Here is a 69,986-nt window from a genome sequence, read left to right on the forward strand (position 1 = left end):
TGCAAAGGGGAAGCAATAAAGCGGGGAGGGGGCTCAGCTTTAATCAGATTTTGGCCGCATTTCCCCCCTGAAAAACCCCAAATTCGGGTTCAAGCAATAGGAGGAGCAATAAAGTGAGGAGGGGGCTCAGCTTTAATCAGATTTTGGCCTCATTTCCCCCCCAACAAAAACCCCAAAATTCCAGGCTCCAGCAATAAAGTGGGGAGAGGGTTTATCTTTAGCCACATTTCGGCCTCATTTCCCCAAAAATTCCAAATTCCAGGCGCGAGGTCTGCAAAGGGGGAGCAATAAAGCGGGGAGGGCGCTTATCTTTAGCCACATTTCGGCCTCATTTCCCCAAAAACCCCAAATTCCAGGCTCGAGCAATAAAAGTGGGGAGGGGGTTTATCTTTAGCCACATTTTGGCCTCATTTCCCCAAAAACCCCAAAATTCCAGGCTCCAGCAATAAAGTGGGGAGGGCGCTTATCTTTAGCCAGATTTTGACCCCATTTCCCCCAAAAACCCCAAAATTCCAGGCTCCAGCAGTAAAGCGGGGAGGGGGTTTATCTTTAATCAGATTTTGGCCTCATTTCCCCCCCAACAAAAACCCCAAATTCCGGGCGCGAGGTCTGCAAAGGGGGAGCAATAAAGCGGGGAGGGGGCTCAGCTTTAATCAGATTTTGGCCTCATTTCCCCCCCAACAAAAACCCCAAAATTCCAGGCTCCAGCAATAAAGTGGGGAGAGGGTTTATCTTTAGCCAGATTTTGGCCTCATTTCCCCCAAAAACCCCAAATTCCAGGCTCGAGCAATAAAAATGGGGAGGGGGTTTATCTTTAACCAGATTTTGGCCTCATTTCCCCAAAAACCCCAAATTCAAGGCTCGAGCAGTAAAGTGGGGAGGGCGCTCAGCTTTAATCAGATTTCGACCTCATCTTTTAAAAAACCCCAAATTCCAGGCTCCAGCAATAAAGTGGGGAGGGCTCTTATCTTTAGCCACATTTTGGCCTCATTTCCCCAAAAACCCCAAAATTCCAGGCTCCAGCAGTAAAGCGGGGAGGGGGTTTATCTTTAGCCACATTTCGGCCTCATTTCCTCAAAAACCCCCAAATTCCCGGCTCCAGCAATAAAGCGGGGAGGGCGCTCAGCTTTAATCAGATTTTGGCCTCATTTCCCCAACAAAACCCCCAAATTCCGGGCTCCAGCAACAGGAGGGGCAATAACGAGGTTTGGGGGTTTATCTTCATCCCGATTTTGCCCTCCTATCCCCAAAAACCCCCAAATTCGGGGCTCGAGGTGCGCGCAGGAGGGCGCGGAAGGCGCAGCCGCGGTGCCAGCCGCGCCTCGGGGCACAAACCGGGACCAGGAGGAGCCTCTGGGGCTCCTCGGGCGGGTTCCCCTCGCCCTTTTTGTCGCGTGGTTTTTCCTGGCCCGCAGCCGGAGCGGAGCAGGAGGAGGAGGGGGAGATGAGGGCATTAAAACAACACCCAAATATTTGGCCAGGCCGGCAGAACAGAGCGCGGCTTGTGCGGAGCTGGAGCGGCTGGGAAAGTTCCGCGCTGCTGCTTCCAATAAAAAATGAAACTTTTTATTTTTTTCTCTCTTTTTTTAATTTTTTAAAATTTTTTTTCCCCCTTTTATTTTTTCATTGCCGGCCCTTGTGAAGTGAGAGCGCAGCGGGGGTTTCCCCACCGAGGGAATTATTGCGGCCATAAAGTCAAGCCCGGAGCAGGAAAAAGAGTTGAACAAACCCCTTGTTCTTGGAAGTCAGACACAGAAACCCATTGGCGGCCGCCCAGCCTGCCCTGCACACCCAAAACCGCGCTTCGGAAAATAAACCCGAGCTGCTCGTTTAAAACAACGAGCCCCGAAGGTGTTAAAATTAAAAAATAAGAAAGAAAAATAATAATTAAAAAAAAAAAGAAAAATAATAATAAAATGAATCGCCTCTCTGGCAGCGCAGAACGGCCTGAAAGTTAATTTCCAGCAATTGAAGTTTAATTTACCTGACTTCCCGTGCCGTGCATAATAACCTGGCTAATGGCAGCTCGGAAAAGCAGCGCTAATAACCCGCCTTTGTTCCATCAAGCGGCGCGGCTAATTATTAACGCCAAAATCAGAAAAACCGGGGGGAACGAGGGACTTTGAGGGGACTTTGAGGGGACTTTGAGGGGACCCAAAGGCGCCCGCACCCCAATTTTGCCCCTGGGGAGGGAGAGGCGGTGAAATGAGGGGGGACAGGGGAGGGAGAGGCCGGGATTGCAGCGCGGAACGGCTCGAGCGGGGCCGCGGCCGCTCGGGGCACAAAATTCATTTCTTCGCCTCCTTTTTGTGCTTTCGCTCCGGGGGCTTCTCCCGGCAGCGCGGAGCCCCCGGGCGCGGCACTTTCTGGGGGAAAAGCAGGAGGATTCGGGGGCGACGCAGTTGCCAGGAAACTGCGGGGCAGGAGGAGAAAAGGAGCAGGGGGAAAAGGAGCGGGAGGGAGGAACCGTTTAAAACAACAGGCGCGCATTGTCCTGCCGGGCCCACGGGAACTCCAAAGTGACCCCTGGGCTGCCCCTGTCCCCAGCGACCCCCGAGCCCCCCCGGACCCCGCCCGGGCCGGCCCCGAGCGGCCGCTGCCAGGAGAGAGGGGCCGAGGCTCCCCTGCCTGGCGTTTTATTGCGTTTTGTTGCGTTTTATTGCGTTTTATTGCGTTTTATGGCGGATTATTACATTTTATTGCTTTTTATTGCGGATTATTTCTCTTTATTTCTTTATGGTTTTTTTCCCATTCTAATTTATTGCATTTCATTTCTTTTTATTTTATTTTTTTCTCGTTTTATTTATTCTTCTTTCTTTTTTTTTTCTTTTTTTTTTTACCTTATTCCATTCTATTGTATTTCATTTCATTGTATTCCATCTTATTTCATTTTAGTCCATCTTATTCCATCTTATTCCATTTTATTTCATCTTATTCCTTCTTATTCCATTTTATTTCATTTTATTCCATCTTATTCCATTTTATTTCATTTTATTCCATTTTATTCCATTTTATTCCGTTTTATTCCATCTTATTCCATCTTCTTCCATTTTATTCCGTTTTATTCCATTTTATTCCGTTTTATTCCATCTTATTCCATCTTCTTCCATTTTATTCCATCTTATTCCATCTTATTCCATTTTATTCCATCTTATTCCATTTTATTCCATTTTATTCCTCCTTATTTCTTTATTTTTCTTTTTTTTTCATTTTATTTATTTTATTTCCATTTTTTTTCCTATTTTTTTCCCTTTTTTATCCAACCCTGCTCTGCCAAACCCCCCGGGCCCCTCCGGCCTCGGCCCCTCCGCGTCCCCTCCGCACCCGCGCACCGAGCGCCGCCATCCCGGCGGGATTTCCCCTCCCCGCGCCCACCTCCGGGGCTGTCGCGACACAGAAAATCCTCAGCTCGCTCCCAATCCGAATTCCCCATCCCCGCTCCGGGCGGAACAAAACCCGCGGGGGCTCCGGGTGGAGGCGAACGCTCCGCGCCCCCCGGGCCGGGCGGGGCCGGGCGGGGTGGGGACCCCCCGGGAGGGGTCTCGGTGCTGGGGGAGCCCCCCGAGAGCCCCCCGAGCCCCCCGGTGCCCCCGGTGCCCCCCGTGCCCGCGGCCGCCGACGGTAGATGGCAGCAGACGGCGGGGAATGGGCGAGCGGCGCACCGGGGCCCCCGCGGGACGTTTCATTCACTTCTCCCCAAATGAAGCGGCGGGGACACCCCCGGATCACCCCCGGATCACCCCCGGATCACCCCCGGATCGCCCCCAAACCCCGCCCCAGCCCCGGGGTTTGCTCTCGCTCGGCTCCGCTGGGAAATGCCCGAAAATCCTTGGCGGTTCCACAAGTGGTTGCCCACGCGAGGTGTGGGAGAATCGGCACAAAATCCCCGATTCCTGCCTTCCATTATTTGTTCCTCATTTGGTTTCCCGTCCCCTGCGCGAACGGGAAGAAACAAAAGCACCGCAGGGAAAAGATGGGGGGGAAAGGGGAGAGCAGGAGGTCGAACCCGCGTGGGGTTTTTTCCTGCCCCCCTGGGCCGGGGATTGATGAAAAACGGAGCAGGTTCGGGGGAGAAATCGCTTTTAGAAACGGAACAGGTTCGGGGGAGAAATCGTTTTTAAAAAACGGAACAGGTTCGGGGCAGAAATCGCTTTTAAAACGGAGCAGGTTCGGGGGAGAAATCGCTTTTAGAAACGGAGCAGGTTCGGGGGAGAAATCGCTTTTAAAAAACGGAGCAGGTTCGGGGCAGAAATCGCTTTTAAAACGGAGCAGGTTCGGGGCAGAAATCGCTTTTAAAACGGAGCAGGTTCGGGGCAGAAATCGCTTTTAAAACGGAGCAGGTTCGGGGGAGAAATCGCTTTTAGAAACGGAGCAGGTTCGGGGGAGAAATCGCTTTTAGAAACGGAGCAGGTTCGGGGCAGAAATCGCTTTTAGAAACGGAGCAGGTTCGGGGCAGAAATCGCTTTTAAAACGGAGCAGGTTCGGGGCAGAAATCGCTTTTTGAACCGTCTTTGTGTTTCTCGGCACCGCTGACCCCTCGCGCTCGGTATCGCGGCGGGGCCGAGCTCGGTCCTGGCCTCACGGGGCGGTTTCTGCTGAAATCGCGGCTCCGCTCTGCCTCCCTCCCCTCCCGCTCCCTCATTTCCCCTCTCACCGCCACCTCCACGCGGATATTTCACAACGCGCCCTCGAAACGCGAGGGGAACCAATGGAATGAATGAGGCGAAACCCGGCATCTCCTCGGGGGGAATTTTCCCCTCAAAGAGCAGCGGGGATTGGGGCGCGGGGCGCGGGAGGAGAGCGCGACCTGCGCGGAACCTGGCGCAGGAGGAAGGAGAAGCCCCGAATGCCGGCCCCAAAGGCGCCTTGGAGCTGCAGAACGCAATTAAAACGCGAGGAGCTTTATTGCTTCCCAACGTCAGCTTCATCTGGGGCTCGGGGAGAGGAAAAGAGAAATCACGATAATGAGAGCGCTGCGCCCTGCGCTGCCTCCATTCCTCCCATTCCTCCATTCTTAATTCTTTTCCACCTCTTTTTTTTTTTTTTTTTTCTCCTTCCCCCTCCTTTTTTTTCGTTGTTTTTATTTTATTTTCTGGTCGTTGTTGTTGTTATTTTGGTTTGTTTTATATTTTCCCCAGGCTGATTTTTCAGGTTTCCGCCAGCCGCCCTCTCCTCCTCCAAGGGAAAACCACGCGCGCAACAAACGCCCCTGGAGAGCCGCGCAAACCCCGAGCGGCTCCCGCGGAACCTCCGCCAAACCCGCCCCGAGACGGCGGAACTGGCACCGGATTCTGCCAGGGGGAGGGAAAAACAAAAACCCAAAGCCCAAAGCGAGCCCAGAGCGACAGAAGCAAAGAACCAAAGGCCGCAAGTGCCCGCAAGGCTCGGGCAGGGTCCGAGCCCAGCCCCGCTCGGCCGCTGCCTCCAGGTGCCCTCACCCGGCTCCTGCTCCTCCTCCCTGCCCCTCGTTGCCTTTTTCTTCCTCTTTTCTCTTTCTTTTCTTCGTTTTTCCTCCCCCTTTCTTTCCTCATTCTATTTTTCCTTTTTTCCCCCATTATTTCTTCCTTTCCTCCCCTCGGTTTCTTTCTTTCCTCCCCCTTTTTTTCCCCCACCTTTATTTCTCTCTCGATTATTTTTCCCTCACCTTTATTTCTCTCTCGATTATTTTTCCCCCACCTTTACTTCTCTCTCGATTATTTTTCCCTTTTTTTTTTCTTCCCACCTTTATTTCTCTCTCGATTATTTTTCCCCCACCTTTATTTCTCTCTCGATTATTTTTTCCTTTTTTTTTCCCCCACCTTTATTTCTCTCTCGATTATTTTTCCCTTTTTTGTTTTTCCCCACCTTTATTTCTCTCTCGATTATTTTTCCATTTTTTTTTTAATTTTTCCACCTTTATTTCTCTCTTTTCCTCACCTCTAATCTCTGGTTGTTTTTTTTTTTTTTCCCGCTGGAGCAGATTTCCAAAAATTTCCAGACCCTTTCATTCCTCCCTCCTTCACCACCCCACCCTTTTCCATCCCCCCCTCTCCAACACCTCCTCCCCAGGCAGGAGATGGGGACGAAACAGGAAAAATAAATATAAAAGCATCGCGACAAAACCATTTTTACATTGAAAAAATTAAAATAAAAACCACATATATTTAGATATATAACAATAAAGGAAGAGAAACGCATTCTGCCCTTACCTTTTGCCGTCCTTCCCTGCGGCAGGGGTGGGGATTTTGGGCCGGCGCGGTTAAGCCTGGGTTTATCTGGCGGCTGCCAAGGCTTGTCCCGAGCCCAGCGCCGTCCGTCGCCCCCCATGCTCCTCGGGGCCGCTCGCATTTTCCCGTCCCTTGCGCGGAAAAAAGGAGCAAAAAGCGCTGGCGGTGCCGCGGAGTCGCCTCTGCCCTGGCGTGAGCACCGAGATCCCAAAAGCAGCGGGGGAAACTCAGGGTGGGGGGTGGAGATGGTGTGGGGGGGGGTGGGATTTAAAAATAATAATTAAAAAAAAATTAGAGAAAAAAAAATTAGGGAAAAAAAATTAGAGAAAAAAAATTAGAGAAAAAAAAATTAGAGAAAAAAATTAGAGAAAAAAATTAGAGAAAAAATTAGAGAAAAAATTAGAGAAAAAATTAGAAAAAAAATTAGGAAAAAAATTAGAGAAAAAAAATTAAAATATTAAAAAAATATATTAAAATAGCGGGGAAAGCGGCGGTAATAATTAAGGGAGAAAATAAAAATATAAAAAAAGCGGAATTGGCCGGAGGTGCTGGGATGGAGCCGAGGGGGGAGCCCGGGGGTGCGAGCGGCTCCGGGGGCCCCCCCGCGCCTCTGCCCCGCTCCGGCCCCGCCGAGCGCGCACGCGAGAGCAAAAAAACGCAAAGAGAGAGGGCGAGAGCCCTACGGAGGACACTGATCCGACCCAAGGTGCAGCGGACAGAAGAATGGTGCAATATAACCACATGGGAAATAATAAAAAGTTCATGTTCACGGTTAGCAGTCCACATGACCGGCTCTGGCCAATCCCAGAACCCAGCCACTCATAAAGTTCTATCACAAAGTTGTAAATTTTCATAAAACAACAAGGAATTTATTGCATTTCTTCATGACCGGTTTAACAGCAGGCTTTTTCTTAGCCGCCATCTTTTTTTTTTTTTTCTTTTTTTTTAACCGCACCAAAAAAATATTAAAAGAAAAAAAAATCAAAAAAAGGGGAAAAAAGGGAATTTTAAAAATTTTTTTATTTTTTTCATCCCCCCCCCTTCACCCCAAACTTGGCTTGGGTATGGGGGGGGATCCTTTGGGACAAAAAAAAAATAAATAAAAAATAAAAAATGAACCAGCGCCTGAAATTCCCGAACAATAAAACCCCCCCAGAATAAAGAGCCGCAGCTTTGGGAGGGACGGAAACGGGGACAGGCGCAGTAAAACAGCGGGGATGGCGATTTTGGGCTCCTTTCCCCTTTTTTGGGTCACAATTGGCACCGTGGAGGCTGAAAGGGGCTGAAAGGAGCCCGGGGAGGGGGAAATGGAGGCAGGAAAAGCCTCGGGAGCGGCGCTTGGGGGGCTCCGAACCCCCCGGGACCCCGCGGGGATTTTGGGGTGGCCCGGGCCGCCCCCAGCCCGGATTTGCCCTTTTTGCCTGGAATTGGCCTCAATTCCCGCTCGGCCGGGCAGGGGGGGGCTCCGGGAGCGGCAGAGGGGTCAGAAAATTCTGGAATGGCTTCGGATTTTTATTGATTTCACCCCCACAGCCCAGCCTGGCTCGGCACCCAGCGCTGCTGCGGAAAATGGGGATTTGTCCCTGATTTTCCCCGGATTTTTCCATTATTTTCCCCGGATATTTCCCTCATTTTCCCCGGATTTTTCCCTCATTTTCCCCGGATTTTCCTCCTCGTTTTCCCCTGATTTCCCCCTGATTTTCCCTGGATTTTTCCCCGGATTTTCCCCTGATTTCCCCCTGATTTTCCCCGGATTTTCCCCTCATTTTCCCCGGCTTTTTCCATGATTTGCCCCTGATTTTCCCCCTGATTTCCCCCGGATTTTTCCCTCATTTTCCCCGGATTTTTTCATGATTTTCCCTGGATTTTTCCCCTGATTTTCCCCCTCATTTTCCCCTGATTTTCCCCTGATTTTTCCATGATTTTCCCGGGATTTTTCCATGATTTTCCCTGGATTTTTCCCCTGATTTCCCCTGGATTTTCCCCTGATTTCCCCTGGATTTTCCCCTGATTTCCCCTGGATTTTCCCCTGATTTCCCCCGGATTTTCCCCGGATTTTCCCCGGATTTTTCCCTCATTTTCCCCTCATTTTCCCCCTGATTTCCCCCTGATTTTTCCCCCTGATTTTCCCGGGATTTTCCCCCTGATTTCCCCCTGATTTTCCCCGGATTTTCCCCTCCACAGGGGAATCTGGGGGAAAAGCGGGCGAGCGGATCCTTTATTCATTTATTAATTACGGGATTTCCATAATCAGGGCCAGCAGCGAATCTGGGGGCGCGCAGTTCCCTGAGGTGGCGCCGGATTTTGGGGGAAAAAAAAATTCAAAAAAAATTAAAAAATAAATTAAAAATCAAACGTGGCCCAGGATGCGGCGGGGCACGAAATCCCCCGGGGGCGGTGGGAGGTGGAAAAGGAGCGAGGGGAGGAAGAGGAAGGAGGAAGAGGAAGGCGCGGGGCTGCCACCGCCAGCTCCTCCCCGAGCTCCCTGAATTTGGCGTTTATTTTCCTTATTTCGCCATTATTTTAATTTTATTTATTTTTATTTTTTTAAAAATCCCCTTCCCTCCGCATCTCGCCGAGCAAAAAATCCCGCCGAGCCTCCGCGCCTTTATGCGCAGAGGAAATAAATAAATTAATTAATAAATTAAAAAAATATAAAAAGAAAATTAAAATAAAAAAAAGGCGGGGAAGGGGCAGAGCGCGGCCGAGGCGCAAACGCTTCAATTTCCTCGCCTTTTGTTTTGCCTTGTTGATTTTTTAAATATTTTTTTTTTTCTCCCTCTCTCTCCTTCTTCCCCCGCGCGCCTTTAATTGCTTTAATTTATTTTATGCGCGCTTTGATGCCCGGCGTTATTTGGTGCTAATGAAAGAGTTCCAGTCCGCGCTGAAGCAATTGAAGGGCGGAGGGAGAAGCTTAAAAAAGAAAATAAGAAATTAAATAAAATGGCCAAAGGCGCGGCGGAATGGGGCGCAAATGGGCTCGGAGAGGCAGAGAATCGAGGCGGGGAGCGCGGGGATAATTCATTTTTTTATTTTATTTATTATTTTTATTTTTTAAATTTTATTTTTTATTTATTTAATTATTATTTATTATTTATTATTTATTGATTATTATTTATTATTTAAAGGACCCATTCCGGGTCCTTTAAATTCCTTTTTTTTCCCTTTTTTTTTTTCCTTTCTGCTTTTGCTTTGCTCAGGGAGAACCCCAGGAACAGAGGGAGAGAGGAGGCAGAGCCCAGCCCGCACCCCCAGAGCCCCCAGAATCAAATTTTACTCGGAATATTGAACAAATCCACGGCAAAACACCCGGGTCTCGCAGGGATTGGCTGCGCCAGGGAAAAGGAGAGAAATTGGGGTGGTAAAACCGCGGTAAAGGGAAATTTCACCACCTTTATTGCAAAAAATGTGGGGTTTCAACGAGGCAAAGAGGGAGGCACCCAAGGCGCTGCGGGTTGCTGGAGTTCTCCTTTTTATTTCCAAGAATAATAATCACAGACGAAGGAAAATAACAATAATAATAATAATTATTATTATTAATAACAAAAAAAGCAAGGCGCCGCCATTAAATAATTTGCTACTTTGATATACAACATTTGACGTGGCACAATATTAATTCCTCTGCTTTTTTTCTCTATTTTTTGTGTTTTTAATTATTTTTTTTTTTCTTCCCCCTCCCCACAGAGGCTCGAACGACGAAGGTAAAAATATCCACAGACAAAAGAGACATCGCAAGGAGAAAAAGAGAAAAGAACGGCCGAGGTTGCGGGGAGGAAGGAGGGATAATAATAATAATAATTCCTATTATGTACAGGAGACTCTACGCGCTAAATCTCATTTGCGTTCGGGCTTCTCGGGCCACGTTTTCTAAATTAAAGGTGCTAAACACGACCACGTTACTTCATAACCCACCCCAAAAAACCCCCAGGACACAGCCGAAGTACAAAGGGACAGCGATTTACAAATTTACTGCTGCTAGAGGGAGGCTCACACGGGGGAAATGTGCCTATCGCGACTCTAAAGCCACATTGAATAGGTAGATATTCTATCGTACAAAAAGCAAAAAATTAAAAATAAAACCAAAAAAAAAAGAGGCTCTAATATAGGTAGTATTTATTCCTCAGTGTCATCAAACGCAAGGTATCGCTCCTAGGGCTTCAACATCGACGCGTTCCTCATTTCTTTGTATCCATAGTCCATTTTTAATGCCGTTTTTTGCCGTTTCCCCCCCTTTTTTTTCCCCCCATTTTTCCCTCTCTCTTCCTCCATCCGCCTCACTCCTCCTCATCCTCCTCGGCCTCTGCCTTTTCCTGCGCTGCGGAGCCGGGGCAGGCGCTTTTGTTCTCCTTTTTCCACTTCATGCGGCGGTTCTGGAACCAGATTTTGATCTGGCGCTCGCTCAGGCACAGCGCGTGGGCGATCTCGATGCGGCGCCGCCGGGTCAGGTAGCGGTTGTAGTGAAATTCCTTCTCCAGCTCCAGCGTCTGGTAGCGCGTGTACGTCTGTCGGCCGCGCTTTCTGTCCGTCCCTGCCGGAAAAACGCACATTTGGGTCAGCCCGGGCCGTTTCGGGGCCGATTTCATTGGGGGTTTTTGTTTTGGTGTTGGTTTTTTGGGTTGTTTTTGCACAGCCCCGAAATTGCTCCTCTGCTGTGCCACCCAAAATCACAACCTGGGCCAAAATTTCCTTTAATTTTGAGGGGTTTTTGAATTATTTTCCCTGCTGTTCGAGGCTTTCCCCGCCTTTTCAGCCCCCCCAAACGCCCCAAATTTAATTTGAGGGTTTTTTTAAAATTCTTTTCCGGCTGTTCGAGGCTTTGCCCGCCTTTTCAGCTCCCCCCAAACGCCCCAAATTTAATTTGAGGGTTTTTTAAAATTTTTTTTTCCTGCTGCTCGCGGCTTTCCCCACCCCCCAAATTTAATTTGAGGGGTTTTTTTTAAATTTTTTCTCCTGCTGCTCGCGGCTTTCCCCACCTTTGCAACGCCCCAAATTTAATTTGAGGGTTTTTTAAAAAAATTTTTTCCTACTGCTCGAGGTTTTCCCCACCTTTGCAACGCCCCAAATTTATTTTGAGGGTTTTTTTTTAAATTTTTTTTCCTGCTGCTCGAGGTTTTCCCCACCCCCCAAACGCCCCAAATTTAATTTGAGGGGTTTTTTAAATTTTTTTCCTGCTGCTCGAGGTTTTCCCCAGCCCCCAAACGCCCCAAATTTAATTTCCCTCCACCTCGGTGCAGCCTCGGAGCCAAGAACAGAGTTCACAAAGTTCCCTGCCCTCCCAGGCTCCCGTTCCCGCCTCGGTTTCCATGCAGAGCCCGGGAATTTGGGGTGGTTTGGAGGGAAATGGGTGCGGGAGCAGCCGGGCAGGGAGAGGAGAGGGAGAAACAGGGGGGGACCGCGGCTGCCCCCGCAAATCCCGGTGTTTGTTCTGCCCCACATCCCCGCAAATCCCGGTGTTTGTTCTGCCCCTGATCCCCTCAAATCCCGGTGTTTGTTCTGCCCCTCATCCCCTCAAATCCCGGTGTTTGTTCTGCCCCTGATCCCCGCAAATCCCGGCGTTTGTTCTGCCCCTCATCCCCGCAAATCCCGGTCTTTGTTCTGCCCCTCATCCCCGCAAATCCCGGTGTTTGTTCTGCCCCTCATCCCCGCAAATCCCGGTGTTTGTTCTGCCCCTCATGCCCGCAAATCCCGGTGTTTGTTCTGCCCCTGATCCCCGCAAATCCCGGTGTTTGTTCTGCCCCTCATGCCCGCAAATCCCGGTGTTTGTTCTGCCCCTCATCCCCTCAAATCCCGGTGTTTGTTCTGCCCCTGATCCCCGCAAATCCCGGTCTTTGTTCTGCCCCTCATCCCCGCAAATCCCGGTGTTTGTTCTGCCCCTGATCCCCTCAAATCTCGGTGTTTGTTCTGCCCCTCATCCCCGCAAATCCCGGCGTTTGTTCTGCCCCTGATCCCCGCAAATCCCGGTGTTTGTTCTGCCCCTCATCCCCGCAAATCCCGGCGTTTGTTCTGCCCCTGATCCCCCCGGAAGGTGCGAGCTGCTTTCAGTCATTCCGGGGGATGTTTTTGGGAGTTTCGGGCACTTTTTGGGGGGTTTCTCCCCGCCCAGGCCGCTCTTTTTTGGGGTGCGAGGCTGGGCAGAGCCTCCGCTCCCGGCCCGCCCTGGCCGCCGGCCCCGCTGCCTTGGAAAGGGCCCAGCTCCTGATTTTCCCCTCCACCCGACATTTCCTGGATTCCTGATGCGGAATTATTCTACAATCTGGTGTTTGTGATCGCGGCGTGTAAACTCTGCCCGGAACGCGCTCTTCCCCCGGGCAGCGGCCCCCGCGCTCCGCTTCTTCTGCTTCTTCTCCCCTTTCCCCCACAAAACTCAACCGGGTTTTTCTTTTTTTTTTTCCCTTTTCCTTTTTTGTGTTTTTCTTGTTTAACAATAAAAGATCCGGGCATGAAAAGGAAAAGGAAAAAAAAAAAAAAAAAAAAGGAAAAATAAAAAGGGGAAAATAGGCCTGGCTAAGCTGTAAAGTAAAACTGTGCAGGTCGTGGAATGCGGGGCTGTAAAATCCGCTGAGGAGCGAGAGCCATAAAGGCTGAATGGGGATGACAGCTCCATCCCTGCCCGGGGATGGAATTCCGGAATTCCAGAGTTCCAGCAGCGGCATCGCGGCCCGGCCACCGGCAGCGGCGGGGAAGGGGGGGCCGCGAGGGCGGCACCCCCCGTTTTTTTACACCCCAAGAGGAAATTTTGGAGATTTTCTGCTTTTAGGCTCAGCTGATCCCAGAACATCCTGTTTTTTTTGGGGGGGGTTTTATTTTGAGGTTTGCTGTTTGTCTCCAAAGCCTCTCCAGTGCTGCTCCTCGGAGCTGACAGAGGAGTGAGAGAGGCGGGGGCTCCTTAAATCTGAAGCGGATAAAAGCGCGGATGAAGTGTTTACGAGCAGAAATATTTGGGCTTTGATAAATCAACTGTAAAAGCGGGTGAGTGATGGAGCAGGTAACGGGAAGAGGTGAGCACCGAATAGGAGCGAGGGGAGCTCCTGCCTGCCCGAACCGCCCTGCCCCGGCCCCCGGCGGCCCCGCCGCGGATTTTCCGCCGCCGCGGAGCGGGGATGGTGCTCGGGAGCTGCGGGGGGAAAAGGAGCCCACGCCTCGTGTCCCACCCGTGCTGCTCCCAGGCGGGACCCCTGGGACCCCTTCTGGGCATCCCAGGGGCATCCCGGACACAGCGACCGGACCCACGAGTGACCACGGACACCGTGACCGGACCCACGAGTGACCACGGACACTGTGACCGGACCCACGAGTGACCACGGACAGAATGACCGGTCCCATGAGTGACCACGGACACTGTGACCGGCCCCAGGAGTGACCACGGACACCGTGACCAGACCCACGAGTGACTGTGGACAGAGTGACCGGACCCAGGAGGGACCAGAGACACAGTGACCGGACCTAAGAGTGACCACGGACACTGTGACCACCCCATGAGTGACTGTGGACACCGTGACCGACACCAGGAGGGACCATGGACACCATGACCGGATCCACGAGTGACTGTGGACAGAGAGACCGGCCCCAGGAGTGACCACGGACACCGTGACCGGCCCAATGAGTGACCATGGACACTGTGACCGCGGACACAGTGACCAACCCCAGGAGTGACAGCAGGCACCATGACCGGCCCCATGAGTGACCACTCACATCGTGACGAGCCCCATGAGTGACCACGGACATTGTGACCAGCCCCATGAGTGACCATGGAGACCCTGATCAGCCCCATGAGTGACCACAGACACCATGACCAGCCGAGGGTGACCACGGACACTGTGACCAGCCCGAGGAGTGACCACTGACACTGTGATAGACCCATGAGTGACCACAGACACTGTGACCAGCCCATGAATGACAATGGAGACCCTGAGCGACCCCATGAGTGACCACAGACACCATGACCAGCCCATGAGTGACCACAGACACTGTGACCACCCCATGAGTGCCCACGGAAACTGTGACCACCCCATTAGTGACCATGGAGACCCTGACCGGTCCCATGAGTGACCATGGAGACCCTGACCGGTCCCATGAGTGCCCACGGACACCATGACCGGCCCGGGAGTGACCATGGACACCCTGACCAGTCCCATGAGTGACCATGGAGACCCTGACCGGCCCCATGAGTGCCCACGGACACCGTGACGGGCCCGGCAGTGACGTTGGGCACAGAACGGGCCGTGCCAGCCGGGGGGAGCGCCCTGCCCGGGCCCGGGGCGCTCCGGGGGCAGCGGGGCCGCGCCGGGCCCCTCCCGCGCGGGGCAAACGGACATTAATTAATGAAAGGGATAGTAATTAATGAAAGGGATAGTAATTAATGAAAGGGATAGTAATTAATGAAAGGGATATTTATGAATCGTTAATTGACGGTAACGCCCCGAGCCGGAGCACGCGGGGCACCGGAGGCTCCCGAGGGTCGGGACGGGCGCGGGGCCGCCCCTGGAGCCTCCCCAGCTCCAAAAGGGATTTAAGGGATTTCCACGGGGCTTTGGGGGCAGAACGCGTCCCTCTTTATCCGACATCCATCCGTCCATCTATCCACCCATCCCTCCATCCATCCATCCATCTATCCATCTATCCATCCATCCATCCATCCATCCATCCATCCATCCATCCATCCATCCATCCATCCATCCATCCATCCATCCATCCATCCATCCCTCTGTCCCTCCATCCCTCTGTCCGTCCCGCTCCTGGCCGGGCTGTCACCGCTCGGGGTTTTCACGGCGGAGCGGGGATTGAGGCGCTGCTCACAGGGGAGCGGGGATTGAGGCTCCGCTCAGGGCAAAGCGGGGATTGAGACTCCGCTCACAGGGGAGCGGGGATTGAGGCTCTGCTCACAGGGGAGCGGGGATTGAGGCTCTGCTCACAGGGGAGCGGGGATTGAGGCTCTGCTCACAGGGGAGCGGGGATTGAGGCGCCGCTCACGGCGGAGCGGGATTGAGGCGCTGCTCAGGGCGGAGCGGGGATTGAGGCGCTGCTCAGGGCGGAGCGGGGATTGAGGCTCTGCTCACGGCGGAGCGGGGATTGAGGCGCTGCTCACAGGGGAGCGGGGATTGAGGCTCTGCTCACGGCGGAGCGGGGATTGAGGCTCTGCTCACAGGGGAGCGGGGATTGAGGCGCTGCTCAGGGCGGAGCGGGGATTGAGGCGCTGCTCACAGGGGAGCGGGGATTGAGGCGCTGCTCAGGGCGGAGCGGGGATTGAGGCGCTGCTCACGGGGGAGCGGGGATTGAGGCGCTGCTCACAGGGGAGCGGGGATTGAGGCGCTGCTCACGGGGGAACGGGGATTGAGGCTCTGCTCACAGGGGAGCGGGGATTGAGGCTCTGCTCAGGGCGGAGCGGGGATTGAGGCTCTGCTCACAAGGGAGCGGGAATTGAGGCGCTGCTCAGGGCGGAGCGGGGATTGAGGCGCTGCTCACAGGGGAGCGGGGATTGAGGCGCTGCTCACGGCGGAGTGGGGATTGAGGCGCTGCTCACAGGGGAGCGGGGATTGAGGCGCTGCTCACGGCGGAGCGGGGATTGAGGCTCTGCTCACAGGGGAGCGGGGATTGAGGCTCTGCTCAGGCGGAGCGGGGATTGAGGCGCTGCTCACAGGGGAGCGGGGATTGAGGCGCTGCTCACAGGGGAGCGGGGATTGAGGCGCTGCTCACAGGGGAGCGGGGATTGAGGCGCTGCTCACGGGGGAGCGGGGATTGAGGCGCTGCTCTGCTGCCCGGGACACCTCCAGGGGCTCCCGGCCGCCCCGAGTGAAGCGCGCCGAGCGCTCAGAGCGCCCCCCGTGCGGAGCTTGGCCCCCGAGTCCCTCTGTCCGTCCGCACGGCCCCGGCCTGGCGCGCACGGCAGCGGCAGCAGGAGGGGCTGGCCATGGCCGCTGCGGCTCCGTCTGTCCGTCCGCAGACAAACAGACAAACAGACGCAGCCCCCATGAATATTCACGGCTGAGCGCGGCTTTGGGGCGGGGGGGGCCAGCACAGGAGGGGGGTGGGGGGTGCGGCCCTGCCCCCCCCCCCTTTCCGAGAGTGAAACGTCACGAAAGGAGCTGGGGACGACCCCCCCACCCACCCACCCCCACCACCCTCCTCCTCCTCCTCCTCCAGCGAATAATTCACACTCCCCCCACCCCCAAAGCCCTCTCGGGGTCCTCCCCCTCCTCAGCGAGCCCCGGCCCTACCTGTGCTCCTCATCCAGGGGTAGATTCGGAAGTTGCTGTCGCCGGGCAGCTCCGGGTCCCTCTGCTCCGCTTTGCCGCAGCTCTGCTTGGAGGCGTCCGGCGGGCACATCACGGGCAGGCTCTGCTCGAAGGGCGAGCAGTGCATGTTGAAGGAGCCGGGCTCCAGCCCGTAGCCCGAGGGGTACACGCTGGGGGGCTGCGGGTGCACGGAGCTGCCCCCGGAGTAGAGGCCGGGCATGGAGGCGGCGAAGGGAGGCGTGGATGCGGCCCCATAGCCCGCGCGTTGGCTGTTGGAGGCGAAAGCGCAAGAAGTTTGCTCGGGGAAGACTCCGGATGGGAAAACCGAACTTGCGGCTTGATATTTAGAAAATAAAGCGTTCGCATAATACAATGAACTCATAATTTGGCCGGGTGATTTGTAGGTCGGGACGTTTTAGTGTCGGTTTTACGAGGTACCGTGATATATTACGGAATTAGAGTCCAGATTTACACCAAAAAGGAGCCTTTTTCCTCCCGGCCCCGGTGACGCGCGGGCACGTGGCCGCTGCGGCGCCAATCGCCGGCCGCCCCCTCCTCGGGGGCACGGGACTGTGCGGCTGGGTTTATAAAATACGATAAATAATTGATGCCCTATAAAACCCCGCGCGATCGCCGCTGGAAGGGGTGAAATCGTGCTGGAGTCGATAAGCAACCTGTAATCAGTTTGCGGCTCGGAGCGAGGGAGAAAGAGGGGGGAAAAAATGAAAAAAAAAAGAAAATACACGGGAAAGGGGAGGGGGTTACAAGCACGTTGTGCTGCCAAAGCAGCGAGGCTCTCTCGGTCTCTCTCTGCTGGAGGAAAGGGAAGGGAGTTCTATTTATCCCTTTATTGATCCCGTCTCAATTTCGCACCATTCCCTCGGCTCGGAGCTACTTTTTCTCTTTTTTTTTCTCTTTTTCTGCGGACTCGTCCATAATTCCCTCCCTCCCCTCGCCCCCCGACCCTCGCCCCCCCCCCAAAAAAAAAAAAATTAAAAAAAAAAGACAAATGTCTCATTGATCCCCAATACTTCCAGGCGTCCCTTTTTTTATCCGCCCCCCAAACGCCATTCAGCTCCAGAGCTGATTTATTCCAGCGCCGCGGGCTGGGGGCCGCGCACCGAGCCGGCATCCGCTGCTCTTGTCGGGGGAAATGAAGGGAATCGAGAGCGCTGGGACGGCTCGTTCCGCGTGTCTGCGCTTCCTCCGGCTGCCCCCGCCTCAATTCCTGCAGGACAGGCGCGCAAACCGCCCGAACCCAAAGATCTCCCTCTTATTTTAAATATTTTTATTTTTTTTTTAATTCTGGGCGAGGAGGCGGCGGCCCCGGCTGGGCTGGGCTGGGCTGGGCTGGGCTGGGGGCGCGGGGAGGCACCGAGCGAGGCAGGAAAAGCAGACAATGGTGCGGGCTCGGCGCTGCTCTCCCCTTCCCCAAGGTTACGAGCATCCCCGGCTCAGCTGCGCTCCTCACAATGCGGCCCCAGGAGCGCCCCGGGGGAGGGCGGCCGCAGCAGAAAAGGGAAAAAAAGCCACAAAAAAACCCACAAAAAAGCCACCAAAAATCCCCCTCCCCAAAAAGAAAACCCCTCCGCGAATTGACGGGAGGTTACCTGCAGCGGGGGCGTCCAGGAGCTGCCAGCAGCCGGGAGGAAGGGGAGGAAGAGGAGGAAGAGGAGCAGGAGCTCCCCGGGCCCTTCCCCTGCCGGCCCCAGCCCTGCCCGGCCGAGCTTTCGCCTTTTTGTCCGCGCACAAATTTTGGGGTGTTTTTATTTCCTTTCTGTGCGAGCGGAGCGGGGAGGAAGCGGAGCGGGGCGAAAGGAACGAGGTCAGGGAATGCTCGCTTGTAAACTTTATTGTAACTTTTCTTCCGCCGCTTCCAGGTTTAGACAATAGAACAAAGTGGTGAAAGAACAACAAAATATAGCATTAGTTCCCCCAATAAAGTAATTCACGTATACAGTATACATTCTTTTTCACAGTTAACCTAAAGATCACTTTACAACTTGCTTCACTGTGCGCATGCTAACTAAAGGAGAGAAAAACGCTTTTTTTTTTTGCTTTTTTTTTCCCTTTTTTTTTTTTCTTATGGAAGAGACATTGAAAAATTGGAAAAAAAAAAGGAAAAAAAAACCCACCCTAACCAAGGCAAAGAAGAGGAGAGAGAAGGAGAGAGATAACTATAGCATAAATAGGCAGTTTCATGTTGTTGGGATGTTTGTCTCGATAGCTACCTCCAGTACATACAGATAAACCACAACAAAAAGCAGGGCTGGGAAATCAACTCCAATTGAAGTTAAAATTAAAAAAATAAAAAAAAAGGTAATAAAAAAAAAGTGCACGAATGTAATATCACATAACTCGTCTAGCGCTGAAAGCTATGGCAACCAACCCACCCGCCAGGCCCCCGGAAAGGAGAGAGAGACAGAGAGAAGGACAGAGAGAGAGGGAGAGGGAGAGAGCGGGGATTTATTTCACAGTCATGTTTTACAGAAGCTATTGCGTTCCACTACCGCTAGTTAATAACTGGCCAAAGGCAGCCGAGGGCTCCCGGTGCCTCCCGCCTGCCGCTCATTGTACGCGGGGCGCGGGCGAGGCGCTGCTCGCAGCGATTTTGTTTTTATTGTTTGACAGCAATAAAAGGGGTCGGGGTTGGGGTTGTTTTTTTTTTTTTTTTTGTGGGTTTTCTCTTTTTTTTTCTCTTTTTTTTTTCTTTTTTTTTTTTTTTTTTTTTGGGGTTTTTATTTCCCCCTTTTCTCTTTTCTACGCTTTGTTTTTCTGGTTTGTTGTTTGTGTGTGTGTGTCCCCAGCCCTCCCTCACACCAACTGCCATGAACGGGGGGCTCGGGGGCTCCTCCAGCCCAGCCGCGCTCGCCTTTCAGTCCTCAAAAAACCCCTTTACTTCTTGTCCGCCTTCTGTGCTTCCCCTTCCTCGTCCACCTCCTGGGCCCTTTCCATTTTCTGCTTTTCCAGTTCCTCCTGCTCGCATTTGCTGCTGGGAAACTTGTCTTTGTTGTTCTCCTTTTTCCACTTCATCCTCCTGTTCTGGAACCAGATTTTGACCTGCCTCTCTGTCAATCCCAGGGCATGCGAGACCTCGATCCTCCGTTTGCGGGTCAGGTAGGGATTAAATAGAAATTCCTTCTCCAGCTCCAGCGTCTGGTAGCGGCTGTAGGTTTGCCTCCCCCTCCTGCGTCCGGCGGCTGCTGGGGGATGGCAAAGGTTGGGGTGGGAGAAGGGGGGGAACGAGAGAAGGAGCTTGAGAAAAACATAAACCAGGCTCGGGCAGAGGCGGCGGCAGCGCCGGGAGAGGGAATTCCGAGTTCCAGGGGGGAGATGGCGCTCGGGGAAGGGAAGGGAAGGAGGGAAAGGGAGAGGAGGGGAAGGGACGGGGTCACGCTCAGCCCACCCCGGCAGCGCGGCTGGGGCTGCGCTTTGCGCACCGATTCTCACCCCCGGCCGCCCCCAAAAAAAAACCCCAAAAATTCCAACAATTCCAGATCTGCAGCCCGGAGAGGGGCGGCAGCACGGCCGAGAGCCCGCGGCGAGCGGCGACCAGAAACGAGGGGGCTTTTGAAGGCTATAAAAGTGCCATAAACTTTAAGGACGCTTCCTCCCACAGAAAGCCCGGCTCGCTCAGCCCCCAGAAGAAAAGGTCTCCTTCAGGGTAATTAAACTATAAAGCAATTCACAAGTGCAAAAGTTTACCCCCATCAAGCAGTAAAACACGGAATAAAAGAGAAAGGCAGCCCAAAGAAAGGACGGGGAACGGAGAGAAAAGCAAAATACACCAACAAAAATGAGATAAACTGGAGGGGCGGGAGGGGAGCTGGGGGCTCACCTTGCGGCCGCATCCAGGGGAAGAGCTGGGTGGGAGAAGGGCTCTGCTCCGAGCTCTCCGCCTCCTCGGCGAGGCCGCCGGCCAGTTTGCAGTCCGCGTACTGCACCAGCTCGGGCTCCTGCGGCCCGAACAGGCTCTGCCGCTGCAGGGGCTCGTAGCCGTAGAAGTTGCCCGGCTCGCCATGGCACGGCACGGCGGCGCACGGGCTCTGCTGGTACGGGGAGCCCGAGAGCGAAGAGGCGCCGTGGTAGAAGTCCTGGAGCTGCGGCGGGGGCTGGAAGGTGCCCCCCGCGCCGGGGCCGTACACCACGGTGGGTCTGCCCCCCAGATCCTGCGCGAAGCCACAGTCATAGTAATTGGGGCGCAGGGAGTCGCCGGTTTTGTATTTGGAGAAGAGTGAGTTGACAAAATAGGAGCTCATTTTAATTTCAATTGCGCGTTGTTCTTGTTTTTTTTTTTGTTTTTTTTTTTTTTTTTTGTTTTTTTGGTTTTTTTTTGTTTTCCCTCCTTCTTCCTTTCTTTCTTTTTTTGTTTTTTTGTTGTTGTTGTTGAGCAGGCGGAGAAAAAAAAAAAATTAAAAATATATTTTTTAAAAAAAATCACCCCCACGACAAACCAGACCACGAGAATCTATTAGCCAAAAAAAAAAAAAAACCAAACTCTAGTTATATTTTTTTTCTCGTCCTTTTTTTTTTCTGAGCGGGCGGAGAGAGAGAAAGAATCAAAAAAAAATTAAAAAAAAATCACCAAAAAATATTAAAAAAAAAAATAATCGCCCCCACAACAAACAAACCAGAGCGCGAGAATCTATTAGCAAAAAAAGAAAGCGCTAAGATGCTAAGCAACGACAGTTTGTGATTTCCAGGAATATAAAAGGAGGATATAATCAAAACTCTAAGCCTGCATGATATTGAATTCTTTCCTCCCCCCCCACCCCTAAAAAAAAAAAAAAAAAAAAAAAAATCGCCACTTAAAGAGTTCTCGCTTTACATTTCCAAGAAGAGATGCCAGTTCATAAACAGTTTTCAGTGATTTACTTCGGCGCAAATGAGTTGTTTCATATTTTGCAGTGTCTTTTCATGATCATTTGCATCTATTACCGAAACCTCATCCTATTGGCTTCTCCCTGCTCCACACGGACTCCGCACCGCATGATTGTGAAAGGAAGAGTGTGGGAGAATAAAGGAGGAAAAAGCGAGCGAGGGGGAGCGGGCGAGGGAGAGGGAGGGAGAGGGGAAGGGAGAAGGAGGTGGGGTGAATATACGGATTAAATATGTTTAACTACCCCCATTAATGAGATATCGCTCGCCTCGCGACAAATCACGCGCCCGGACCACCCCAAAGATTGATTTTTGGGGAGTGCTGGAAAATTAAAGAGGAGCGCTCGCAGTCGTTAATTTGGAAATTTTAACGAGGCAGTTTGAGCCTTTTGAAATGTCAGGGTCGCTTTGGAAAACTGTAAAAGAACACGATTTAATTGCTACCGGTTTTAAAAGGTCCTATAAATGTAATTGGTATTTTAATACAAGTTATCAAATCATACAGCTTCTTATCCTAAACATATTTTAAAACAAACGAGGTAGTCATATTTAACATTTTAATGATCAATTTCCTTATTATTGATAAAGGTTTAACTCTCGCACGAGGGGAATTGCGTCGGTAATAGCCCCAAAAAAGGGCCGTAAACTGCTTAACAAACGATCAAGCGCCATAAAGCGGGGCCGTTGTTGTTGTTTATGCCGCACTCCATAAAAGCCGCTCGGCTTTTACGAGTGCGCTCCTCCCGCGCCATAAACCCCGCGCTGCGCAGCGCAGCCTTGCGCGGCCGCGGAGCTGCCGGGCTTGAATTGAAATCAGCGCCGTTTTTCATCTCCGGCCTCGGCTTCGCTGCCGCCTCCTCCTCCTCCTCCTCCTCCTCCTCCTCCTCCTCCTCCTCCTCGCTGGAGACGCGCTCGGGGCTGGCTCAAAACTCCAAATCTGGGGCTCCGGTCGCCCCCTCCCCTGCGACCCCTCCGCGCCCCCACAACTTCCACTCCTTCATTTCATCATCCTCCATCTCATTCTTCTTTATTTCATTTTTTAAAATTTCATTCTTTTTTATTTCATTATTTTTTATTTCATTTCATTTTTATTTATTTCACTTTTTTATTTCATTATTTTTCATTTTATTTTTATTTATTTCCTTTTTATTTATTTCATTTTTATTTATTTCATTTTTATTTATTTCATTTTTTCCACTTCGTTCTTTTATATTTCATTCTTTTATTTAATTTTTTTTCTTTCATTCTTTTTTATTTACTTCATTTTTTCACTTCATTCTTTTATATTTCATTTCTTTCATTTCATTCTTTTTTATTTATTTCATTATTTCATTCCATTCTTTTTCATTTCATTCTTTTTCATTTCATTTCTTTCATTTCATTTCTTTTATTTCATTCTTTTTCATTTCATTTCTTTCATTTCATTCTTTTTTCCTTTCATTCTATTTCATTTATTTCATTCTTTTTTATTTATTTCTTTTTTTTTTTTTTTTAATTTCATTTTCCCCCCCTCCTTCCCAGGGCAAAACCCGGGGGCTGTGGGGACAGAGGGGAGAGCGTAGAAATTTTCTCTTTTATTGGCGTTTGGTAGCAGCGGAGCCGGAGTTGCCCCTCGGATGCCAGCGCTGCAATTTCGCAGCGCCGGAACACACAGGGGGTAGATTTGGAAATTCATTTCTCGCACTCAGCAAATATTACCCAGGCGTTCCTCAGTTAATAACGCTCCGAACCCCAGAGCCCCCCGCAATCCCAGCTGGGTTTTCCAGCTTTTCCAGCTTTTCCAGCTTTTCCAGCCTTTCCATCCTTTCCACCCTTTCCAGCCTCTCTTTTCCGCCTCCATTTTTTGGTTTTTTTTCCCCGCTTTGCCCTGCCTGGGTTTCTGTTGTTTCCCCATCGCCTGGAGGGCGAAACCTGAATTTTGGGAGGACAAAACTCAACCTCCCCCGCACTAAAAAAAAGAGGGAAAAGTCGAAATATTTCAGTTTTTCTACCTCGGTTTCAAACCAAAAATTAAAAATCCTCAGCGGGGAAAGGCAGGGAGCGAAGGAAGGCAGAAAGGAGGAGGGGGAAAAAAAGAAAGAAAACCGAGATAGCAACGGAATAAAACTTTAAAGGCGTCCTCAGAGAAATAATTTAAGTAAATCCGCTTCCTTTATTTTGTGCAGGGATAATTCCAGCCGAGCCTAAGAGCCTTTCCCGGTAATTATTGCTGCCGGAGCACTTGCAGCGCTATAATTAAAGCTTTGCTCGCCCCTCTCAAAGACGAGTTCACGTTTTCTTTTTCCTCCCCGCTTTTATTGCCCATTGAGCAGGTTTGGGTTTCATAAAAACATCAACAAAAAAGAAAAAAAAAGCCCCGAAAATGGTGCGGAGAAGTCAACAGAGCTTTGGAAGCAAAGGGGAGACGCTGGAATATTCAGGGGGGAAAAAAAAATCAAATGAAAATGGGGCGGAGGGAAGGGAATTCCGAAGTTTCTCCTCCCGTGCGCGCCCGAAGTTTGGGAAGGGGGAAAGGGGCAGGAATTGGGGAGCGGGGCCGGGAATGATGGGAATAATGGAACATTTTGCCCAAATGCGGGAGGATTTGGGGCCCGAAGTTTGGGAAGGGGAAAAGGGGCAGGAATTGGGGAGCGGGGCCGGGAATGATGGAAATAATGGAACATTTTGCCCAAATGCGGGAGGATTTGGGGCCCGAAGTTTGGGAAGGGGGAAAGGGGCAGGAATTGGGGAGCTGGGCCGGGAATGAGGGAACATTTTGCCCAAATGCGGGAGGATTTGGGGCCCGAAGTTTGGGAAGGGGGAAAGGGGCAGGAATTGGGGAGCTGGGCTGGGAATAATGGGAATAATGGAACATTTTGCCCAAATGCGGGAGGATTTGGGGCCCGAAGTTCGGGAAGGGGGAAAGGGGCAGGAATTGGGGAGCGGGGCCGGGAATGATGGGAATAACGGAACATTTTGCCCAAACGAGGGAGGATTCGGGCGCTCCGGGAGCGCAGCAGAGCCCAGGAATCAACGGCTGCTCCTAAATCATCGCCGCGCCCGAGCCGGCTCCCGATGAAAGGAAAACGTTTCCATTCCAAGGAAAACGCAGCGAGTGCGCGGGGTGGGTGTCGGGGAGGGATAATTTATAAACACCCGGCGGAGGGAAAGATTTATTGGGAATTCGTAGGGAAAAGAAAAAATAATAATAATAATAATAAAAAAATGAAAGAGCCTCGAATCCTCTCCTCGCTAAACCTCAAGTTTGCTCCGCTCTGCCTCTCGCCCAATGCACAGGGGCGAGATTTTTCTTCATTTCGCTCATTTATTTCTGTTTGCGCTCGTATTTCACGTCGTGGCCGTGAAACGGAGCCTCGAGATGCCGAAACTTTGCCTCTTAAAATCAGATTTCCCACCCTGCGCTGCTGCGCGTGGGTTGCAATTGTTCCGCCCTCACCCCAAATCCTGATTTTTTTTTTTGGGAGCGGTTTCTGGTGGAACTTGGGCGCAATTCTCAGTCAGGGGAAAAAATCCCCGATTTGAAAGAAAACCCATCTTGAAATTATTGCCGCCGTTTGTAGCGGAAGAATTTACAACATCTGAGTAATTTTTTTTTTTGCCTCGTAATTCTGAGGAATCAAAGGCCAAAATCAAAGTGAGCTGGCGGAGTTAAAAGTTGACATTATTGCCGCCGCATCGGGGGTGTCTTTACATGTGCCGTGGTTTAAGAGCATTTTGGGTTCATTTGCTCGTTTGTGGCATTGAGAAAAAAAATATTTCTGAAGAATTCAAGGGAAGAGCATCAGCAGTGCCAAAAGATGGGGCGGCCGCGCCAGAAATGAGTGGTTCAACTTCTGGAACAAAACAAATGCTCTTGTTTGGTTGCATGGTTGAGTTGGGGTGATTTTTTATTTTATTTTTTAATATTTTTTTTGGTCCTGCGGTAGCTGGGATTATAAAACACATAAAATATCGAGCGGGGAAAGCGCAGATCATCCTAATGGCCGAGAGGAAAAATATCGTCCCGGCCCCCCGAAATCTTCGAGCCTCTCTCTTTTTTCAACCCCGCCGACGTAAATCTGCGGGCTTGGGGTAATTTCAGCTGCCCTCCCACCTCCAGAGCGGCGGAAAACAAAACCCGGCGCTTTTTTATTCCCTTTGCAACCAACATTTAGCGGGGATGCGCGCCCCGGCTCTCGCCGCAGCTCCGCCGCCGCTTTGCCGCGGTGTTTTTCCCCTTGCCAGCCTCAGATAATTTAGCGTGGATCGGAAAAAAGAGGAGATGTAGGCGATGAAATGGGCAGAGCAGCGATAATGAACCCAATCTTTCACCCAACGGGACCGGGGCGCTCGGCCCGGGGGGCGCCTCTAGCGTGGAGCAACGGCGCCACCTCGCGGCCGCGCGCGGAACTGCAGCCGGAGCCTGCCCGGCGGGGGGAGACCCCGAAAAAAAGGGGAAAAAACATCAAAATAAAGAATTTCATCCTCGCTGGGAGGATGAAACAGCGCGAAAAGCACAAAAAGGACAGGAGGAGAGGGAGGGAAAGAGGAGGAAAACGAGAATGAGGGGGTTTTGTCGCCTCTTGGCCTCGCTGGAGTTTCCTCAAAGTGCGGCAATAAAAAAATAAAATTTCAAAAGAAAAAAGAGGCGAAGTGGGTTCGCTTTTGAAACGCGCCATTGTTTCAAATCCCGAGACTAAACAATCGGTCATTCTGCTGCCCGGGAGGCGCGGGGGGGCACGGCCGGGGCTGTAAAGCCATAAAGAGCTTCCCCAGCCCAGACGTCTCGCCAGAACTTGGAGTGTGCGAGCGCTGGGGCTGCCTTCTGTGCGCGCCGTGTTCTTGTTGTGTGCAGGCCTGGAATGGCTTTAAAGGGAAAAAAAAAGAAAGAAAAAAAGGTTAAAAAAAAGGGAAAAAAAAAAAAGAACAAAGGGAATCGTCCCGAGCGCTGGATTTTCACGGCATCTGCAAGAGAAGAATAAATTAGAGAAAGTCCCTCCCAAGCTTTTCGCTTTTCTTTTTTTTTTTTTCTTCTCCCCCCCTCTCCCAATTCTGATTTTTTTTAGAGCTGCCCCTCCCTCAGGAAAAAAAAAATAAAAGGAAAATAAAAAGAAAATAAAAGGAAAATAAAATGAAAATAAAGCGAAAGGAGGGGAAGCAGCCCGAGCGCTTTTCCGCGCGGGGCTTCCCCGCGCTCCCGCTCCTCGCAGTAATTTAGGAGTTCCTGAAAGTTTTCTTGCGCTGTTTCCTTTACAGCCGCTCAGTTCCTTAACCTTCAGAAATTTATACCCTATAAAGTTTTATAGCGGTCATATTCTTTTATGGCCGCGCACTGCGCTGAATTTTCCTTTCTTTATGACAAGTTCCTTCCCTTTCTCTCCCTTCCCTCCGCCAGCTCCAAAAATCTCAAAAATCTTCCTTCTTCTTTTCTTCTTCTTTTCTTCTTCTTTTGTTTTCTTTTCAGAGCTGCCCCAAAGAATGGAGATTTTTGGTTTTTGTGTTTTGTTCCCCTTTTTTCCCCCCCTTAAGAAGTGAAATATTGCCCTTTAGAGCGGCCCATTTTTGTTAAAATTTACCGGGAAGGAGATTCTGGGTTCTGCTCCTCGCTCCCCGATTCCTGCGGGCTCAGCGGGACCCGGGGCTCGTCGGGCGCTTTTAAATCGTTGTTGTTATTATTTTAATTGGGTTTTAATATAAAACCGCTCTCCAGGCACTGGCGGGGCTCCGCGAGCGAGGTCAGAGGAATTTCGGGAGGGAATCGCAGGAATCGCCCCTGGAAAAGGAACCGAGGTGACGCCGAGCGGGGAGACGGGCTGGGGTGTTTGGGGTGGTTTTGGGGCTTTTTGGGGTTTTTTTGCGGTTTTTTTAATCTTTTCGGGAAAAGTTTTTCCGTGGGCGAGAGGCGAATAAAGCGAGGAAAGGCAGAAAATCCACGCTGCGCCTTTTCCACACAGGCTGGGGCGGGAATAAAGAGAGGAAAACTCCAAAAATAAAAATTTATTAAACCGCGAAAAGGGGGGAAAAGCGGCCCCAGCCTCGGGTGCCGGAATTTAGGATCAAATCAATAATTTCGATTCGAGATCAAATCAAGAATTTGGATTCGAGATCAAATCAAGAATTTCGATTCGAGATCAAATCAAGAATTTCGATTCGAGATCAAATCAAGAATTTGGATTCGAGATCAAATCAATAATTTGGATTCGGAAGCATTCGGGACTTTGGGTGGGACCCAGCAAACGCTCGCTGCTCCCGAGCGGGATCGTCCTGGAATCGTCTCCGCTTCTCCTGGGCCGATTTTTGGCGATCTGAACCCAAAAATCAAAAGGAGGAAAACCCACGGCGGGAATAATCCCGGGGTTTGGGGCGAGGAACACAAAGACAGAGCGCGGCTCGTTGTTCTAAAATCGGTTTTTATTCTGGAGCATTAAAACATCTCTGGAAAATACATCCGGGCTGGTGCTACAGAAAACAAAAATTTTCCAACATTTTCTCTTTTTTTTTTAATTTTCTTTTTTTTTTTTAAGAGTATTTCCTAATAAAATCAGCTACCACCTTCCACCCTATCCTCAAAGAACCTCATCATCTTAAAAATACCCGCTCTTTAAGCACGACTCTACGGAAAGTGAGCAAAAACCGCTCCTAAAATCCCCGTGGCCGATGGGGTCGCGAAAACATCGAGAGGAACTCGCGGAAAACGCGTCTGGAAATGAAAACGGGGAGGATTTGGGCAAATTCGGGCCCCGCTGGGGACGCGAGGGGGCCCTGGATGGAACCGAACCCACGCGGAAAATCCCGCCCGGCTCCAACCGCGCCCCCCGCCCGTTTGAGTTCATTTAATCGCTATTTTTTAATTATTATTATTTTAATCAGTCGGCATTTAGAGAAATCTCCCCGCTGGCCGCAGCTCAAACGGCTCGAAAATTGAAATTTTATTTAATTTTTTTGCAGCTGGGTTTGAAAGCCGGAGCGAAGTTGGGTGGAGCCGCAGCCCCTGCGGCAGCGGGAGGGTTAAATTTGGGAAAGTTTTACACCAGAAAAAACCCAAAAATAAACCCCCAAAAATGAAACAAATTTGGGGAGAATTGCCCCAAACCCTTCGGCTCTGCTTTCCCTTGGATGGGGGAGATAATTTCAGTTTTTGGGGGTTTTTTTTGGGGTTTTTTAACCTTTTTTGAGAGGCTTTGGAGGGGAGGAAATTTCAGCGCAGCTCCGCGGGGTTTATCTGGGGATGGCGGAGGGAGGGGAAGGAAGAAATAGAGAAAAAAACAGGAAAAATTAGGAAAAAACCAGAAAAAAACCAGGAAAAAAAACAGAAAAAAGGGGAAAAAAACAGGAAAAAAAACAGGAAAAAGCAGGAAAAAAACAGGAAAAAAAACAGGAAAAAAACAGGAAAAACCAGGAAAAAACAGGAAAAAACAGGAAAAAAAATGCACAAATTTCGGGGTTTTTTTCTGCTTTTTTCGCCCCCTCTCCCCAGCCCGGAACCCCTCGAAAGCCTCAGAGCCCGAATTCCGCGCGCGGAGCCAACTGGAGAAGTTTATTTCGATTTTTTAATAATTTTTTTTTTCGCTTTTTTTTTCCTTTTTTTTTTTTCCAGCCAACCGCAGAACTCTTCCAAAAACTTTTTTTTTTCTTTTAAAAATTTACAAAAAAAATTATTAAAAATAGGAATAAAAAGCCACAGCACAGACAGAAACACGAGCACGAACACGGGACACGAACACCCACACGGAACCCGGCCCTAAACCCCTCCCTGCCCTCCCCGAACCCCAAACCCACCCCAAAAAAAGCCCCAAAAAAGACCCCAAACCCCGCCCTGGATCGGCCTCGCTGTGCGGGGAGAGGATGAGGATGAGGAAACCTCGGGAAATCCGCGCTGGGAGCCACCAAAAACCCCTCGGGGCCACGCGAGTTCAGGGATTGGAAAAGAAGAATTAAAAAATAAAAAATAAAATAAAAAATAAAAAAAAAGCCGGGCTGGGGTTGGCGCTTTCATCTCTGCAGCAGCTCCGGGACAAAGTCCCCAAATTCCTCAATAAATTAAAAATATCGAGCGCTACCAACGGCCGGGCCCTCCCTGAAAGCTCCACTAAGGTAGTTTATTTTCAATATTATTTTTTTGTGGTTTTTTGTTTTGTTTTGTTTCTTTTTTTTGTCTGTTTTGTTCCTTTTTTTTGTCTGTTTTGTTTCTTTTTTTTCGTCTGTTTTGTTCCTTTTTTCGTCTGTTTTGTTCCTTTTTGCTGTTGCTGTTTTTTAATTAATTTTTAAACCGGAAAATCCCGGTTTTCCTCCTCTCTGGAAAGTTCGGGGGAAGTTGCCGGGGGCTCTTCCGCCCTTTCCTTTCCCTCCTCGATCATTTACAGCGCGGATCGGGGGGCGCCCCACATTCCCCCCTTTCTTCCCTCTCTTTTTATTTTTAATTTTTACACAAAACACCCAAATCCAGGCGATTTTGCCCCAAAAAAAAAAAAACAACCAAAAACTTTTCCTCCAAGTCCCAAAAGCGCGGCCGGAATCCAAATCCCGCCGAAAAATTCAAATAATCCAAATAATCCAAATAATTCAAACAATTCAAATAATTCAAATAATTCAAATAATCCAAATAATTCAAACAATTTAAATAATTCAAATAATTCAAATAATTCGAATAATTCAAATAATTCGAATAATTCAAATAATTCAAATAATTCGAATAATTCGAATAATTCAAACAATTCAAATAATTCAAATTCTGCATTGCAAAAAGAGCTAAAAATGGGAAAAAATAAAAAGGGGGGGACCCCAAATCGGGGCTGTGAGGGAGCGCGGGCCGGAGCTGTGAATGATTTGTTGGGTGTAATTAAAGGCGGCCTTAATGAATGTGTCTGACTTGCGGGGGTTTAATTAAAGCGTCTGGGGGCTCGGGCAGCTCGGGAGCGTCTGGGAGGGTTCGGGGTGCGGGGATTTGGGGGAAAAAAGCACAAAAATGTTTGTGGGGGAACGGCCAGGTTTGGGGGTGGCCCGGTTGGGGTCGGGGGTTTGGGTTTGTTTTGATTTTTAGGGGGGAAAATGAAATTAAAAAGGGGAAAAGTTGGTCCGGCACTGGGGAGGGGAAAAAAGGGGGGGGGAAAAGGCAAAAAGGAAAGAGGGAAAAGGAAATGAGCCCCAAAAAGGAAACAAGGAAAGGGAAATGAGCCCCAAAAAGGAAACAAGGAGAGGGAAATGAGGCCCAAAAAGGAAAAGGAAACAAGAAAAGGGAAATGAGCCCCAAAAAGGAAACAAGGAAAGGGAAACGAGCCCCGAAAAGTGAAATGAAACAAGGAAAGGGAAATGAACCCCAAAAAGGAAAAGGAAAGAAAGAAAGGGAAATGAGCCCCAAAAAGGAAACAAGGAAAGGGAAATAAACCCCAAAAAGGGAAAGGAAACGAGGAAAGAGAAAAAAACCCCAAAAAGGAAAAGGAAACGAGGAAAGGGAAAGGAACCCCAAAAAGGGAAATGAAACAAGAAAAGGGAAATGAACCCAAAAAGGAGCTGAGCTTTGGGCTTGGTTGCACCAAAAGGAGAAAAGAGATTTAAATATTTTTAAAAAAACCAAAATTTCAGCCGGAACAGCCGAGCTGGGACCGGGGGAGGATCCGGCGCTGGTTTTGGGGCGGTTTGGGGCAAAAACGCTGAGATTTGGGGGCTCTGCCTCTGTCTCCTCTCACTCCCTGCCCCAAAAGGAGCCGCGCTTTGGGCTGAGTTGCGCCAGGAGAAGAAAAAGAGTTTAAAAAAATGAAAATCAGCAAAATTTCAGGCACAGTGGCAAAGCTGGGACTGGGGGAGGACCTGGGGCCGCTTTTGGGGAAAAACGCGGAGATTTTGGGGCCGCTGCCTCTGTGCCCGTCACTCCCTGCCCCAAAAGGAGCCGCGCTTTGGGCTGAGTTACTCCAAAAGGCAAAAAGAGATTGAAAAATTTAAAAATCAGCAAAATTTCAGCTGGAACAGCCGAGCTGGGACTGGGGGAGGATCCGGCGCCGCTTTTGGGGCAAAACCGCTGGGATTTGGGGGCGCTGCCCTTGGCTCCTCTCACTCCCTGCCCCAAAAAGGAGCCGCGCTTTGGGCTGAGCTGCTCCAAAAGACGAAAAGAGAATTTTTAAAGAGGAAAACAACGAGAATTGCGTCTGGAACAGCGGGGCTGGGGCCGGGCGAGGATCCTGCGCTGCTTTTGGGGGAAAAACGCGGAGATTTGGGGGCGCTGCCTCTGCGCTTTCACTCCTCACCCCCCAAAGGAGCCGCGCTTTGGGCTCCTTTTGCCTCCGTGCTCTGGGAGAGGCTGAAAAACTGAAAATAATCGAAATTTCAGCTGGAACAGGCGTCGGGGGAGGATCCGGCGCCGCTTTTGGGGCAGTTTGGGGCAAAAACGCTGAGATTTGGGGGCGCTGCCGCTTCCTCCTCCTCTTTTGCCTCTCTCGGAGCCGCGCTTTGGGCTGAGTCACCCCCAGAAGGCGAAAAGAGACGGAAAATATTTCAAATAACGCAAATTTCAGCCGGAACAGCCGAGCTGGGACTGGGGGGAGGATCCGGCGCCGCTTTTGGGGCAAAAACGCTGAGATTTGGGGGCTCTGCCTCTGTGTCCCATCCTCCCTGCCCCAAAAGGAGCCGCGCTTTGGGTTGAGCTGCTCCAAAAGGCAAAAAGAGATTGAAATCTTTAAAATCAGCAAAATTTCAGCCGGAACAGCCGAGCTGGGACTGGGGGAGGATCCAGCGCTGCTTTTGGGGAAAAACGCGGAGATTTTGGGGCCGCTGCCTCTGTGTCCGTCACTCCATGGCCCGAAAGGAGCCGCGCTCGGGGCTGAAGCGAAAAGAGAGGAAAAGAGCAAAAGAACCCGAATTTCAGCTGGAACAACACGGGGGAGGATCCGGCGCCGCTTTTGGGGCAGTTTGGGGGAAAATCTCCGGTCTTGGGGTGGCGCTGCCTCTCCCGTCACTCCTTGCTCTGCACTTTGGGCTGAGTTGCTCCAAAAGACAAAAAAAGAGATTTTTTAAAAGAAGAAAACCAAAATTTCAGGTGGAACAGCCAAGCTGGGACTGGGGGAAGGATCCAGCGCCGCTTTTGGGGCAGTTTGGAGGAAAATCTCCGGTCTTGGGGTGGCGCTGCCTGTCCTGGTCACTCCTTGCCCCGCTTGCTGCGCACTTTGGGCTGAGTTGCTCCAACAGATGAATAAAGAGATTTTTTAAAAGAAGAAAACCAAAATTTCAGCTGGAACAACGGACTGGGGGACGATCCAGCGCCGCTTTTGGGGCGGTTTGGAGGAAATCTCCGATCTTGGGGTGGCGCTGCCTGTCCCGCCGCTCCTTCCTCCACACTTTGGGCTGAGTTGCTCCAAAAGACGGAAAAAGAGATTTTTAAAGAAGAAAACCAAAATTTCAGCCGGAACAACCGAGCTGGGACTGGGGGAAGGATCCAGCGCCGCTTTTGGGGCAGTTTGGAGGAAATCTCCGGTCTTGGGGTGGCGCTGCCTCTCCCGTCACTCCTTGCCCCACTTGCTCCGCACTTTGGGCTGAGTTGCTCCAAAAGATGAATAAAGAGAAGAAAACCAAAACTTTTTAAAAGAAGAAAACCAAAATTTCAGCCGGAACAACGTGGGGAAGGATCCAGCGCCGCTTTTGGGGCAGTTTGGAGGAAAATCTCCAGTCTTGGGGTGGCGCTGCCTGTCCCGGTCACTCCTCGCTCCGCACTTTGGGCTGAGTTGCTCCGAAAGATGGAAAAAGAGATTTTTAAAAGAAGAAAACAAAATTTCAGCCTGAATAGCACGGGGGAGGATCCAGCGCTGCTTTTGGGGCGGTTTGGAGGAAATCACCGGTCTTGGGGTGGCGCTGCCTGTCCCGGTCACTCCTTGCTCCGCACTTTGGGCTGAGTTGCTCCAATAGACGAATAAAGAGATTTTTTAAAAGAAGAAAACCAAAATTTCAGCCGGAACAGTGCAGGGAAGGATCCAGCGCTGCTTTTGGGGCGGTTTGGAGGAAAATCTCCGGTCTTGGGGTGGCGCTGCCTGTCCTGGTCACTCCTCGCCCCACTTGCTCTGCACTTTGGGCTGAGTTGCTCCAAAAGACGGAAAAAGAGATTTTTAGAAGAAGAAAACCAAAATTTCAGCTGGACCAACGTGGGGAAGGATCCAGCGCCGCTTTCAGGGCAGTTTGGAGGAAAATCTCCGATCTTGGGGGCACTGCCTGTCCCGGTCACTCCTTGCCCTGCTCCTTGTTCATCTTCTTCATCTTCATGCGGCGGTTCTGGAACCAGATCTTGACCTGGCGCTCGCTGAGGTTGAGCAGCCGCGCCACCTCGTGCCGCCGCTCGCGGCTCAGGTACATGTTGAACAGGAATTCCTTCTCCAGCTCCAGCGTCTGGAATTTGCTGTACGGGCAGCGCTTCTTGCGCGAGGAGCGCGCCTGCAGCCAGCTGGCGGCGGGGTTGGCTGGAAAAGGGGAGATTTCCCCCCAAAAAAGTGGCGGGGAAAGGAGGAATTAGAGTTTTGGGGAGTTTGGGGGGTTTTTAAAGGAGGTGGTGGGGGGTGGTGGGGGTAATGAGTGAAATAAAAAAGATGAAATGAAAGGGAATAGAATAAAAAAGAAAGCAAGCAAGCAAAATAACCCAAACCAACCAACCTAAACTAAATCAAACTAAACCCACCCAAAACAACCCAAAACAACCCAAAACAACCCAAACAACCCAAACTAAATCAACCCAAACCAACCCAAACCAACCCAAACAACCCAAACCCACCCAAACAACCCAAACAACCCAAAACAACCCAAACAACCCAAAACAACCCAAACCAACCCAAACAACCCAAACCAACCCAAAACAACCCAAAGTAACCAAAACAACCCAACCCAAAACAAACCAACCAAATCAAAACAAACCAAACCAACCCAACCCAACCAAACCCCAACCAAACAAAAAAACAAACCCCAAACTAAAACCAAAACCCCAAACCAAACCAAACCAGCCCAAACCAACCCAAACCAACCCAAACCAACCCAAACCAACCCAACCCAACCCAAACCAACCAAACCAACCCAAACCAACCCAAACCCAACCAACCCAAACCCAACCCAAACCCAACCCAAACCCAACCCAAACCAAACCGAACCCAAACCAACCAAACCAAACCAACCCAACCCAAACCCAACTGAACCCAACCAACCCAACCCAACCCAAACCAACCAAACCAACCCAAACCAACCGAACCCAAACCAACCTAAAGCAACGCAACCCAACCAAACCCAAACCAAACTAAACCAACCAAACCAAATCAAATCAAACCAACCCAACCCAACCACACCAAATCAACCTAAACCAACCCAAACCAACCCAAACCAACCCAAACCAACCCAAACCACCAGAAACCAACCAAACCAAACAAAAACCAAACCCTAGGCCCAAAAAAACCCCAGAAATAAAAACACTTAAAAAACCCCAAAAACCCTCAAAAAATAACTGGAAAAAATCCCAAAAAATCCCCAAAAATCCCAAAAAATCCCAAAAAATCCCAAAAAATCCCCCAAATCCACTCAGGGGATGTGGGGCCACGGGGGGGGGGGAATTGGGGGTGTCGGGATTGGGGGCACAGGGGGATGGGGGAGGGCCCTGTGCCCGCACCCCAAATTCGGGGTGAACCCCGAGTGCTTTGGGTTCATTTCTGTGGGTTTTGGGTGAAGTTCTGCAGGTTTTGGGTTCATTTCTGTGGGTTTTGGGTTCATTTCTGTGGGGTTTGGGTGAAGTTCTGTGGGTTTTTGGGTGAAGTTCTGCAGTTTTCAGATTAATTTCCGCAGGTTTTGGGTGCATCCCAGAGAGTTTTGGGTGAATTTTTGTGAGTTTTGGGTGAATTTCTGCCGGTTTTTGGGTGCACCTCGGGGTTTTGGGTGCATTCCTGGGGGATTTGGGTGCATCCCCGAGGTGTTTGAGGTCTCACCCCAGAGGCTTTTGGGTGAATTTCTGTGGATTTTGAGTTCATTCCTCTGGGTTTTGGGTGCACCCCGAGGGGTTTGGGGTGAATTTCTGTGGGTTTGGGGTGCACCCCGGGCTTTTTGGGTGAATTTCTCCAGGTTTTGGGTTCATTTCCCCGGGGTTTTTGGGTTCATTTCTCCAGGTTTTGGGTGAATTTCCCCGGGGTTTTTGGGTTCATTTCCCCGGGGTTTTGGGTTCATTTCTCCAGGTTTTGGGTTCTTTTCCCCGGGGTTTTTGGGTTCATTTCTCCAGGTTTTGGGTTCATTTCCCCGGGGTTTTTGGGTTCATTTCCCCGGGGTTTTTGGGTTCATTTCTCCCGGGTTTTTGGGTTCATTTCTCCAGGTTTTGGGTTCATTTCCCCGGGGTTTTTGGGTTCATTTCCCCGGGGTTTTTAGGTTCATTTCCCCGGGGTTTTTGGGTTCATTTCCCCCGGGTTTTTGGGTTCATTTCTCCAGGTTTTGGGTTCATTTCCCCGGGGTTTTTGGGTTCATTTCCCCGGGGTTTTTGGGTTCATTTCCCCCGGGTTTTTGGGTTCATTTCCCCGGGGTTTTTGGGTTCATTTTCCCGGGGTTTTTGGGTGAATTTCCCCGGGGTTTTTGGGTTCATTTCCCCGGGGTTTTTGGGTTCTTTTCCCCGGGGTTTTTGGGTCCTTTTCCCCGGGGTTTTTGGGTTCTTTTCCCCGGGGTTTTTGGGTTCATTTCTCCAGGTTTTGGAGCCTCACCCCGCCCCAGCTCCCCCACATTCCCCACAAACAAACCCACCCCAAAAATTCCCTTTTCTCCCCATTTCCCCAGGGTTTGCTCCCCCAGCCCCATCACGCAGGGAGGGCGGATCTGGAGGGGCTTTTCCTGAATAAATCCTGGCTAATTTAAATTTTTTTAAATTTTTTAAAAAAATTTTTTGGCGCAATCTGGCCCAAAATCCCTCTCTGGCTGCCACCAACACCTTCTGGGAGCTGCTGCCCGAGCCAGAGACCTGGGCAGGGCTGGAAATGCAGCCAAAAAAACCCCAAATAAATAAAAATAAAAATAATAATAAAAAAAAAGTTAAATAAATAAATAAATAAATATTTTTTTACAAAAATCGCAATTATTTTTTTTAATTAGATCATGCCGTAACTAAGGAAAAAAACAAATAACATTTAAAGTAAAAGAAACGAGTCCACAAAAGAAATAAACTTGAAAATAAAGACGTGGAAATAAATAAATAAATAAATAAATAAATAAATAAATAAATAAATGCTATTAAAAAGAAATAAATAGGTAAATAAATACTATTAAAAAGAAATAAATATATAAAAAAATAATTGAAATGAGAAATAAATCAAAGCCTGCCTGCCACGCTCGCGGGTGGGAGAAGCTGCGTGGGAATGGTGGAATTAAAAATTCGATTTTTTCGGGATTTTTGGGGAATTTTTTTCCCGCGTCGGGAGGGGAGGGACGCGGGAAATGCTGGGAGCGAAACCCGCCCCGCCGGCAGAGGCCGAGGCGGCGAAAATCGCACCCGAAAGCGAAGCGGTTTTAGGGTAAATATTGGGATTTTCGCTAATCACGTGCAAACATCGGCGACGGGCGGGGAGGAACGCGCGGGGCTCTGGCCACGGCACAAATTCCCTTTTATCCCCTTCTTTTATTCCCTTTTATTCCCTTCTTTTATTCCCTTTTATCCCCTTCTTTTATTCCCTTTTATTCCCTTCTTTTATTCCCTTTTATTCCCTTTTCTGGCCCGGAATTCCGGAGCCAAAAACCCGCGCAGAAAATTCCTGCGCCGCCAGAAACAGCCCCACACGCGCCACACGAGAAAATTCAATATATCGAACAATTTCCAATTAAAAAAAAAAAAAATACATAAAATCTCAACCCCTGAACCTTCCCGAGCGAGTCCTGCCCCTTCCGAGTTTCTCGGGGCCGTTTCCCCGCCGGAATTGAGTGGAGCTAATAAGCAGAATTAATAATTAAAGAGGAGGAAAGCTGTTAATAATTGATATTGTTAATCCCGCTCGCCGTCCTTTAATGGCCGCGCTCCAGACCGGCGGGGTCGGGGCGATTTTGGGGTCGTTAAAATGGAATTTTCTGCCTTCGCTGCTCGCAAATCCCCGGGCAGGAAAGAGAATGGGGAGAGGTCCCTGGTATTTATTTTATTTTGTTTTTTTTTTTGGTTAAAATCCAGTAAAATAAATGAACTTCCAGGCATGGATTCATCGGGGAGAAACAACAACAAAAAAAGGGAAATAAATGGGAAAATCAGAATCGGGGCTGGCTGCAAAACAGCCCTGAAGGCCAGGCCGGAATGGGATTATTGAAATTATTATTGAAAGCATAAAAAAACCGCAGGGAAACGGAGCGCTCAGCCCACGCTGAGCGCGGTTATTTTGGGACAAAAAGTTCCATTTTCGGGTGTTTTGTTTGGCCCGGCGTTGGGCTGGGGTTTGTTCTGGATCCCTGCCCAGCACAGCAGAAAAAGGGATTTTTTTAACTTCTGGCGAGTTCATTGAGAGGGGAAAAGGAAAATAAATTAAAATTTAAAACAGCAACGACAAACAGGAAAAAAAGAAAGCAGCGCCACTGGGACGTCCCGCAAGAGAACGGGAGGAAACAGAGACGGGGGAGAGAATATTCCGTGTTTTTAAAGGGGAAAAAGTTCATTTAAAATGAGGAAAAATGGGAATTTCTACCAGGCCGGGCGCTGCTGGTTTGGCAGGCTGGGAAAATTCGGGGTCTTAATGGGAAAATTCCGGGTTTTTAATGGGAAAATTCCGGGTTTTTAATGGGAAAATTCGGGGTTTTAATGGAGAAATTCGGGGTTTTAATGGGAAAATTCGGGGTTTTAATGGAAAACAATCGGGGTTTTAATGGGAAAATTCGGGGTCTTAATGGGAAAATTTGGGGTTTTATTGGGAAAATTCGGGGTTTTAATGGAAAAAAATCGGGGTTTTAATGGAAAAATTCGAGTTTTTAATGGGAAAATTCCGGGTTTTTAATGGAAAAAAAATCGGGTTTTTAATGGGAAAATTCAGGGTCTTAATGGGAAAAATCGGGGTTTAAATGGGAAAATTCGGGGTTTTTAATGGGAAAATTCGGGTTTTTAATGGGAAAATTCGGGGTTTTAATGGGAAAAAAATCGGGGTTTTAATGGGAAAAAAATCGGGGTTTTAATGGGAAAATTCGGGGTTTAAATGTTAACATTCGGGGGTTTAATGGGAAAATTCGGGGTTTTAGTGGGAAAATTCGGGGTCTTAATGGGAAAACTTGGGGGTTTAATGGGAAAATTCGGGGTTTTAATGGGAAAACTCGGGGGTTTAATGGGAAAACTCGGGGGTTTAATGGGAAAAAATCGGGGTTTTAATGGAAAAGTTCAGGGGTTTAATGGGAAAATTCGGGGTTTTAATGGAAAAAAATCGGGGTTTTAATGGGAAAATTCGGGGTTTTAATGGAAAAATTTTGGGTTTTAATGGGAAAGTTCGGGGTTTTAATGGGAAAGTTCAGGGTTTTAATGGAAAAAAATCGGGGTTTTAATGGGAAAGTTCGGGGTTTAATGGGAAAATTCGGGTTTTTTGTGGAAAAAATCTTTGCCGGGAGGGTAAAAGCAGCCCGGGGTGACCTTGGAGCAGCCCCAGGTGCCAGCGGGAGGTGACAACGCCGCCGTTCCCCCCTTCCGAGGCAAAAATGATCATTAAAAATCACAATTTAATAATGTGAATGGCATCCAGCACCCCCCGGAGCGAGGATCGGGATTATTTTAAATATTTCAAACATTTCTAGCGGAAAAAAGGCGCCCGCGGAAAAAGCCCGGGCTGGAGTCTCAGCGTCTCCCCAGTCGGACTAAACCACGAATAAAAACTGATATAAAACTGATATAAAACTGATATAAAACTGATATAAAACTGATATAAAACAGAGATAAAAGCTGGTATAAAAGCTGGTATAAAAGCTGATATAAAAGCTGATATAAAAGCGATATAAAACCGATATAAAACCGATATAAAACCGATATAAAAGCGATATAAAAGCGATATAAAAGCGATATAAAAGCTGATTAACTCCGACACCCCCTCCCTCCTTCTCCGCTTGTATTTTGGGATTTTTTTTTAAAGCAGGGAAGGAGCGCGGCTCTGAGATATTCGTGCCCGCTAATGAGCAAACAATTAACGGCGCAAATAAATGAACGAACTGCGCGGAGCCTCCGCCGCCAACACTTCCCTGGCCATTTTTCCCCTTTTTTCCCCATTTTTCCCCATTTTTCCCCCATTTTTCCCTCTCGCTTTCCGCCCCCGCGCCGTTTCCGCGCTTCCCTCCCGGGGAACTTTTTCCTGGGGATTTTTTTCCTTTTTTTCCCCCCCTTTTTTATTTTCCGCTTTTTCTCTCTCCCTCTCCGCCCCCGCGGACTTTCCGCGCTCCCCTCCGTGAACTTTTTCCCGTCAATTTTTTCTTTTTTCCCTTTTTCCCCCCTTTTCTCTCTCTGTCTTTCCTCCCCCGCGGACTTTCCGCGCTCCCCTCCGTGAACTTTCTCCGGTCATTTTTCTTTTTTCCCTTTTTTCCCCCCTTTTCTCTTGCTCTCTCTCTCCGCCCCCGCGGAGTTCCCGCGCTCCGCTCCGTGAACTTTCTCCCGTCAATTTTTTCTTTTTCCCCCCTTTTCTCTCTCTCTCTGTCTTTCCGCCCCCGCGGACTTTCCGCCCTCCCCTCCGTGAACTTTTTCCCAGGGATTTTTCCTCTTTTTTTCCCATTTTCTCCGCTTTTTTCTCTCTCTTTCCGCCCCCGCGGCGTTTCCGCGCTGCCCGCTGCCCCTCCGCCCGCGACCGCGTAAATTCCTCCCTTTTTCCTCCCCTTTTTCCCCTTTTTCCCCATTTTCCTCCCCTTTTTCCCCCATTTTCCCCCTTTTTTCCCAATTTTCCCCCCATTTTCCCCCTTTTTCCCCATTTTCTCCCATTTTCCTCCCCATTTTCCTCCCTTTTCCCGCATTTTCCTGCGTTTTCCAGCCTTTTCCGCCGCCGGCCGCCTCGGTCCCTCCCGCGCTCTCTCCTCTCCGCACTCGCGCTGCGGGCGGCTCCAAATTCCGATTTTATTTCGATTTCCTCGCCCTCCTCTGCCCCCTGCCCCTCCCCTCCCCTCCAGCTGAGCTTTTCCTCTCCTTCCCCTCCCTCCCAAGCCCCCATTTTCAACTTTCCCCCATCCCACACCCCCCCCATTACCCCCCTTTTATTTTTTTATTATTTATTTCCACTTTTATTGCGCCGCTCCCTCACTTTTATCACTTACTTTGATCTCGGCCCTCTTTGTCCTCGCTTCCTTCGCCAACTTTATGATCCTCGAAGCCTCCTCGCCTTTGGCCGGCGGCGACGCCCGGCGCTTCCCTGGGCTGCTCCAAGGCGAAGCCGCCCTTAGGCCCGTCCAAAGCTCGGCCTAGCGGCGGCTCGGGTTTAGCGGAGCCGGGCCCGGGCTCCAGCCAGGGCTGCGGGAGGAAGGCGGGGAAGGCGGCGGGGGCGGCGAGCGGGGCCCAGGAGGGCCCGAACGGGGCCGGTTTGGGTTGGAAACTGCACGAGGGGAACTCGAGGGGCTCGCCGGGGGCTCGGGGGGCGGCGAACGGAGCCGGGGCGAATTTAGGGGAGGGGGAATCGTCGCTCTCGTGGTTTATGATGGAGTCGACATAATAATTGCTGAGGGTGCCAGAGATGGACATTGTGAGGCATCGTACGGAGCGCGGGGCGGCGCTGGGGGGGAAAATTGGAAATAGGGGGGGAAAAATGGGGAAAAACGGCTTAAAATTAAAAAAAAAATAAATATATGTATGTAAAAAACCACTAAAATTGAAGTGAAAAACTCTTAAAATTCAAAGAAAAGAAAGCGTAAAATTTAAAGAATACATAAAATTAAAAGACAAGAAATCCTAAAATTTAAAGAAAACATAAAATTAAAAGACAAGAAATCCTAAAATTAAAAGAAAACATAACATTAAAAGAAAAGAAATCCTAGAATTAAAAGAAAGCATAACATTAAAAGAAAAGAAATCCTAAAATTAAAAGAAACCATAAGATGAAAAGAAAAGAAATCCTAAAATTGAGGAAAGAAACCCTAAAATTTAAAGGAAAGGAACCCTAACGCTTAAAGGAAAGAAACCGTAAATTTAAAAGAAAAGAAATCGTAAATTTGAAAGAAAAGAAATCATAAAATGAAAAGAAAAGAAACCGTAAATTTAAAAGGAAAGAAAACGGAAATTTAAAAGAAAAGAAATCATAAAATTAAAAGAAAATGAACCATAAAATTAAAAAAAAATAGACCCTAAAATTAAAAAAAAAAATAGACCCTAAAATGAAAAGAAAAGAAACCATAAAATTAAAAAAAAAAAAGAAACAACACAGACCCTAAATTAAAAAAAAAAAAAAAAAACAGACGCTAGAATTAGAAGAAAAGAAACCCTAGAATTAAAAGACAGGAAACCCTAAAATAAAAACACCCCATAAAATTATAAAAGAAGAAACCATAAAATGAAAAGAAAAAATGAAAGGGAAAAGAAAAAATGAAAGGGAAAAGAAGAAATTAAAGGGAAAAAAAAATTAAAGGGAAAAAAATTAAAGGGAAAAGAATTAAAGGGAAAAAAATTAGAGGGAAAAAAAATTAAAGGGAAAAGAAAAATTAAAGGGAAAAGAAAAATTAAAGGGAAAAAAAAATTAAAGGGAAAAAAATTAAAACATATATTTTAAAAAATTATTTTAGAAGAAATGAAAAATAAAAGAACGGACAAATAAAAAACGGAAAAAATAAAAAAATTGAGAAATAAAAAAATTGAAAAATAATAAAAAAAAGAGAAATTAAAAAAGGGAGAAATAAAAAAATGGAGAAATTAAAAAAAAATGGAGAAATAAAAAAATGGAGAAATAAAAAATGGAGAGATAAAAAAAATGGAGAAATAAAAAAATGGAGAAATAAAAAAAATGGAGAAATAAAAAAATGGAGAAATAAAAAATTGAGAAATAAAAAAAAAAAGAAAAATAACAAAATGGAGAAATAAAAACTGGAGAAATAAAGAATTCAGGAACGAAAGGAAGCGCGGGGCTGCGGAGGGCGAGCGGCGGCCGCAGCTCCGCGCTCCTTCCCCGTGCCCGGCCCGGGAGGCGCCGCCGCGGGGGCTGCGCGGCGCCGCTGCCGCTGCAATGAGCGCCCAAAGTTCGCTCCCCGCGCCTGATAAAGCGCCCGGGCTGCGCGTAAATCACCGGGGCCGCGGGGGCTGCGCGTAAATCACGGCCGGGACCGCGGGGGCTGCGCGTAAATCACGGCCGGGGCCGCGGGGGCTGCGCGTAAATCACGGCCGGGACCGCGGGGGCTGCGCGCCGCCGGCAGCCGCCCCCGCTTTCCGCGCTGGTTCGCGTCGGGAGCGCCGCAACAGCAGCGACAACAAATAAATAAATAAATAAATAAATAAAAAATAAATAAATAAAAAATAATTAAATAAAAATAAATAAATAAATGGAAAATTGAGGCGCGTCTCTCAGCGCAGCAAAGCGGAGCTCAAGGCGGGTATTTATTTGGATGATATTGGGAATATTCGGATTTTTTCCGCTTTTTCTCCTCCCTCTCTCGCCCAGCCCGCGGGGAGGGCTCCGAGGGGAGGGGACGGGGGTGGGATTTGGGATTTTTTGGAATTGATTTTTTTTTATATTTATTTATTTCTTTCTTTTCGGTGCCGACGCGCCCAAAGGGCTCCGCCTTCACTGAGGAGCGCAGGGGAATAGAGATAAAAGGCGTTTCTTCATTCCGGGCTCCGCGGGACCACAGGGGGAAAAAAATAATAAATAAATATAAAAAATAAATAAACACAAACGGCCGCCAGCCCCCTCCCGGCCGCGATTTCCTCATGGCCGCACAGCGAGGTAAAAAAGAGCAAAAATTCGCATTTTTGGGGGAGCAAAACCGCGCCCGGAGCGCTGGGGAGGGCGGTAAAAATAATTATAAATAATGAATTCTAAATAATTTTAAATAATTCTAAATAATTCCAAATAATTCCAAATAATTATAAATAATTAATTCTAAATAATTCTGAATAATTCTAAATAATTCTAAATTATTCCAAATAATTCTAAATAATTCTAAATAATTAATTCTAAATAATTCTGAATAATTCTGAATAATTCTAAATAGTTCTGAATAATTCTAAATAATTCTGAATCATTAATTCTAAATAATTCTGAATAATTCCAAATAATTCTGAATAATTCTAAACAATTAATTCTAAATAATTCTGAATAATTCCAAATAATTCTAAATAATTAATTCTAAATAATTCTAAATAATTCTAAATAATTCTAAATAATTCTGAATAATTCCAAATAATTCTAAATAATTGCAAATAATTCTAAATAATTAATTCTAAATAATTCTAAATAATTCTAAATAATTCCAAATAATTCTGAATAATTCTAAATAATTAATTCTAAATAATTCTGAATAATTCCAAATAATTAATTCTAAATAATTCTGAATAATTCCAAATAATTCTAAATAATTAACTCTAAATAATTCTAAATAATTCTAAATATTTCTAAATAACTAATTCTAAATATTTCTAAATAACTAATTCTAAATAATTCTAAATAATTTTAAATAATTAATTCTAAATAATTCTGAATAATTATAAATAATTCTGACTAATTCTAAATAATTCTGAATAATTCTGAATAATTCCAAATAATTCTAAATAATTATAAATAATTATTTATCATTATAAATAATGATAAATAATGATAAATAATTCTAAATAATTCTAAATAATGATAAATAATGAACCCTCCGGCGCGGGAGGAAGGATGCCCAACACGCCAAAAAAAAACAACACAAAATTTCAAATATTCCCGTCAACAAAATTTCAAACATTTCAACCCAAAGCGGCCCCAGCGCCTTCCTCGGGCCGCGATTTTGGGAGAAATAAATTCAAAACTCGGAAATGGCCCCGGGGAGGGACAAAAGCCGGGAAAATTCCCCTGGGCGCGGCTGAAATTCGGGAGCTTTGCCCGGAGTTTAGGAGGCCCGAAAAGGCCGAGATTTGTTCAGGGATGCCCCGAACTCGGGAGGCTGCGGGAGTTTAATCGAATTTACATCGGGAGGCTTTGGGTTTATAGCCGCGGGTTTATTGCCCGGGGAGAGGGGGAAAAAGGGGGAAAAATGGGGAAAAATGGGGGGAAAATGGGGAAAAATGGGGAAAAAAAGGGGGGGGAAAGGGGGAAAAAGGGGAAAAAAAGGGGGGGGAAAGGGGAAAAAATGGGGGAAAAAAGGGGGGGGAAAGGGGAAAAAGGGGGAAAAAAGGGAAAAAAAAGGGGGGGGAAAAAGGGGGAAAATGGGGGAAAAAAAAGGGGGGGAAGGGGGAAAATGGGGGGAAAAAGGGGGAAAAAAAGGGGGGGAAAGGGGAAAAAATGGGGGGAAAATGGGGAAAAAAGGGGGAAAAAAAAGGGGGGAGAAAAGGGGAAAATGGGGAAAAAATGGGGGAAAAGGGGGGAAAAATGGGGAAAAAATGGGTGAAGAAGGAAAAAAAAGGGGGGAGAAAAGGGAAAAAAAAAGGGGGGGAAAAGGGGAAAAAAGGGGAAAAAAGGGGAAAAAAGAAAAAAAAACAGGGGGAAAAAAGGATAAAAAAGGGGGGGAAAAGGGGGAAAAAAGGGGGAAAAAGGAAAAAAAACAGGGAGAAAAAAAGAAAAAAACGGGGGGAAAAAAGGAAAAAAAAAGCGAAAAAAGGAAAAAAAAAAGAGGAAAAAAGGGGAAAAAAAGGGGGGGGAAGGAAGAAAAAGGGGAAAAAATGGAAAAGAATGGGAAAAAAAAGGAAAAAAAAGAGGGGAAAATAAAGAAAAAAAAAAGGGGGGGAAAAAGGGGGGAAAAAAGGGGAAAAAAGGGACCCCGTGGCCAAGGCCGCCCCCGCCTCGCTCGTTTATTTTTTTCCATTTTTTCCCCCCAAAATTTGAAGTTTCGGGGAGGTTTTTAACTCCCCGGTGCTCCTAAATCCGGAATAAATCGATTTATTTCCAGTGGTTCTGCAGCCTCGTAAATGCTGGGTGAAGGGAAAAGTGCTGCCCATAGCCTGGAGAAAATAAAATAAAAATTAAAATATATTTAAAAAGTGATTTTCCTGATTTGGGCCATCACAGTCGCCGTTAATTTGCCTCGCATTTTTTTCAATTTTTTTTCCCCAAAAGCTGAGATTTTGGAGTGGTTTTTTTGCTCTCTGGTGCTCCCAAACCCTGAGGATAAATCGATTTATTTCCAGGGGTTCTGCAGCCTCGTAAATGCTGGGTGAAGGGAAAAGTGCTGCCCACAGTCTGGAGAAAATAAAATAAAAATAAAAATATTTTAAAAAGTGATTTTCCTGATTTGGGCTGTAACAGCTGGGCTCCATTTCCCTCGCATTTTTTTCAATTTTTTTTCCCCAAAACCTGAGATTTTGGAGTGTTTTCTTTTACTATCTGGTGATCCTAAATCCGGAATAAATCGATTTATTTCCAGTGGTTCTCTGGCCTCGTAAATGTTGGGTGAAGGGAAAAGTGCTGCCCACAGTCTGGAGAAAATAAAATAAAAATAAAAATATTTTTAAAAGTGATTTTCCTGATTTGGGCTGTAACAGCTGGGCTCCATTTCCCTCTCATTTTTTTTCAATTTTTTTCCCCAAAACCTGAGATTTTTGAGTGTTTTTTTACTCTCTGGTGCTCCCAACCCCTGAGGATAAATCGATTTATTTCCAGGGGTCCTGCGGCCTCGTGAATGCTGGGTGAAGGGAAAAGTGCTGCCCATGATCCGGGGAATATAAAATAAAATTTAAATAAAATTAAAAGTGATTTTCCTGGATTTGGGCTGTAGCAGCTGGGCTCCATTTGCCTCTCATTTTTTTCAATTTTTTCCCCCAAAACCTGAGATTTTGGAGTGGTTTTTTTGGAATCTCTGATGCTCCCAACCCCTGAGGATAAATCGATTTATTTCCAGTGGTTCTCTGGCCTCGTAAATGTTGGGTGAAGGGAAAAGTGCTGCCCACAGCCTGGAGAAAATAAAATAAAAATAAAAATATTTTTAAAAGTGATTTTCCCGATTTGGGCCATCACAGTCGCTGTTAATTTGCCTCTCATTTTTTTTCAATTTTTTTCCCCAAAACCTGAGATTTCAGGGCATTTTTGACTCCCCGTTGCTCCCAAACCACGAGGGGAAAAATCCATTTATTTCCAGAGGTTGGAGGGAAAGGTGCTGCCCATGACCCCGGGGAAAAGAAAATGAAAATAATTTTATTTTTTAAAGCGATTTTTTCCTGCGTTCGGGCTCAATTTGCCTCCTTCGTTCCCTTCCCCTCTCACCCCACAGCCGGGGCTGTTTCAGAAATGGAGATTTTCCGCTGGGATAAATCACAGAAATCTTCATTTCTGAGGGTAAATCACAGAAATCTTCATTTCTGAGCATAAATCAGCACTGAAATCTTCATTTCTGAGGATAAATCACAGAAATCTCCATTTCCGAGGATAAATCGGCACAGAAATTTTCATTTTTGAGGGTAAATCATTGCAGAAATCTTCATTTCTGAGGATAAATTAGCACCAAAATCTCCATTTCTGAGGATAAATCACAGAAATCTCAATTTCTGAGGGTAAATCACAGAAATCTTCATTTCTGAGGGTAAATCACAGAAATCTCCATTTCTGAGGATAAATCACAGAAATTTTCATTTCTGAGGATAAATCATAGAAATCTCCATTTCTGAGGGAAAATCGGCACAGAAATCTTCATTTCTGAGGAAAAATCAGCACAAAAATCTCAATTTCTGAGCATAAATCAGCACAGAAATTTTCATTTTTGAGGGTAAATCAGCACAAAAATCTCCATTTCTGAGGGAAAATCAGCACAAAAATCTCCATTTTTGAGGATAAATCGGCACAGAAATCTTCATTTCTGAGCATAAATTAGCACAAGAATCTTCATTTCTGAGGATAAATCAGCACAAAAATCTCCATTTCTGAGCATAAATCAGCACAGAAATCTCAATTTCTGAGCATAAATCAGCACAGAAATCTTCATTTCTGAGGGTAAATCAGCACAAAAATCTCCATTTCTGAGCATAAATCAGCACAGAAATCTCAATTTCTGAGCATAAATCGGCACAAAAATCTTCATTTTTGAGGAAAAATCAGCACAGAAATTTTCATTTCCAGGCCCAGAATAATTCTGCACAGGCACTAAAATGAGGGAAAATTCGCATTTTGGCCCTTTCCAGCCCCTCGGAGCAGCTGAGGTGCCCGAGGTGTTCGGGTGATGATGGTGATGATGATGATGGTGACGATGATGATGATGATGATGAAGGTGATGATGATGAAGGTGATGAGGAGCCCCCACCCCAAAGCCGAGCGTTGCCCCTGCCCAGATTTCCTCTAAAAGAGGCGATTTTGGGGCTCCTTGGGTTAAAAACTGAAATAAATCCGGGGTGAGGGGAGGGAGAGCCGGGGAGGAAATTTGGGAAATTTGGGAAATTTGTGAAATTTGTGGGAAATTTGGGAAATTTGGGAAATTTGGGGTTGATCTCATTTTTGGCAGCTCCGGCCGCGGGCTCCGGGGTCAGCTCTGGGGACATTTTGGGGACAATTTGGGGACACTCTGGGACAATTTGGGGACACTTTGTGAACAATTTGGGGACACTCCGGAGACAACTTGGGGACACTTTGGGACATTCTGGGGACAATTTGGGGACACTCTGGGGACACTTTGGGGACACTTTGGGGACAGTTTGTGAACAATTTGGGGACATTCTGGGGACACTTTGTGAACACTTTGGGGACACTTTGGGGACACTTTGGGACAACTCGGGGACAATTTGGGGACAATTTGGGGACACTTTGGGCCCCAGCCGAGAGGGGAACGTCCCCAGGTGAGCGACCAGCGAGGCCCCGTCTCCTTTCCAGGGATTATTCCAAAATAATAATGAATTAATTAATAACTAATCAATAATTAATCCCAAAACCCGCCGCTCGCTGCCCTCCGGGAGCAAATCCCTGAATTTTCCAACTTTCCTACCTGAATTTTATTTTTAATTTTTTTTTTAAATTTTATTTGTTTTTATTTCCCCCTTCCCGTTTTACAGCAGCCGAGGAGCTTTGGGGAGGGAGAGCCCCGCAATTATCATTATTTTTATTTTTATTTTTATTTTTATTTTTATTTTTATTATATTTATATTTTTATTATTATTTATATATATTATATTATATATTATACTTATTATTATTACTATTATTACTATTATTATTACTATTATTATTACTGTTATTATTATTATTATTACTATTATTATTACTATTATTATTACTATTATTATTATTTTATAAATAATCAAACCCGGCCGTTCCGCCAAGAGATTCGGGGGGAAAATCCTCAAACGCTGCGAGAACTGGGCAAAAAAAAAATTAAAATAAATAATTAAAATTTAAATAAATATATAAATAATTTTAAAAAATCAGATTTAAGGTTGGAACTGGGCAGTGTTCACCCAGCTGATGGATAAACGGCGTTGAAAACGAGAAAAATTGAATTATTGGGGGTAAATTGAAGGCGAACACCTGTTCTGTGCCCGGCCCCGCCTCACCTGCAATAAATACACCCCCGGCGAGGCAAAAATAAATTATAATAATAATAAAAATAATAACAATAATAAAACCCTCCCATAAATAAGGGCTGCGGTGGCAGCGTGCGAGAGCCGCGCTGTGGAGCGAATAAATCGCACCCGGAAAGGGCCTGGAGCGAGAAACCGAGCGGGGTTCGGTTCCTGCGGGTGGAAAACTCCAAACCTCGCAGGGAAAATGCGGGAAATCCATCGGCGCCCGCTCCTGCCGAGCTGTCCGCGCCTCCTGGAGTTCATTTTTTAATGTTTTCACCGCTTTTTTAACGTTTTCATCGCTTTTTTAACCCTTTTTCCGGGAGGGGCTGGAGGCAGGCGGTGCCTCGGAGGCCTGGGTTTGAAATCCTTCGTTCAAAGCCGTCAGGAATGGGATCAGAGGCTCGGCTCGCAAAGCAGAAAAGAAAAATCGGAGAGGGGAAACTCGAGGAGCGGCGTGGAAAAGCCGGAATTTTGGGGAGAAAAGAGGCAGGAAAGGCGAGTTTGGCTGGGCTCGAAAATGGGGTTCACTGTGATGGGAGCGCGAGGTGAGGGAGGGAAGGGGAGGAGGGAAAAGATTTTTAAAATAAATAAAATAAAATAAAATAAAATAAAATAAAATAAAATAAAATAAAATAAAATAAAATAAAATAAAATAAAATAAAATAAAATAAAATAAAATAAAACAAAATGCGGAGCGGAAACGTCTCCCGGGCTTTGCTGAGTCAGCGCAGGGCGGATTTGGCTGGGAGGGAAAACTCGGGACATTCTGGGGCCGGGCTCCGAGTCCAGTTCCTTATCTCTGATTCCAATTCCTTATCTCTAATTCCAGTTCCTTATCTCTGATTCCAATTCCTTATCTCTGATTCCAGTTCCTTATCTCCGATTCCAGTTCTTTATCTCTGATTCCAATTCCTTATCTCTGATTCCAATTCCTTATCTCCGATTCCAATTCTTTATCTCCGATTCCAGTTCCTTATCTTTGATTCCAATTCCTTATCTCTTATTCCAATTCTTTATCTCTGATTCCAATTCTTTATCTCTGATTCCAGTTCCTTATCTCTGATTCCAGTTCCTTATCTCTGATTCCAATTCCTTATCTCTGATTTCAATTCTTTATCTCCGATTCCAGTTCTTTATCTCTGATTCCAATTCCTTATCTCTCATCCCAATTCCTTATCTCTGATTTCAATTCCCTTTCTCTTATTCCAATTCTCTTTCTCCGATTCCAATTCCCTTTCTCTCATCCCAATTCCCTTTCTCCCATTCCAATTCCCTTTTTCTTATTCCAATTCTTTATCTCCCATTCCAATTCTCTCTCTCCCATCCCAATTCTCTTTCTCCCACCCCAATTCCCTCTCTCCCATTCCAATTCTTTATCTCCCACCCCAATTCCCTCTCTCCCACCCCAATTCTCTCTCTCCCACTCCAATTCTTTATCTCCCATTCCAATTCCTTTTCTCCCACTCCAATTCCCTTTTTCCCATCCCAATTCTCTCTCTCCCATTCCAATTCTCTCTCTCCCATTCCAATTCCCTCTCTCCCACCCCAATTCTCTCTCTCCCATCCCAATTCCCTTTCTCCCATCCCAATTCCCTCTCTCCCATTCCAATTCCCTTTCTCCCATCCCAATTCCCTTTCTCGGCTCTGCAGAGAGGGAAAATTTTCCCCAGGAATTCCCGGCTGCCAAAGCCCCTCCTGGGCGGGCAGATTTGGCATTTCCCGGCTGCCAAACACGAAATATTCCTGAAATATTCCCACTTTCGGCCCGAAAATATTCTCACTTTCATTAATTTACAAACTTCGGGATGAGGAAGGAGCAATTGCAGCTGGAAACGCCTTTAAACCACTTTTTAAAGGCTTTTTTTTGGTTATTTTTTATTAAATCTGGCGACTTCTCCCGGCTGCTTTCGCCTCCTGAGCTCCAGAGCAGATTTGGGGTTTCCCCCTGCCCTGAAGCGCAGCCGGGACAGGATTTTGGGGGCATTTCTCAGGATTTTAGGGCACCTGGGTGATTTCAGGGTTTTTCCTGGCCCGGTTTGGGTTTGGGAGCTGATAAGGGAGGATAAAACCTGAGGGTGAACTCCACATCTGTGGAGATAAAATCCCTGAAAACTCAGCCCCAAAACGTTAATTTTAAATTGTATTAAACATTCCAATATTATCATTATAAAAATCTTCTAAATTGTATTAAACATCCCAATATTATCATTATAAAAATCTGAGGGTGAACTTCTCGTGTGTGGAGATAAATCCCTGAAAACTCAGCCCCAAAACGTTAATTTTAAATTGTATTAAACATCCCAATATCATCATTATAAAAATCTGAGGGTGAGCTTCATGTCTATGGAGATAAAATCCCTGATAACTCAACCCCAAAGCTTTTATTTTAAATTAAACATCCCAATATTATCATTATAAAAACCTGAGAGTGAACTCCACATCTGTGGAGATAAATCCCTGATAACTCAGCCCCAAAACGTTTGTTTTAAATTGTATTAAACATCCCAATATTATCATTATAAAAACCTGAGGGTGAACTCCACATCTATGGAGATAAAATCCCTGATAACTCAACCCCAAAACGTTAATTTTAAATTAAACATCCCAATATTATCATTATAAAAATCTGAGGGTGAACTTTACATCTACGGAGATAAATCCCTGATAACTCAACCCCAAAACATTTATTTTAAATTAAACATTCCAATATTATCATTATAAAAATCTAAGGGTGAGCTCCACATCTATGGAGATAAATCCCTGAAAACTCAGCCCCAAAACGTTTATTCTAAATTGTATTAAACATTCCAATATTATCATTATAAAAATCTTCTAAATTGTATTAAACATCCCAATATTATCATTATAAAAATCTTCTAAATTGTATTAAACATTCCAATATTATCATTATAAAAATCTGAGGGTGAACTTTACATCTATGGAGATAAAATCCCTGATAACTCAGCCCCAAAGCGTTTATTTTAAATTAAACATTCCAATATTATCATTATAAAAATCTTCTAAATTGTATTAAACATTCCAATATTATCATTATAAAAATCTGAGGGTGAACTCCACATCTATGGAGATAAAATCCCTGATAAATCAGCCCCAAAACGTTTATTCTAAATTGTATTAACCATTCCAATATTATCATTATAAAAATCTTCTAAATTGTATTAAACATCCCAATATTATCATTATAAAAATCTAAGGGTGAACTCCACATCTATGGAGATAAAATCCCTGATAACTCAGCCTCAAAACGTTTATTTTAAATTAAACATTCCAATATTATCATTATAAAAATCTGAGGGTGAACTTTACATCTACGGAGATAAAATCCCTGATAAATCAGGCCCAAAACGTTAATTTTAAATTGTATTAAACATCCCAATATTATCATTATAACCGCAACAACGAGCAAATTTTGGGGCTTTTTTTGGGTTTTTTTTTTTGGTTTTTAAGGGTCAGGAAGCAGAATTCAAACCCCACCATAATTAATGAATAAATTTAAGCATTTGAGAGGCTCTGAAAGAAACTTCAGTCAGGGGCTCCCCCCTTCCCGAGACGCGAAATTCCCTCCCGAGGGGTAAAAAAGCCCGAAATTCCCTCCCGAGGGGTAAAACTTTGGGGGAAAAAAGCCCGAAATCAGATTTTTTTGTGGCCTTGGCCATTTCCTGTGCCGGCTCTGAGCGCTGCTGCTCGAAATCCGAGGAAGGGAGGGAGGGAGGGAGGGAGAAGGAGAGGGCGGGAATTCCTTGGCCGAGGAGCAGCAAAACCAACCGGCACAAGTGGGCGATTTTCCGAGGAGAGAAAGTTTAGCCTGGCTTGGAAAAAAAAGAGGAAAAAAAAACTAAAAAAAATAAAAAAACCCCGATTTTAAATGAGATTTTGTAACCTCGGCAGTTCGTGAAACGCTCGGGATCCGCGCCCCTGGGGAGTGGGAGCGTGGGTGAGTTTGGGAAGGGGAAAATGGGGAATAAAGTCGGGTTTGTGGGAGGGTGAGGGAGTTTGGGAAGGGAAAGAGGGAAATAAAGAAATAAATTCGGGTTTGTGGGAGGGTGAGGGAGTTTGGGAAGGGAAAAAAGGGGAAATAAAGAAATAAAGTCGGGTTTGTGGGAGCTTGTGTGAGTTTGGGAAGGGAAAAAGGGGAATAAAGAAATAATTTCGGGTTTGTTGGAGCTTGTGTGGGTTTGGGAAGGGAAAATGAGGAATAAAATCGGGTTTGTGGGAGGGTGGGTGAGTTTGGGAAAGGAAAATGGGAAATAAAGAAATAAAATCGGGTTTGTTGGAGCTTGTGTGAGTTTGGGAAGGGAAAATGGGGAATAAAGTCGGGTTTGTGGGAGGGTGAGGGAGTTTGGGAAGGGAAAAAAGGGAAATAAAATCGGGTTTGTCGGAGCTTGTGTGAGTTTGAGAAGGGAAAAAAGGGAAATAAAGAAATAAAGTCGGGTTTTTGGGAGGGTGGGGGAGTTTGGGAAGGGAAAGAGGGAAATAAAGAAATAAAGTCGGGTTTGTTGGAGCTTGTGTGAGTTTGAGAAGGGAAAAAGGGGAAATAAAGAAATTCGGGTTTGTGGGAGGGTGGGGGAGTTTGGGAAGGGAAAGAGGGAAATAAACTCGGGTTTGTTGGAGCTTGTGTGAGTTTGGGAAGGGAAAATGGGAAATAAAGAAATAAATTCGGGTTTGTGGGAGGGTGGGTGAATTCGGGAAGGGAAAATGGGGAATAAACTGGGGTTTGTTGCTCGGGACCCCCGTTCTGGGCCGGTTCCCTCCCTCCCCTCCCTCTCGGGATCATTTTCGGCTCCCGGGGAGTTCCTGGGGCGGGCTCTGCACCCCACGAGCTGCTGGGCGCTGCTTTGGGGAGAGCCCGCAAAAAACCCCAAAAATACCCCAAAAACATCGCCCAGATGGCGTTTAACAAATTCTGCTGGTTCTGATTTGGGGTGCCCGCGGTGTCATTGGGAGAACCCTCAAAAAAATCACAAAAAAACCCAAAAAACCCCTAAAAAAACCCCAAAAAAACAAACCCCTCGTCCAGCTCGCATTTAGCAAATTCTGCTGGTTCTACTTTGGGGTGTAACTGGGATAACCCTCCAAAAAAAAAAACCCCAAAAAACCCTAAAAATCCCCCCAAAAAAATCCCAGAACCATTGTTCAACTCGCGGTCAGGGGATTCCGCTGGCTCTGCTGTGGGGTGTCCATGGTGTAAGTAGAAAAACCCTCAAAAAAAAACCCCCAAAAAACCCTAAAAAGCCCCAAAAAAATCCCACAACCGTTGTCCACCTCATGTTTAGGCTCTGCCTTTGGGGTCCTGGTGGTGTAACTGGAATAACCCTCAAAAAAACCCAACCAACCAAACAAACAAAAAAAACTAAAAAAAAACCCCCAAAAACCCCTAAAAAGCCCCAAAAACTCCTACAACCATTGTCCACCTCATGTTTAGGCTCTGCCTTGGGGTGTCCGTGGTGTAACTGGAATAACTCTCAAAAAAAAAACCCAAAAAATCCCCAAAACAACCCCCCCAAAAACCCTAAAAAGCCCCAAAAAATCCCACAACCATTGTCCAACTCATATTTAGGCTCTGCCTTTGGGGTCCTGGTGGTGTAACTGGAATAACCCTCAAAAAAAAAACCCTCAAAACCCCCTCAAAAAACCCTAAAAAGCCCCAAAAAATCCCACAACCATTGTCCACCTCATGTTTAGGCTCTGCCTTTGGGGGGTCCTGTTGGTGTAATCGGGATACCCCTCAAAAAAAACCTAAAAAATCCCCCCAAAAAAACCCAAAAAAAAAACCCAAAAAAACCCCAAACCCTTCACCCAGCTCGCTTTTAGGGGATTCCGCTGGCTCTGCTTTGGGCTGCAATTGGGATCAGCCTCCCAAAAACCCCAAAAACCCCAAACCCTTCACCCAGCTCGCTTTTAGGGGATTCCGCTGGCTCTGCTTTGGGCTGCAATTGGGATCAGCCTCCCAAAAAACCCCAAAAAGCCCCAAACGCGGGGTCCGGGGAATGCCCCGCGCCGGTGACAAAAGCGTCGCTGCCCTGCGGCAGGAGGGGACGGGGCGGCCGCAGGTGCAGGAGCGGGGCTGGAATCGCTCCCAAAAAACCCCAAATAAAAAGGGAATTTCTTCCTTTGGGATGCGCTCGCCTCGCTGCCCCCGTCCCGGTTAAACCCGGCCGCGGCTGGGGGGAGCTCAGCTCAGCCAGGCCGAGCTTAGGCAGGAGCAGGATTTGGGGGGGCAGCGCTGGTTTAAAGCCGAGTTTTGGCCTCGTGGGCGAGCGCGGAGCGGCGCGGCTGGAGGAGAATCCCGCGGAGCCTCGGCCCGCTCCAGGTGAGCTCCGGGTTTGGGGGGTTTGATCCCGAAAACACCAAAACCCCAGCGCTGCCCGCCTCAGCCTCGGCTCTGCGGAGCCCCAAAGCCCAAAGCCTAAACCCAAACCCCAAACCCCAAACCCAAACCCCAAACCCAAACCCCAAACTCCAAACCCAAACCCCAAACCCCAAACCCCAAACCCCAAACCCCAAACCCCAAACCCCAAACCCCAAACCTGTTTTGGGGGGGCTGATCCCGATCTCTTCCCTCGGCTTTCCCCAGGAAAGGAGCCCCAAACCCCAAACCCTAAACCCCAAACCCCGCTCTGGGGTGGCTGATCCCGATCTCTGCCCCTCCCGGTCCCACCTCACCCTTTCCCTTTTACGGGGAAGGAGCCCCAAACCCCAAACCCCAAACCCCAAACTCCAAACTCCAAACCCGCTTTGGGGGGGCTGATCCCGATCTCTTCCCTCGGTTTTTCCCAGGAAAGGAGCCCCAAGCCCCAAACCCCAAACCCCAAACCTGCTTTGAGGGGGCTGATCCCGATCTCTGCCCTCGCCCTTTTCCCATAGAAGGAGCCCCAAGCCCTATTTTGGGGGGGCTGATCCCGATCTATTCTCTCGGCTTTCCCCAGGAAAGGAGCCCCAAACCCCAAACCCCAAACTCCAAACTCCAAACCCCAAACCTGCTTTGGGGTAGCTGATCCCGATCTCTGCCCCTCCAAACCCCAACCTCGCTTTGAGGAGGCTGATCCCGATCTCTGGCCTCGGTTTTTCCATGGGAAGGAGCCCAAAACCCCAAACCCCAAACCCCAAACCCTAAGCCCTGTTTTCGGGGAGCTGATGCCGATCTCTGCCCCTCCAAACCCCAAGCCCCAAACCCCAAACCCCAAACCCGCTTTTGGGGTGGCTGATGCCGATCTCTGCCCCTCCGAACCCCAAACCCGCTCTGGGGTGGCTGATCCCGATCTCTGCCCCTCCGAACCCCGCTTTTGGGGTGGCTGATGCCGATCTCTGCCCCTCCGAACCCCAAACCCGCTCTGGGGTGGCTGATGCCGATCTCTGCCCCTCCAAACCCCAAACCCCAAGCCCTGTTTTGGGGTGGCTGATGCCGATCTCTGCCCCTGCCGGTCCCTCCCCGGTTGCTGGGATCGGGATCAGCGGCCCCAGACGGTGCCGGGGCAGCTCGGCGCTGCCTTGGGGCCGTTCTCAGCCCGGGTTTATCATTAACTTTCCCAGATTGTCCTTTTCCGTTTCAGGGCTTTGAGGCAGCGCCTGGTTCCTGGCACCGGGAGCCCTAAAATTCCCGGTTCTTTGACGCTGTTTGACTTTCGCCTCTCCTCCCCTCCTATAAATGTTTGTTTATAGGCGAGAGGCACCGGCTTTAAACCGCGGGTTTAACCCCCGGCCAGGCCGGGCGTTTGTTTGGTTTGGTTTTCTTGCGACAGCGGAAGAAAATTGTAAAAAAAAAAAAAAACAAAAACCCAAAAAAAAAGAAACCAAAAAACCCCAGTCTAAACTAAAAAAAAAACCTAAAAAATTAAAAAAACAAGTGACGGGCTGGGCCACAAAAAGCCGGAGCAGATGGCGGGCGAGGCGCTGGATTTGGTATCAAAGTTTAATTCCTTAAAGCTCGCAGGGAGATCAATTCCCAGGCTTGGCTGGCCTGGCCTGGACCATGTGAAATTCGGTTTTATGGGGCTGGGAGCGGGGAAAATCGCGGATTTCGGGCCCTGGTTCCGCGCACACCCCGAGCTCCGGAGAGGGAGGGCGTGAACTTCATCCCCACAAACCCGGGCTCGGCCTTTCTCGCTGAAATTTTACACTTTAGGGGCTTCGTTTGGTTGTTTTGGGTGATTTTAAATCAATATATTTTTTAAATCAATATATTTTAAAATCAATTGATTTTTTAAATCAATATATTTTTTAAATCAATAGATTTTTTAAATCAATATATTTTTAAATCAATAGATTTTTTAAAATCAATATATTTTTTAAAATCAATATATTTTTTAATCAATAGATTTTTTTAAATCAATAGATTTTTAAAATCAGTATATTTTTAAATCAATAGATTTTTTAAAATCAATAGATTTTTTAAATCAATAGATTTTTAAAAATCAATAGATTTTTTAAATCAATAGATTTTTAAAAATCAATAGATTTTTTAAATCAATAGATTATATTTTTAAATCAATAGATCCCCGCCCGCAGCACGCTGGGAGGGAGGATGTGGCCAAACTGTGGTGGCCACCTAAAAAAATCCTTTTATTGGGTGAAACTCGCGGCCGCGCCCTGAGGATGCTGCGGATGATGGATCTGGAGTCAGAGGTGATGAAATTAAAGATCGGCTCCCAGCCACCATTTCTCACTCCCTAAAATCCTGCGCCAAATATTCAATATCCCCACAGGTAAATCCCTTTTTTTTTCCATAGGAAAATGGGGCAGGACTCGCTGCCCAGCCCCGGGATATAAAAATTCCCGGGGGGATTTGAATAAATTTATTTGATCGAGCGGGATAATCAAACCCGAGAGCTGCTCCAGCCCTTTTGTTCTGCCCGGGCCCTCGCGTTACCCCGGCATGGGGATCGCGGCCCCCCAGATCTGTTCCTCTCTGGCCCCTGGGGTATTTTTGGGGTGGATTTCCATGGCAGGCACGCACGGAGGCGTTCGCTGGCCCGGCCGCGGGGATTTGCGGGGTTTCAGCCTCGGAGAGGCGCCGCAGCCTAATTAGAGCCTTAATCAGCGCTTGATGAAGCGGGGCGGGCCGGGAGGGAGCCCGGGACGGGACGGGAACAAAGAAATGGCAGCCCTGGGCTGGGCTGGCCCCGATGGGGCACGGATGGGGCACGGATGGGGCCGGGCAAAGGGGCTGGGGCGGGCACCGGGCCGGGGGGACACGGGTATGGGGACAGGGATGTGGAGATACAGATGTGGGGACAGAGATATGGGGACACGGATATGGGGACAGAGAGATGGGGACACGGATATGGGGACACGGATATGGGGATGCAGATATCCGGACACCGATATGGGGATACCGATGTGGGAATACCGATGTGGGGACACGGATATGGGGACATCGATATCCGGACACCGATATCCGGACCCCGATATCCGGACACCGATGTGGGGACAGAGATATGGGGATACAGATGTGGGGACAGAGATATGGGTACACGGGTATGGGGACAGGGATATGGGGACACGGATAGGGGGACACAGATAGGGGGACACGGATATGGGGACACGGATATGGGGACACGGATATGGGGATGCAGATATCCGGACCCCGATATCCGGACACCGATGTGGGGATACCGATGTGGGGACACCGATATCCGGACACGGATATGGGGACATCGATATCCGGACCCCGATATCCGGACACCGATATGGGGATACCGATGTGGGGACAGAGATATGGGGACAGAGATGTGGGGACAGAGATATGGGGACACGGGTATGGGGACAGGGATATGGGGACACGGATAGGGGGACACGGATATGGGGATGCAGATATCCGGACACCGATGTGGGGATACCGATGTGGGGACACGGATAGGGGGACACGGATATCCGGACCCCGATATCCGGACACCGATATGGGGATACCGATGTGGGGACAGAGATATGGGGATACAGATATGGGGACACGGATAGGGGGACAGAGATATGGGGACACGGATGTGGGGACACGGATATGGGGACACAGATATGGGGACAGAGATGTGGGGACACGGATATGGGGACACGGATATGGGGAGATCGATATCCGGACCTCGATATCCGGACACCGATATCCGGACACCGATGTGGGGATACCGATGTGGGGACACGGATATGGGGACACGGATATGGGGACATAGATATGGGGACAGAGATATGGGGACACGGATATGGGGATGCAGATATCCGGACCCCGATATCCGGACACCGATGTGGGGATATCGATGTGGGGACACGGATATGGGGACACGGATATGGGGACACGGATATCCGGACACCGATATGGAGACAGAGATATGGGGACACAGATAGGGGGACACAGATAGGGGGACACAGGTATGGGGTGCGGGACACGGATTTGGGGTGCGGGACACGGATTTGGGGTGCGGGACATGGAGCCGGACTGGGGACACGGGCCCAGGAGAAGGATCCGTGGATGGATCCAGGACAAGGACGCGGTCCCGAGTGGGGACAAAGTCCCAGGAGAAGGGGCACGGACACAGAAACGGGATGAGGACCCAGAAAGGGGACACGGTCCCGAGAGAGGGGACCCAGGAGAGGGGGCACGGTCCCGGGAGAGGGGACACGGTCCCAGGAAAAGGGACCCAGGAGAGGGGACACGGTCCCGGGAGAGGGGACACGGTCCCGAGAGGGGACACAGTCCCAGGAAAGGGGACCCAGGAGGGCCCCAGGACAGGGACCCCCGGCCCCCCTGGCGGTGCCAGCAGGGCCCGGCAGCCGCGGGACAGGGGACAAGGGGGGATGGCAGAGAGGGGACAGGGGACAAGGGGGGATGGCAGAGAGGGGACAGGGGACAAGGGGGGATGGCAGAGAGAGGAGAGGGGACACCCGGGGCTGGCAGTCACAGCACAGGGGACAAGGGGGGATGGCAGTGAGAGGAGAGGGGACAAGGGGGAATGGGAGAGAGGGGACAGGGGACAAGGGGGGATGGCAATCACAGCACAGGGGACAGTTCACAGCACAGGGGACAGTCGGGGCTGGCAATCACAGCACAGGGGACAATCAGGGCTGGCAGTGGGAGCACAGGGGACAAGGGGGGATGGCAGTCACAGCACAGGGGACAATCGGGGATGGCAGTCACAGGACTGGGGACAGTCGGGGTGGCAGTCACAGGACTGGGGACAGTTCACAGCACAGGGGACAGTTCACAGGACTGGGGACACCCGGGGATGGCAGTCACAGCACAGGGGACAATCGGGGGTGGCAGTCACAGCACAGGGGACAGTTCACAGCACAGGGGACAGTCGGGGCTGGCAGTCACAGAACTGGGGACAGTTCACAGCACAGGGGACAGTTCACAGGACTGGGGACAGTCGGGGCTGGCAGTCACAGCACAGGGGACAGTTCGCAGGACTGAGGACAGTTCACAGCACTGGGGACAGTTCGCAGGACTGGGGACAGTTCACAGGACTGGGGACAGTCGGGGCTGGCAGTGAGAGCACAGGGGACACCCGGGGTTGGCAGTCACAGCACAGGGGACAGTCGGGGCTGGCAATCACAGGACTGGGGACAGTTCACAGGACTGGGGACAGTCGGGCTGGCAGTGGGAGCACAGGGGACAGTTCACAGCACAGGGGACAGTCGGGGCTGGCAGTCACAGCACAGGGGACAGTTCACAGGACTGGGGACAGTTCGCAGGACTGGGGACAGTTCGCAGGACTGGGGACAGTCGGGGCTGGCAGCGTCCCCAGCGCCGAGGGTTGACCGGAGTGAACCGGGCAGTTGGATGTCGTTGTGTTTGAAAGCACGAGCCCAACAACATGAAACTACCTAATCCACAGGGCAGCTCTGCTCCGGCCGCGGGAAAAACCCGGGAAACTCTTTAAAAAACACCCCAAAAACACCCTAAAAACCGCCTAAAACCTTAAAAAAAACCCCAAACTTTAAAAACCCCTGAATAAACCCCCAAACCCCCTAAAAAAACCCTAATACAACCCCAAAATAACCGTAATGCAACCAAAATAAGACCTGAATAAAACCCCTAAAAACCCCCTAATCATACTCAAAAAAAAAACCCTAAAAAACCCCCAAAATAACCGTAATGCAACCCAAATAAAACCCTTAAAACCCCCTAATCATACTCAAAAAAAAAACCCTAAAAAAACCCCCAAAATAACCGTAATGCAACCCAAATAAGACCCGAATAACACCCCTAAAAGCCCCCTAATCATACCCTAAAAAAACCCTAAAAAAACCCCAAAATAACCGTAATACAACCCAAATAAGACCCGAATAAAACCCCTAAAAACCCCCTAATCATACCCTAAAAAAAAAACCCTAAAAAAACCCCAAAGCCCCTTAAAAAACTCTAAAAAAATCCCTAAAAACCCCTTAAAAAAAGCCTTTAAGAGCCTCTAAAAAACACCAAAAAAAAAAAACTTTAAAAAACCCTAACCCCTACAAAAACAACCCTAATAAAACCATAATAAACCCTAATAAAACCTTAAAAAAAAAAAAAAAACTCTAAAAAAACACAACAAACCCCCCAAAAAAAACCCTAAAAAAGCGGGAAAAAATCTAAAAAAAAACCTTAAAAAAACCACAAAAACCCCCTAAAAAAGTCGGAAAAAAACCCCTAAAAAACCTTTTAAAAACCCCTAAAAAATTAAAAAAACCCTAAAACCTGCAAAGCAGCCCCAAAAGGCGCCCTCGCAGCCATTTTGTCGGGCACCACCCGAACTCGCGGAGCTGCCGGGGGGAACAAAAGGCACAAAAGGATCCATTCAGAGCCCGAAAAGCGAAACAAAAACCCCGCGGATTTTGGGGGTTTTCGGGGGGAAATCGCGGCGGGGCCGATTCCCTCCCGCAGGATTCGCAAAGAGCGCGGGGGAAGCGCTCAAACGCCCCTGAGCGGCAGGAAAAAAGCGATTATCGCAGCCATAAAAAGGAGGAAAAAACACCCAAATTGCCCGAATTCTTCCCCCGCCTCGGCCGTTTGAAAGGGGTCGTTTCCTACACGGGGCTGGCGGAGAAGAGTTTCTCATTAAAGTTTAATTATCGCGAGGTTTTAATTGGGTTTTTTTTAAGTTTTGGGGGGTTTTAAAGTTTGAAGATGGCAGAGTTTGGGTGGAGGTGAAGCAGGGAGTTCTGGGGGGGAAAAAAGGAGAATTTGGGGAAGATTTTGCAGGGGAGTATTGGGGAAAAAAAGGAGAATTTTGAGAAGTTTTTGGAGGGAGTTCTGGGGGGAAAAAGGAGATTTTGGGGAAGATTTTTGCAGGGATGTATTGGGGGAAAAAAAGGAGATTTTGGGGAAGATTTTGCAGGGATGTATTGGGGGAAAAAGGAGAATTTTTAGGAGTTTTTGCAGGGGAGTTTTGGGGGGAAAAAGGGAGAATTTTGGGAAGTTTTTGCAGGGATGTATTGGGGAATAAAGGAGAATTTTGAGGAGTTTTTGCAGGGATGTATTGGGGGAAAAAAAGGAGATTTTTGGGAAGTTTTTGCAGGGATGTATTGGGGAAAAAAAAGGAGAATTTGGGGAAGTTTTTGCAGGAGAGTTTTGGGGAATAAAGGAGAATTTGGGGAAGTTTTTGCAGAATAAAAGCAGAGAGTTCTGCGGGGAAAAAGGAGAATTTGGAGAAGATTTTGCAGGGATGTATTAGGGAAAAAAGGAGAATTCAGAGAAGTTTTTACAGGGAGTTCTGGGGGAAAAAAGGAGATTTTGGGAAGTTTGTGCAGGGGAGTATTGGGGGGAAAAAAGGAGAATTTTTAGGAGTTTTTGCAGGGGGGTTTTGGGGAAAAAAAGGAGAATTTTCAGGAGTTTTTGCAGGGATGTATTGGGGAAAAAAAGGAGATTTTGGAGAAGTTTTTGCAGGGATGTATTGGGGGGAAAAAGGAGAATTTGGGGAAGTTTGTGCAGGGGAGTTTTGGGGAAAAAAAAAGAGATTTTTGAGAAGTTTTTGGAGGGAGTTCTGGGGGGAAAAAAGGAGATTTTTGAGAAGTTTTTTGCAGGGATGTATTGGGGGAAAAAAAGGAGATTTTGGGGAAGATTTTGCAGGGATGTATTGGGGGAAAAAGGAGAATTTTTAGGAGTTTTTGCAGGGGAGTTTTGGGGGGAAAAAGGGAGAATTTTGGGAAGTTTTTGCAGGGATGTATTGGGGAATAAAGGAGAATTTTGAGGAGTTTTTGCAGGGATGTATTGGGGGAAAAAAGGAGATTTTTGGGAAGTTTTTGCAGGGATGTATTGGGGGGAAAAAGGAGAATTTGGGGAAGTTTTTGCAGGAGAGTTTTGGGGAATAAAGGAGAATTTGGGGAAGTTTTTGCAGAATAAAAGCAGAGAGTTCTGCGGGGAAAAAGGAGAATTTTGAGAAAGTTTTTGCAGGGAGTTCTGGGGGTAAAAAAGGAGAATTTGGAGAAGTTTTTGCAGGGATGTAGTGGGGGAAAAAAGGAGAATTTGGGGAAGATTTTGCAGGGGAGTTTTGGAGGGAAAAGGAGAATTTGGAGAAGTTTTTCCAGGGATGTATTGGGGAAAAAAGGAGAATTTTGGGAAGTTTTTTCAGGGAGTTTTGGGGGGGAAAAAGGAGAATTTGGGGAAGATTTTGCAGGGATGTATTGGGGGGAAAAAAGGAGAATTTGGGGAAGATTTTGCAGGGGAGTTTTGGGGGGAAAAAAGGAGAATTTTGAGAAGTTTTTTCAGGGAGTTCTGGGGGGAAAAAAAAAGAGATTTTTGAGAAGTTTTTGGAGGGAGTTCTGGGGGGAAAAAAGGAGATTTTGGGGAAGTTTTTTCAGGGAGTTTTGGGGGGAAAAAAGGAGAATTTTGAGGAGTTTTTGCAGGGATGTATTGGGGAAAAAAAAGGAGATTTTGGAGAAGTTTTTGCAGGGATGTATTGGGGGGAATAAAGGAGAATTTTGAGGAGTGTTTGCAGGGGGGTTTTGGGGAAAAAAAGGAGAATTTGGAGAAGTTTTTGCAGAATAAAAGCAGAGAGTTCTGACCCGGGCTATTCCTGACCTGGGCTATTCCTGACCCGGGTTAATCCTGACCCGGGATATTCCTGACCTGGGCTATTCCTGACCCGGGATATTCCTGACCTGGGCTATTCCTGACCTGGGCTATTCCTGACCCGGGCTATTCCTGACCTGGGCTATTCCTGACCCGGGCTATTCCTGACCTGGGCTATTCCTGACCCCGGATATTCCTGACCTGGGCTATTCCTGACCCAGGATATTCCTGACCCGGGCTATTCCTGACCCCGGATATTCCTGACCCCAGATATTCCTGACCTGGGCTATTCCTGACCCGGGCTATTCCTGACCCGGGCTATTCCTGACCCGGGATATTCCTGACCCGGGCTATTCCTGACCTGGGCTATTCCTGACCTGGGCTATTCCTGACCCGGGCTATTCCTGACCTGGGCTATTCCTGACCTGGGCTATTCCTGACCCGGGCTATTCCTGACCCGGGCTATTCCTGACCCGGGCTATTCCTGACCCGGGATATTCCTGACCCGGGATATTCCTGACCCGGGATATTCCTGACCTGGGCTATTCCTGACCCGGGATATTCCTGACCTGGGCTATTCCTGACCCGGGATATTCCTGACCCGGGCTATTCCTGACCCGGGCTATTCCTGACCTGGGTTAATCCTGACCCGGGCTATTCCTGACCCGGGCTATTCCTGACCCGGGATATTCCTGACCTGGGCTATTCCTGACCCGGGATATTCCTGACCTGGGCTATTCCTGACCCGGGATATTCCTGACCTGGGCTATTCTTGACCCGGGATATTCCTGACCCGGGATATTCCTGACCCCCCTTTCAATCAGGAGGGATTTCCCCGAGTCCTGGCCATGGCCACAATTCCATCAAAATTCCATCAATAAATCAATGACTCCACCAATAACTCAATTCCAATACTGAATCAATAATTCCACCAGTAATTCTAATACTCAATTAATAATTCCACCAATAATTCCAATACTAAATCAATAATCCCACCAATAATTCCAATAATAAAGAGTTCCATCAAGAATCCCACCAATAATTCCAATAATACGTAAATAATTCCACCAATATTCCCATCAATAATTCCAGCAAGAATTCAAATAACAACTAAATTATTCCGCCGATAACCCCAATAATAAGCAATTAATTCCACCAATAATTCTACCACTTATTCCACCAATAACCCCAATAATAAATAATTAATTCCACCAATGATTACCAATAATAAATAATTAATTCCACCAATAATTAACCCCACCGATAATTCCGTGCCCGGGTCCCTCGCGGTGGCCTCGGGGAGGCGCTCGGAGCCTTTTGTTCCCTCGCCACCAGGAGGAAAAAAACCTCGCCCTGAGCTTCTCAAACCTCGCCCTGAGCTTCTCAAACCTCGCCCTGAGCCTCTTTTGCCTCTTTTCCCCTTTTTTTCACCCCCGAGGGAAAGGAGGGAAAAGCAAAAAAGGTTCCGGGTCAAAATTAGGGTTTCTGACTTAAGGGAAGGTGAAATAAAGAATAAAATAAAAAATAAAATAAAATAAAATAAAATAAAATAAAAAATAAAATAAAATAAAATAAAATAAAATAAAATAAAATAAAATAAAATAAAATAAAATATAAAATAAAATAAAATAACCTCCGGCAGGGCACCCTAAAACATGGACAAACCAACCTGGACCCCATAAAATGTGAACAAATCCCTCCAGGGCACCCCAAACCAGGAGCAAACTGGGCCGGGGGGACCTGGCTGGGATTCAACCCCCGGGATCCGCAGGAGGAGCTGATCCCGATCCTGATCCTGATCCCGATCCTGATCCTGATCCCGATCCTGATCCCAATCCTGATCCTGATCCTGATCCTGATCCTGATCCTGATCCTGATCCCGATCCCGATCCTGATCCCCATCCTGATCCCGACCCTGATCCTGATCCCGACCCTGATCCTGATCCTGATCCCGATCCCGATCCCGATCCTGATCCCGATCCTGATCCTGATCCTGGTCCTGATCCTGATCCCGATCCCGATCCCGGTCCTGATCCTGATCCCGATCCCGATCCCAATCCTGATCCCGATCCTGATCCTGATCCCGATCCTGATCCTGATCCCAGTCTGGATCCCAATTCCAATTCCAGTCTTGATCCCGATCCCAGTCCCAGTCCTGATCCCAATCCTGATTTCACTCCCAATCCTGTTCCCGATCCCGGTCCTGATCCCAATCCCATTCCCATTCCCATTCCCGATCCCATTCCCATTCCCAGTCCCAGTCTTGGTCCTGGGCCCAACCCTGATCCCATTCCCATTCCCGATCCCATTCCTGACCCTGATCCCATTCTCAATCCCAATCCCCATCCCCAACCCAATCCCGATCCCCTTCCCTATTCCCATTCCCAATCCCAATCCCGACCCCATCCCATTCCCAGTCCTGATCCCAATCCCAGTCCCAGTCCCAGTCTTGGTCCTGATTCCAATCCTGATCCCATTCCCAATCTTGATCCCAATTCCGACCCCGATCCCCATCCCCATCCCCAACCCAATCCTGATACTGGGCCTGATCCCAATCCCAATCCCCTTCCCCATTCCCATTCCCATCCCCATCCCCATTCCCCAATCCCGACCCCAATCCCATTCCCCATTCCCAATCCCATTTCCAATCCCAATCCCCATCCCCATTCCCCATTCCCCATCCCCATCCCAATCGCATTCCCCAATCCCCATTCCCCATTCCCATTCCCCATCTCAATCCCGACCCCAATCCCGACCCCAATCCCAATCCCAATCCCATTCCTCAATCCCCATTCCCCATTTCCCATTCCCATTCCCATTCCCATTCCCCATCCCAATCCCGACCCCAATCCCGACCCCAATCCCAATCCCAATCCCCATTCCCCATCCCCATTCCCCATTCCCCATCCCCATTCCCAATCCCGACCCCAATCCCTTCCCCAATCCCGACCCCATCCCCACTTTGGGGCATTCGCGTTCCCAGTTTTGCCTCTCCCCCTCTGCAGATCCACTCCGGGCCCTTGGCTCTGTTAATTAACCCCGTAATTAGAGGGGTTCATTAACCCCGGGCTGGGAAACCCCATGGAAACGCCCCTTTCCCTCTGCACCCCCTTTTTTTGAGGAATTCAGTGAAAAATCCGTTAAAAGCTCAGAAAATCCCAAATCCCGGCTCACCCCACAAAGCCAATTAGCGGGAAAATCCTAATTAACCCTAATTAACAGGGAGGGGAAAGCAGCAGCAATTCCTGCACAAACTCCGGGGGATAACTCTGAGAATTCCCAAACTTTTTTGGGGGATAAATTGGAATTATCGGCCCCAAAACGGCACCGGGGAACTCCCTGAGCACCCGAAATTCAAATTAAATGTAATTAATGATCTGATTAAATAATGCAAATTGCCTCTGCACCCTCACGGTTGAGCTGGGCCTCATTTTAATATTAAAATTATTAATGAATCTCCCCCATTTTAATATTAAAATTATTAATGAATCGCCCCCATTTTAATATTAAAATTATTAATGAATCGCCCCCATTTTAATATTAAAATTATTAATGAATCGCCCCCATTTTAATATTAAAATTATTAATGAAACACCCCCATTTTAATATTAAAATTATTAATGAAACTCCCCCATTTTAATATTAAAATTATTAATGAATCGCCCCCATTTTAATATTAAAATTATTAATGAATCTCCCCCGTTTTAATATTAAAATTATTAATGAATCCCCAGACGTGTGGTAAAATTGAATCAAATGAGGTTTCCTGTAATTAGGGATTTGGGGTTAAAAGTGAAAACGTCACAATTAAATCCAATTAATTAACAAAACATTTGTGCTGATAAATCCGTTTCACTTTCCTGAATCAAATCTCTGGCTTTGCCCAAGTTTCAGTAAAATCATCTTAAAATCTTATTTTTAATTAATTTTTTCCCCTGAGTTTTCCTAAAAAAATAAGTTCAAAGACGGGTTTAATTCATTTTATATTAATTAAAAATCCTTGGAACTGAGCAAAAGGAATAAAACCGGGCATTGCCTGAAAAATTAAAAATTCTGTTTTATCCTTATCGCCTCCCTTTGCTGGGAAAATCAATTAAAGCAGAATTAATTAAATTTACAGATTTGAATGGGCTCTCACAGCGCCGGAAATCCATAAATTCCATTTAATTTTGCTCCTTAGGCCTCGGGGGCGTCATTTTAATTTGAATTCCAATCGTAATTCCGATTTTAATTTTAATTTTGTTGTTTGAAAAGCAAGAAAAGGCCGCATTCGGGCAGGACATTCCCAAAGTTTTCCCAGATTTTGGAGCCAGGAATTTCTCCCCATTCCGACCCTTGGGGTTCACCCAAGAGAGTGAAAATTATGGTGAAAAAATGAAATTAAAAAGGAATTAAAAAGGAATTTAAAGGGAATTAAAAAGGAATTTAAAAGGAATTTAAAAGGAATGAAAAAGGAATTTAAAAGGAATTAAAAAGGAATTAAAAAGGAATTAAAAAGGAATGAACCCGAGCTCGCCCCGAGGGTTTTTACCCCGATGAGGGAAAAATATTCCAGAGGAAAATGCGAATTATCCAAAGGTCTGGAAATTAAACTGCCCAAATTAAAAGTATCAAAATTAGATTTAAAATTATCAAAAATTAAAATGATCAAAAATTAAAATTACCAGAATTAAAATGATCAAAATTTAAATTATGAGAATTAAAATGATCAGAATTAAAATGATCAAAATTTTAAATTATCAGAATTAAAATTATTTAAATTAAAATTATCCGAATTGAGGAAAACCCGAGCAGCGCCACTCACCCGGCCGGGCCTTTCCTCGCCGATTTTCCTTTTGGTTTTTAAATCCAAACATTCCCCATCGCCTTCAAAATCCCAGGGAAATGCAAAAATAATCCATTAAAAAAGGGATTTTCCGGGAAATGCAGGAATGGTCCATTGAAAATGCCGGGAAACGCCGAATTCCCATTTAAAAATCCCATTTAAAATCCCATTTAAAATGCCGGGAATTGCCGAATTCCCATTTAAAAATCCCATTAAAAATCCCATTTAAATATCCCATTTAAAATCCCGGGAAATGCCGAATTCTCATTAAAAATCCCATTAAAAATCCCAGTAAAATGCCGGGAAATTTGGAATTCCCATTTAAAAATCCCATTTAAAAAATCCCATTTAAAATCCTGGGAAATGCCGAACTCTCGTTTAAAAATCCCATTAAAATCCCATTTAAAAAATCCCATTTAAAAATCCCTGGAAATGCCGAATTCCCATTAAAAATCCGATTAAAAATTCCCCTTCAGAATCCTGGGAAATGCCGAATTCCTATTAAAAAATCCCATTTAAAATCCCATTTAAAAAATCCCATTAAAATCCCGGGAATTGCCGAATTCCCGTCTAAAAATCCCATTAAAAAATCCCATTTAAAAATCCCTGGAAATGCCGAATTCCCATTAAAAATCCCATTAAAAATCCGATTAAAAATTCCCCTTCAGAATCCTGGGAAATGCCGAATTCCTATTAAAAAATCCCATTTAAAATCCCATTTAAAAAATCCCATTAAAATCCCGGGAATTGCCGAATTCCCGTCTAAAAATCCCATTAAAAAATCCCATTTAAAAATCCCTGGAAATGCCGAATTCCCATTAAAAATCCCATTAAAAATCCGATTAAAAAATCCCATTTAGAATCCTGGGAAACGCCGAATTCCTATTAAAAAATCCCATTAAAAAATGCCGGGAAATGCCGAATTCCCATTAAAAAAATGCCGGGAATTGCCGGGAATTCCCATTAAAAATCCGATTTCAAAAACGCGATTAAAAATGCCGGGAAATGCCGAATTCCCCTTAAAAATCCCATTTAAAAAATCCCGGAAAACGCAGAAATATTCCCATAAAAACCCCTGGGAAATGCGGAAATCCCATTAAAAATCCCGAATTCCCGCCGGGGCCGCTCTGGTTCCATCCCTTCCCCTTCCAACCCCTCCATAATTTGATTTTTTGGGGATTTTCCAGCCCGGCCGCTGCTCCCGGTGCGGTTTTTACACCGAGGGAGCCTCGGGTGCATTTTTAACCCGAGGGCAGCTGGGTCAGAGTGGGAAAAATGGGGAAAAAATGGGGAAAAAGGG

General features: G+C 47.6%; 3 protein-coding genes across 4 annotated transcripts; all 3 read right to left on the bottom strand.

Moving 5' to 3' along the window:
- Nucleotides 1-10,480: 10,480 nt before the first annotated feature.
- HOXB7 (homeobox B7) lies at nucleotides 10,481-16,820 on the bottom strand. Its single transcript, XM_054653815.2, has 2 exons — nucleotides 16,421-16,820; nucleotides 10,481-10,734 (listed from the first exon to the last, which is right to left on the bottom strand). Exons 1-2 carry the CDS (start codon nucleotides 16,818-16,820, stop codon nucleotides 10,481-10,483), a joined length of 654 nt encoding a protein of 217 aa, XP_054509790.2.
- Nucleotides 16,821-19,333: 2,513 nt separating this feature from the next.
- Nucleotides 19,334-20,697, bottom strand: HOXB8 (homeobox B8). 2 transcript variants are annotated; one of them, XM_077190857.1, is made up of 2 exons: nucleotides 20,277-20,697; nucleotides 19,334-19,638 (listed from the first exon to the last, which is right to left on the bottom strand). In XM_077190857.1, the coding sequence occupies exons 1-2, from the start codon at nucleotides 20,695-20,697 to the stop codon at nucleotides 19,334-19,336; spliced, it is 726 nt and encodes a 241-aa protein (XP_077046972.1). The 2 variants fall into 2 exon arrangements, with proteins under 2 accessions (XP_077046972.1, XP_054509788.1); XM_054653813.1 differs by having other exon boundaries at nucleotides 19,334-19,641.
- A 12,799-nt stretch (nucleotides 20,698-33,496) lies between these two features.
- On the bottom strand, nucleotides 33,497-40,943 carry HOXB9 (homeobox B9). Its single transcript, XM_054653816.2, has 2 exons — nucleotides 40,523-40,943; nucleotides 33,497-33,732 (listed from the first exon to the last, which is right to left on the bottom strand). The coding sequence occupies exons 1-2, from the start codon at nucleotides 40,941-40,943 to the stop codon at nucleotides 33,497-33,499; spliced, it is 657 nt and encodes a 218-aa protein (XP_054509791.1).
- Between the last annotated feature and the right edge of the window lie 29,043 nt (nucleotides 40,944-69,986).

The sequence above is a fragment of the Agelaius phoeniceus genome, chromosome 26 (genome assembly GCF_051311805.1).
Source record: "Agelaius phoeniceus isolate bAgePho1 chromosome 26, bAgePho1.hap1, whole genome shotgun sequence".
Taxonomy (NCBI): domain Eukaryota; kingdom Metazoa; phylum Chordata; class Aves; order Passeriformes; family Icteridae; genus Agelaius; species Agelaius phoeniceus.

Excerpts from the sequence above, each read along its gene's own strand:
- HOXB7 (XM_054653815.2), bottom strand. The coding sequence starts at position 16,820 with ATGAGTTCATTGTATTATGCGAACGCTTTATTTTCTAAATATCAAGCC. Across the intron at positions 10,735-16,420 it reads CCCCTGGATGAGGAGCACAG|GGACGGACAGAAAGCGCGGC; the intron begins GTAGGGCCGGGG and ends TTTTTCCGGCAG.
- HOXB8 (XM_054653813.1), bottom strand. The coding sequence starts at position 20,697 with ATGAGCTCCTATTTTGTCAACTCACTCTTCTCCAAATACAAAACCGGC. Across the intron at positions 19,642-20,276 it reads CCCCTGGATGCGGCCGCAAG|CAGCCGCCGGACGCAGGAGG; the intron begins GTGAGCCCCCAG and ends GCCATCCCCCAG.
- HOXB9 (XM_054653816.2), bottom strand. The coding sequence starts at position 40,943 with ATGTCCATCTCTGGCACCCTCAGCAATTATTATGTCGACTCCATCATA. Across the intron at positions 33,733-40,522 it reads CAAAGAGGGCCGAGATCAAA|CCAACCCCGCCGCCAGCTGG; the intron begins GTAAGTGATAAA and ends CCCCTTTTCCAG.